This window comes from Arachis stenosperma, chromosome 10 (genome assembly GCF_014773155.1).
Source record: "Arachis stenosperma cultivar V10309 chromosome 10, arast.V10309.gnm1.PFL2, whole genome shotgun sequence".
Lineage (NCBI taxonomy): Eukaryota > Viridiplantae > Streptophyta > Magnoliopsida > Fabales > Fabaceae > Arachis > Arachis stenosperma.
The window spans coordinates 25,530,686-25,602,774 of record NC_080386.1 but is presented as its reverse complement, the minus strand read 5'-3'; the positions used below and the strand labels follow the sequence as shown (position 1 = coordinate 25,602,774).

Here is a 72,089-nt window from a genome sequence, read left to right as displayed (position 1 = left end):
AAACGCCCAGTAACAAAGGACTTCCTGGCGTTCAACGCCAGAAAGATGCATCAGCTGGGCGTTGAACGCCCAGGAGAAGCAACATTTGGGCATTAAACGCCCAAACCATGCAGCAGTTGGGCGTTTAACGCCAGGATGGTGGGGAGGAGGTAAAATTCGTTTTTCTTTACAATTTTTCTAAATCTTTTTTTGTTTCAATTCATGATTTCTTGCATAAACATGTTTCAAAATGTCATTCTTCAAAATCAAATTAGTTTTCTAAGAACCCTAATTTCTAAAATCCCTTTTTCAAAAATATCAAATGTATCTTAATTCATAAACACAAATCTTTTTCCAATCCAATTCTTTTTCAAATATTTTTAATTTCTTCTCATATCTTTTTCAACTCATCTTATCTTTTTTCGAAACTGCCTCTCCTTCTACTCCTCTCCTTTCCTTTCTTTTGCTTGAGGACAAGCAAACCTCTAAGTTTGGTGTGATTTGCCATGATCACTGAGTTAAAACTCATTAAGATCATGGCACCTAAGAGAACAGGAAGAGCAAGGATGTAAACTTAAGGGAGCTGAAGCGTCAGAAATTAATTCTTGAAGGCACCCCACAGACTAGAGGAACATCCACTTCCTAAAATACAGGTTGTTAAGTTCTAATTCTAGCTTTAACTCTGTGATAGTATTATTATAGGATTTTACCTTAGAAGTTATATAGGAGTAGTAGTAATTAGCATATCTATTTTGGCTTTATTTCCAATTAAGTTATAACTTATTTTTCTCATCATCATCAAACATGAATAAAATAGTAGATTTGTAGAATAAAGAGGCAATTTAATTTTTTTCGAGTTCTTAATAAGGAAAATTCTAATTATTTATATGTGGTGGCAATACTTTTTGTCTTCTGAATGAATGCTTGAACAGTGCATATTTTTGATATTGAATTTTATGAATGTTAAAATTGTTGGCTCCTGAAAGAATGATGAACAAGAGAAATGTTATTGATGATCTGAAAAATCATGAAATTGATTCTTGAAGCAAGAAAAAGCAGTGAAAAAAAAAATTTTGCGAAAAAAAATAATATTTGGATCAAAAGGAATAAAAGCCAAACAACCCTTAAAACCAAAAGGCAAGGGTGAAAAGGATCCAAGGCTTTGAGCATTAATGGATAGGAGGGCCCAAGGAAATAAATCCAGGCCTAAGCGGCTAAATCAAGCTGTCCCTAACCATGTGCTTGTGGCATGCAGGTCCAAGTGAAGAGCTTGAGACTGAGTGGTTAAAGTCGTGATCCAAAGCAAAAGAGTGTGCTTAAGAACTCTGGACACCTCTAATTGGGGACTCTAGCAAAGCTGAGTCACAATCTGAAAAGGTTCACCCAATTATGTGTCTGTGGCATTTATGTATCCGGTGGTAATACTGGAAAACAAAGTGCTTAGGGCCACGGCCAAGACTCATAAAGTAGCTGTGTTCAAGAATCAACATACTAAACTAGGAGAATCAATAATACTATCTGAATTCTGAGTTCCTATGGATGCCAACCATTCTGAATTTCAAAGGATAAAGTGAGATGCCAAAACTGTTCAGAAGCAAAAAGCTACTAGCCCCGCTCATCTAATTAGAATCTGAGCTTCACTTGAAACTCTGAGATATTATTGTTTCTTAATTTTTTTTCATCCTATTTTATTTATCTAGTTGCTTGAGGACAAGCAACAGTTTAAGTTTGGTGTTGTGATGAGCGGATATTTTATACGCTTTTTGGGGATAATTTCATGTAGATTTTAGTATGTTTTAATTAGTTTTTAGTTAAATTTTATTAGTTTTTAGGCAAAAATCATATTTCTGGACTTTACTATGAGTGTGTGTATTTTTCTGTGATTTCAGGTATTTTCTGGCTGAAATTGAGGAAGCTGAGCAAAAATCTGACTTAGGCTGAAAAAGGACTGCTGATGCTGTTGGATCCTGACCTCCCTGCACTCGAAATGGATTTTCTGGAGCTACAGGTGTCCAATTGGCGCGCTCTCAACGGCGTTGGAAAGTAGACATCCAGGGCTTTCCAGCAATATATAATAGTCCATACTTTGCGCAAAGATAGACGACGTAACTTGGCGTTGAACGCCAAGTACATGTTGCTGTCTGGAGTTAAACGCCAGAAAAACGTCATGATCCGGAGTTGAACGCCCAAAACACGTCATAACCTGGAGTTTAATGCCAAGAAAGGCCTCTACTCGTGGATAGCTTTAGTCTCAGCCCCAGCACACACCAAGTGGGCCCCAGAAGTGGATTTCTGCACCAATTATCTTAGCTTACTCATTTTCTGTAAACCTAGGTTACTAGTTTACTATTTAAACAACTTTTAGAGAGTTATTTTGGACCTCATGACATTTTCAGATCTGAATTACATACTTTTTGACGGCATGAGTCTCTAAACTCCATTGTTGGGGGTGAGGAGCTCTGCAGCGTCTCGATGATTTAATACAATTCCTTTGTTTTCCATTCAAACACGCTTGTTCTTATCTAAGATGTTTATTCGCGCTTAATTGTGAAGAAGGTGATGATCCGTGACACTCATCACCTTCCTCAATCCATGAACGTGTGCCTGACAACCACCTCCATTCTACATCAGATTGAATGAATATCTCTTAGATTCCTTAATCAGAATCTTCGTGGTATAAGCCGGATTGATGGCGGCATTCATGAGAATCCGGAAAGTCTAAACCTTGTCTGTGGTATTCCGAGTAGGATTCCGGGATTGAATGACTGTGACGAGCTTCAAACTCCTGAAGGCTGGGCGTTAGTGACAGACGTAAAAGAATCAATGGATTCTATTCCAACCTGATTGAGAACTGACAGATGATTAGCCGTGCTGTGACAGAGCATAGGAACGTTTTCACTGAGAGGATGAGAGGTAGCCATTGACAACGGTGACACCCTACATAGAGCTTGTCATGGAAGGAACCTTGCGTGTGGGAAGAGGATTTCAAGGAAAAGTAGAAATTCAAAGGACAAAGCATCTCCAAAACTCCAACATGTTTCTCATTACTGCACAACAAGTAACACTGTTATTCTCTTTTATTTTTATAATCAAATCTGGTAATTTCACTTTTAATCCTATTGGCCTCCTGACTAAGATTAATAAAATAAACATTGATTGCTTCAAGCCAATAATCTCCGTGGGATCGACCCTTACTCACGTAAGGTATTACTTGGACGACCCAGTGCACTTGCTGGTTAGTTGTGCGAATCATAAATTCGTGCACCACCATCCATTCAGACTTTGAGAGATCATGTTGACTTGCTGAGTCAACACTTTGTTCTGAGCCAATATGGCATTCAGAGCATCAATTTCAAGAACTCCCTTCCTCTGAGGCTCCCATTATTCACGGAATTCCTCTCAGAAGTGTACATGAATTGATTATTTGCAACCATGTCAATGAGTTCTTGAGCCTCTTCAGGCATTTTCTTTAGGTGAATGGATCCACCTGCAGAATGGTCCAATGACATTTTCAAAAATTCAGATAGACCATAATAGAATATATCTAATATGGTCCATTCTGAAAACATGTCAGATGGACACCTTTTGGTCAGCTGCTTGTATCTTTCCCAAGCTTCATAGAGGGATTCACCATCTTTTTGTTTGAAGGTCTGAACATCCACTCTAAGCTTGCTTAGCTTTTGAGGAGGAAAGAATTTATCCAAGAAGGCTGTGACCAGCTTATCCCAGGAGTCCAAGCTATCCTTAGGTTGTGAATCCAACCATATTCTAGCTCTATCTCTTACAGCAAAAGGGAAAAGCATGAGCCTGTAGACTTCAGGATATACTCCATTCGTCTTAACAGTCTCACAAATCTGTAAGAACTCAGTTAAAAACTGGTAAGGATCGTCAGATAGAAGTTCATAAAACTTGCAGTTCTGTTGCATTAAAGCAACTAGTTGAGGCTTAAGCTCAAAATTATTGGCTCCAATAGCAGGAATGGAGATGCTTCTTCCATCAAATTTGGACGTTGGCTTTGTGAAGTCACCAAGCATTCTCCTTGCATTATTGTTGTTGGGTGCGGCTGCCATCTCCTTCTCTTGTTCTAATGTTTCTGAAAGGTTACCTTTAGATTGTTGTAATCTAGCTTCTCTTAGTTTCCTTTTCAGGGTCCTTTCAGGTTCAGGATCAATTTCAACAAGAGTATCTTTTTCTTTGCTCCTGCTCATATGAAAGAAAAGAAAACAAGAAAAGAAGAGAAATCCTCTATGTCACAGTATAGAGATTCTTTTATGTTAGTAAAAAAAGAAAGGGGAGAAGAGTGAAGAAGAATGAATAGTCTGTATAAAGAGTAAGGATAGGGGAGGTGAAGAGAAGTGTTAGTAAATAAATAATTAAAGAGAATAAGAAGAGAGAGGGAAAATTCGAAAATAATTTTTAAAAAAAAAGAGTTTAATATTTTCGAAAATTAAAGATAAAATATAATTAAAATTAAAATTTAGAACAAAAAGAATTTTTGAAAAAGAGGTGAGATATTTTTGAAAATCAGAGAGGGAAAAGTAGTTAGGTGGTTTTGAAAAAGATAAGAAACAAACAAAAAGTCAAATAGTTAGTTGAAAAAGATATTAAAATCAAATTTTAAAAAGATAGGAAGATAAAAAGTTAGATAAGATATTTTAAAATCAAATTTTTGAAAAAGATAAAATTTTGAAAAAGATAAGATATAAAAGATATGATAAGATATGTTTGAAAAAGATTTAATTTTTAAATTAAAATTAATTACTAACAAGAAACTAAAAGATATGATTCTAGAACTTAAAGATTGAACCTTTCTTAACAAGAAAGTAACAAACTTCAAATTTTTGAATCAATCACATTAATTGTTAGTATAATTTCGAAAATATGATATAAAGATAAGAAAAAGATTTTGAAAATATTTTGAAAAAGATTTTTGAAATTTTCGAAAATAATAAAAAATGAAAAAGATATGATTTTTGAAAAAGATTTTGAAAAGATAAGATTTTTAAAATTGAAAATTTGACTTGACTTGTAAGAAACAACTAATTTTAAACATTTTTTTGACCAAGTCAACCCAAAATTTTGAAAATTTGGAGAGAAAAAAGGAAAAGATATATTTTTTATTTTTGAATTTTTAACTATGAGAGAGAAAAATTAAAAACGTCATTGTTGTGTTTTTCTCTTTTCTTTATGGATCAAAACAAAGAATGCATGCAAGAACACTATGAATGTCAAGATGAACACCAAGAACACTTTGAAGATCATGATGAACATCAAGAACATATTTTTGAAAAAATTTTGATGCAAAGAAAACATGCAAGACACCAAACTTAGAAATCTTTAATGCATGGACTCTAACAAACGAAAAATGCATATGAAAAACAACAAACAACACAAAACAAGAAATCATCAAGATCAAACAAGAAGACTTGTCAAGAACAACTTGAAGATCATGAAGAACAATATGAATGCATGGAATTTTCGAAAAATACAAGAAAAATTTTTTAAAGCATGCAATTGACACCAAACTTAAAATTAACTCAAGACTCAAACAAGAAACACAATATTTTTTGTTTTTATAATTTTATGAATTTTTTTGGATTTTTATTAATTTTTTTCGAAAATAAAGTTTGGAAAAATGAAAAAGAAAAGAAAAATTTTTGAAAAATTTTGAAAAGAAAATTACCTAATCTGAGCAACAAGATGAACCGTCAGTTGTCCATACTCGAACAATCCCCGGCAACGGCGCCAAAAACTTGGTGGACGAAATTGTGATCCTCAAAGTTGGTCTCTTTGTATTTGTATAAAATCAAAAATATCCCAAAGAGATCATGGTGTGTTGAATTGGGATCTTAATAATCCCTGGTGTGATCATAACTCCGTTCAACTTAACCAGCAAGTGTACTGGGTCATCCAAGTAATACCTTACGCGAGTAATGGTCGATCCCACAGAGATTGTTGGTATGAAGCAAGCTATGGTCACCTTGTAAATCTCAGTTAGGCAGATTAAATGGTTTATGATGAGTTCGAAAATTAATAATAAACAGAAAATAAAAAGGGATAGAAATACTTATGTAAATCAATAGTAGGAATTTCAGATAGGCGTATGGAGATGCTGTGTTCCTCTTGTATTTCTACTTTCTTATTACATTCATCCAATTCTTCTTACTCTTTTCCATGGCAAGCTGTATGTAGGGCATCACCGTCTTCAATGGCTACTTTTCATCCTCTCGGGAAAATGGTCCTATGCGCTGTCACTGCATGGCTAATCGTCTGGAGGCATCACCCTTGTTGATGGCTACATCCCATCCTCTCAGTGAAAATGGTCCAAATGCTCTGTCACAGCACGGCTAATCATCTGTCGGTTCTCAATCAGGTTGGAATAGAATCCCTTGATTCTTTTGCGTCTGTCACTAATGCCCAGCCTTCAGGAGTTTGAACCTCGTCACAGTCATTCAATACCGGAATCCTACTCGGAATACCACGGACAAGGTTAGACTTTCCGGATCCCCATGAATGCCGCCATCTATCTAGCTTATACCACGAAGATTCTGTTGGGAAATCTAAGAGATATGCGCCCGGCCTAGAGTAGAACGGAAGTGGTTGTCAGTCATGCGCGTTCATAGGTGAGAATGATGATGAATGTCACGGATCATCACATTCATCAAGTTGAAGTGCAACGTATATCTTGGAATAAGAATAAAAGAGAATTGAATAGAAAGTAATGGTAATTGTATTGAAACTTGAGGTACAGCAGAGCTCCACACCCTTAATCTATGGTGTGCAGAAACTCCACCGTTGAAAATACATAATTGAAAGGTTCAGGCATGGCCGAATGGCCAGCCCCCTCAAACGTGATCAATAGCCTCTTAAGATGAATAATAAAACAAAACTGAGACCATAGATGAAACATGGTCAAAAGAGACGTCTAATACAATAGTTAAATGTCCTATATATACTAGACTAGCTACTAGGGTTTACATGAGTAAGTAATTTATGCATAAATCCACTTTCGAGGCCCACTTGGTGTATGTTTGGGCTGAGCTTGATCTATCCACGAGCTGATGCATTTATTGGAGTTGAACGCCGAGTTATAACGTGTTTCTGGCGTTCAACTCCGGGTTATGACGTGTTTCTGGCATTTAACTCCAGACAGCAGCATGTACTTGGCGTTGAGCGCCACTTTACGTCGTCAATTCCCAAATAAAGTATGAACTATTATATATTTCTGGAAAGCTCTGGATGTCTACTTTCCAACGCCGTTGAGAGCGCGCCATTTGAAGTTCTGTAGCTCCAAAAAATCTATTTCGAGTACAGGGAGGTCAGATTCCAACAGCATCAGCAGTCCTTTTGTCAGCCTTTTTCAGAGTTTTGCTCAAGTCCCTCAATTTCAGCCAGAAATTACTTGAAATCACAGAAAAACACACAAACTCATAGTAAAGTCTAGAAATGTGAATTTAACATAAAAACTAATGAAAATATCCGTAAAAGTAGCTTAAACTTACTAAAAACTACCTAAAAACAATGCCAAAAAGCGTATAAATTATCCGCTCATCAGGTAGCAAGTTGTTTTTGAATTTGAGCCAATTCTGCTTCGAGTCTTACTTCTTCTTGATCATGGAAAGCTTGTACAGAGATAGCATGAGAGATTTTCAGATCAAATTCTTCACGAGAAGCTTGAATGGGTTGAGCAGTTGCAAGAATATTGTCTATTTTTGATTTGGCTACGACTTCTTTATTTTCAGTTTCTTGAAGTTGAAACTGAGACGCAACACTCTCATTGAGAAGTGGTTTGAATTCTTGAATCGAAGCAGAATATGGTGTGTTAGTTGGGAATTTAAAAGAGAATTTCAAAACATCAGCCAAGATTTGATTGAGAATTGGATCATTAACCTAGGCGGTAGGAGGATGATCCAAGAGCTTGATGAGTGATCGAAGTTGTCCCCGAGTGGTAGAATCTAATTCGATCAAAGGCCTTGATGTGGTAGGTCTTGAAATTGTTGGTGCAGGTACTAGTACCTTATTTTCTTGGATGATTTTATTTAAAACAGAAGTCAGATCTTCCAAAGTAGCACTGGTTGGAGTGGTAGGAACATTTGATGTTTCTGGTCTTGGTCTTGGAGAAGTTTGGAGTGAAGGATCATGTTGCAACTCTGGAGGGGTTTCTACAACCTTAGATCGAGAAGAATCTGAATTAGTGGTATCAGCAGCCTTAAAAGCAGAATTGAGTCTGGAACCGTTTGGTTCTCTTCAGTTGGGGCAGCTTGATTATTGAGTGAGGGTGATTCAAGTGGATGGGTTCCTTTTGGAGATTGTTGCAGAGGATTTTCTGTCAGGTCGATCACTTGTGTTGTGTGGAGAAGAGGTGGATGAGGAGCAGGAATTGATTGTAGAGATCCTGTGAATTGAATTGAATCATGTGATGTGAAATGCTCTGGGTCATTTTGTTGTTGAGGGATTAACTGATTGAGAACTCCAGTGAAAGAAGCAGCATGGGCAACATTAATGGGCTAATATAAAAGGTACACAATTATGAGTTTAAGATCTATTTTAAACTAAGTAAGAAGTGTATAGTAATACGTGTGTTACCTGAGGAATTCTGGATCTTAGTATTAGTTGAGTGCCAGGATCAGAATTGGCTGCCTCTTCCGATTGAGAGGAAACAACAAGAAAATCTTTATTGGTTGGTTCACTCTCATCCGCGCTCTCGCTTGACGATTGCAAAATTAGCTGTTAAGAATCCAAGATCAATTATGTTTTGAAAAAGTACATAAGAGTAATATTCAGAAGATGTTTCGAATTTGAAAGTAGAGTCATGAATAGAAGGATTACTCTGCGAGAAGTCCTAGTAGGAGTTCTTTTGATCTTATGTAGTGGTGGCCGAGCAGCTTTAGCTTTCCTTTTGTGTGATCTTTTTGGAGAATTTTTAGTAACAGTTGTTCGAATAGCAGTTTGCTGAATGTTTTCTAAGGTATGGGTATATCTTGAGTAATAAACAGTCCACCATTCGAGACAGGATTTAGTGATAAATGAACTGTGTTCATAAACCAAGAAGTTGAAGCCGTCTCTTCGTTTTTTATTTTTTGAGAGACAAGTATTGAAATCTTCCTGTGAAGTCAGAGTGATTTGGCAGAATGGTTCACTGTGTCGAGGCTGAGGAGTTGGGATAGCATGAGAGAAGCCCAATTGTCTTGCGATTAAATGGGGAGCATACAAGGTTATTTTGAACCTTTCTTTCTTGTACTGTGGCAGCCCTATTGGTATCACTTGAACTGCCAAAAGATGTGTCCAAGTTCGATTTTCAAGATCGCTTTCCTCATTAGTGTTTGGAAAGAGTAAATGATCGAGCCAGGCAGGACCGCAGTTGCAGCGTAAAAAAAGAGTGAAGTTGAGTTAATCATTATCAACATTTTTGCAAGAATGAAAAAGATGAAAACAAACCAAAATTTGTCTTCATCCGATTGGGTGTCTGGGAAATTGGGTTTGTATTCGGATAAACGAAAATCCTCGATGTGTTGTTTGTCAGTGCTACCCCCTACATGTTTTATCATGTAATTTTAGAAAATAGCAGTCAGCCATAATTGAAGAAGCGAAAGTGGACCTCCTGTGTTGTTTATTTTGTTGTCTCGGAGGTCATAGACAAGTAAGCCAAGTTCTTCGAAAATGTGTCCGAGAAGAAGTTTGGCCAAGTTGAAAACTTTTCTCTCATGTAAAAGATTAGCTAAGGGAAGGAAGAGTTTTGACATCTGAACACTTCGAGAGCAGAACAAAACTGCATTTAGCCAGTAGAATAAAAAGGCTACATATTCATCATTAGTGATTTCTGTACCATCTTTGCCCATGTTATGAGCGATGAAGTCACTATAATGGGCGCTGAAAGTGACATTGTATTGATGCTGAGGTTGCATGTCAGGAGTGCAGTCCGGAAAAGCCCTATAATAGCGGCTACATCAAGGAGAGACATTCCAATTATTCCACAAGGAAAGTGGAAATTGTTGGTAGTTCTGTTCCAGAAACATGTCACTGCTCCAATCATCCAAGGATGTGTAGTGAGTGAAAAGTGAGAAAGCCTTAACAGTTCTTGTATTCCTAAGATTCCCCAGGAAGCACCCTTTGTGGGTTCGAGGCGTTGATACCAAGTTGTAAAATTAAACCCTCGAGGCTTAATTTTTGGGTTGTTTCGAAAAGGTTTCTGGTTGATAAAGTTAGAAATGTTGAAAGCTTGGTTTATCAATAAATCTTCTCCTTCAGCATTTAAGAAAAACGAAAGCTTTTTGTTTGCCCTTTCAAGAGTTTCAATCGGCCCGAGAAAATAATGTGTATCTGCACCAATTGTAAAAGGGATAAGAATCCTGTTATCGTTGGTTTGAAGATGGGGGTCATCAATAATTTCATCATTGATTTGATTAAGGATGCGAAAAACTGGCAGAGATGGTGGTGCGATGGCATGGCCTTTATCTTGAGTAGTGGTACGGGAGGAGGAACCAGCCATTGTCGAGGAGAATTGAAGGTTGGAGGTTTTTGTGAGAAAGTTTTGATGCGAAGGAAGTTCAAAAAATAATGAATTCAGGAGACTCGAATGAAGTAAGAATGGTGAAATTTAAAAGTATCGCTGTAGCTGTTATTGTGGAAGAGATACAGATAGAGGTAACTTCGTGAAGAAGATGAAGTGGTGGAAAGAGAAAACGTAAGTCTTGAAAGACGTGTCAAGTGGATCAGTAATAATGGAAAGTTTAAATGTCAATTATTATTGGTTTGAAAACTGACGTCTTTTGGATTAAGTGTTTTATTGATTCGATAGTAATATCGAAGCCAACCACATTAATCCAAGGGGCAATTTGTTGATCAAAAAATATTTTTGATACAAGTAAGATGAATCGAAACAAGGTATATGGCCTTTTCGAAGAAGATACAGGGTTGGGATGAAGTTGAAAGTAATAAGCTCTAACTTAGGATTCGATTATGTTGTCGATCGAAAAAGTCAAATCGAGTAAGAGTCTCGATTTGAAGAATTAGGAAGAGCTTTCGAAGAGCTGTTCGGGAATTGATGGAAGCGGAAAAGTTTGTGGCTTTTATCACACGAGGAAAATATTGAAAATATCCACAATTACACAATGGGAATGGTTACAAAGAGTGATTGCATTTCAATTTGTGATTTTTCATTTAATTGTAATTAATTATCATCAAATTAACCGTTATGTAAGATAGTATATAAATACTGTGAAGTGTTAAGGAATAGGGGTTGGAACTTTCACTAAAAAAAAAATACTCTAAGCATTCTCACATCTCAGCGATTCCCTGAGTTTGCAATCGAGTTACACTTTATGTAAGGTTCCTTCCACTTTCTTCTTCAATTCATTTTCTTTTCTGTAAAATTTAACATTTCAATTAAGTTTATTCTTCCAGTGTTCTTTATTTCCTTTGTCTATTTAATCTTTTCGCACTTCATTCTGTTTAATTAGTCTTTTAATTTAATTTAAATCATCGTTATTGCCTTTCTTTTAATTTTCAAGCAAATCTTCCTTTTCATAATTTATTTAGTTTTTATTTAAGAATTTTAATTTCCGACCTGCATTTATTAATTTTACAAATTTATTCTATTTTTTATTGTCAAAACTTGTCTAATCGAAGACGCTTTGATGCACTTCTAGAAAACTGGTACTCGCACAGAGGAGTTGGTTTCGCTCCCAAACCATTAGAATCGAGCCACCATCGATTTGATAAAAATTGACAAAACAGTTACACATCTAAATTTTTTTATAAATTAACTCTAATTAAATCAAATAATAAAATTTGAAATAATGTTAGATATAACTAATTTTTAGGGCAATTTACCTATATAAAATAAATCCTGAAAACTATTACTTGATTACAACAATCAGAAACTTGCTTCGTGAATGTCTTGTTTCACTTTCTGTTTACCTTCGGTGAATGCAACACATAAACCATGGGAGGCAGCTACGGTTTATGAGGAAAATTTTGTGTGCAAAAAATCTTGGAGGCAGCCACGGTTTATGCATGAGTGGCTATGTGAAGTTGGGTGGCTGAGAGAGAATCCGAGGAGCTTTGTGGTTTATGGACTCAGCAAACTTGTTTACGTTTTAATACGATTTGAATTGTATTGGTATATTTTTATTTTTTAATCAATTTAATTTTATATAAATAATTAGAATTTTAAATTATAAAATTTGTATTAGTTTGTAATTTAAAATTTAAATAGACATAATTTAAATTAATAATTTATAAAATTGTATGTATTCGTATTATTGTATTCATATGAATATTTGTAACAAACTATAACTAACTATAAGTTTACAAATATGATACTATATAAATCAATGATATGTGTAAACTTATAGTTAGTTATTGTAATTGTGTAAAATAAAGTACTTTACAAGGATATTTATTGAAACTAATATGTTAATTATTTATATACTTAATCTGGACACTATAATTTTGCATTAAGATAAAAAAAAACTATTAAAATTATCTTGGCTTATTATAATCAACCACTATTAATATTATTGCACATCATTCGGCCACTATATTTATAATTCAATGATTATAATGTAATTTGAAGTAGTCCAAAGTCAAAATACATGATATAAGACATCCAAAATAATTACATTTTGAACTTTACACATATATATACTAATATCTCAAAAACTCAGTCAAAAATAAATAGGCATATTAATTCAAAAATTAAATTATACCACTCAATGGTATTATCAGATGATAATTTAAAATGTCGAGGATAAATAGAAATAAAAGATGAAATTAGATGATAATTAAATACATTCATATTATTTTCAAATTAAAAGAATATATTTATTTAAAATAATATGATTACGTTTATTTAAATTTAAATTTTTTTAATAAGAATATATTTATTTAAAATATTAAAATTTTAAATTTTAAATAAACCTACTTATATTAATTTTAAATTTTATTTAAAATAATACGAATATGTTTATTTAAATTAAAAAATTAAAATAATAAGAATACATTTATTTAAAAAAAATTAATTTAAAAATAATATAAATGTATTTATTTGTTAGTTAAAAATTAACAACCGTTATTTTTTTTAAATCGAATAAATATAATTAATCATATGAGTACAATAGTAAAAAAAATCATATGAGTACAATAATACGAATACATACAATTTTATAAATTATTAATTTAAGGATAAAGTATATTTCTTGTCCCTAAAGTTTGGTAAAAGTTTTAAAAATAACCCTAAGTTTTATTTTGTTTCAACTTTGTTCTAAAAGTTTTCAATTTGCATCAAATATACTCCCGACAGCTAAATTTTTAAAAATTTTAAGACAAATATAACAACAATGCATGACAATTATGTTCGATTTGCTTGTGTTGAAGGTCGTTCTTATGAAATTATTGTTGAATTGGTCCTAAATTTTTTGAAAAATTAGCCGCCAGGGGTATATTTGATGCAAATCGAAAACTTGTGGGACAAAATTGAAACAAAATAAAACTTAGGGGTATTTTTGAAATTCTTGTCAAACTTCAGGAACAAAAAGTATACTTTACCCTTAATTTAAATTATGTCTATTTAAATTTTAAATTACAAACTAATACAAATTTTATAATTTAAAATTTTAATTATTTATATAAAATTAAATTGATTAAAAAATAAAAATATGCTAATACAATTCAAATCATGTTAAAATATAAATAAGTTTGCTGAGTTCATAAATCACAAAGCTCCTCGAATTCTCTCTCAGCCATCCAATTTCACATAGTCGCTCATGTATAAACCGTGGCTGGTTCCAAGATTTTATGCACACATCATCTTCTTCATAAATTGTGATTGCCACCTACGATTTTCATGTTCCATTCTCCAAAAGTGAACCGTGGCTGCCTCCCACAGTTTACGTTCAGCTTTCTTTGCACGTAAACCTTTGCTGCCAGGCACCGTTTATATGTATTTGAAAAACCGTGGTTAGTTCCTATGGATTATATAGAAATTGAAACAAGACATGCACGTAACTAATTTCCAATTGTTGTAATCAGGTAAATATTTTTCATATTTATTTTATATAGGTAAATTGTCCTAATTTTTATTATGTTAAATCAATTTAGCTAGATTTGATTAATAAAAAAATTGTACGTATAACATTATTCTAGTTATAATAGAAAAGTTAAATGCTAGGCATTTATTTTTTATTTAGGAGTTTACTTTAGCAAACATGAAAAGCAATTACATAGTTTCAAGTGGAAAGAAAATAGTAGTAATAGAAACGGCGTGTGATGCCGGCCACCATAGTTCAATGAAATGAAAAGAGCCGTTATTATTATAGTCAATGCAATAATCAAGCATGCCAAGGAACTATAGGCATTAACATGTGGAATATACAAAGATTTTTTTTACTTAATTATGCATATGAATAGTGAGTGATGAGTGTAGCCAAACATTCAACATCTTTGACCCTTTTTTCCATCACATGCATATATATGGAGTACCTATCACAGGATCCGTACCCAAACGGCACTAAGAAAAAGAAAGAGAAAGACGAAGTATTTACAGTACTTGTCTTGGGGAAACGTTTTGGAAAAAAAATGAAAATTGTCACGTGCTGCAACTTTTGCGGTACCGTCCTCGTGAATTGACACGAGTGGCCGCCCCCTTTTCATAATGGCACGTGTTCCACATTTTTTTAGTTAAGCATTCCATCTTATTACTAACTAGTATTTATTAGTTTAATCCACACCTGCTAATGCTAATTTATTGAAATTCAATTAAGCTTTTACTACCATTTTAATTATAGAGTACCCAAAACTCAATTAAACTTCAGGTATTCTATAATAGTATTAGCACCTACCCTTCATCCTCTGCTTCCTTTGATTCTCTCTCTCTCTCTCTCTCTCTCTCTCTCTCTCATTCACTAACTCAGACCCACTTCAATAAGATCAAAGTTGAAGATGATGATGGGTTTGGTCAAATGGGTCAACTTGTTCATCATATTTCATTTGTTTGGTGCTGCAACAACAACAAAACCCATCATGGCAGCCTCAGATTCTTCCAAGTTTCTGAATTTGGCGAAGGAACCTTGGGTATTTGATTGGATGGTTGAGATCAGGAGGAAGATTCATGAGAATCCAGAACTGGGGTATGAGGAATTTAAGACAAGTGAGCTTGTAAGGACCGAATTGGACGAGCTTGGGATCCCATACAAATACCCAGTTGCGGTAACAGGTGTTATTGCTTTCATAGGAACAAAAAAGCCTCCTTTTGTTGCAATTAGAGCTGACATGGATGCTCTCCCTATGCAGGTTCTCAACTAGATTAGTAGATTTCATCTCTTAGTCTCTCTCTCATATCTATGCTCACCATGTGTTTGTTGAATGATTTTGACTTTTTCATTTTTTTTTCTTTTTTGCCAAAAAAAAGAGGATTATGAATTTTATCCTGGTTTTCCTTCCTTTTTTGGGCCAAGAAGGTCTTCAAGTTTTAGTCAAAATAAAGTCTTCTTTTCCAATTTGTGGGTCTATGTTTAAATGTTCTGTACTAAGCGGCAACTGTTTCATCTATATTTCCATTTATATTTATTGTTTTTTGATGTTTGGGATATGTGTACCTTAGGAACTGGTGGAATGGGAGCACAAGAGTAAAGTGCAAGGCAAGATGCATGCATGCGGTCATGATGCTCATGTTGCTATGCTTCTTGGTGCTGCAAAGATCCTCAAAGAGCATGAAAAAGATATCCAAGTGTGTGTTTTGATCCCCCCTCCCCCTTTTTTTGTGCTCCCTAAATAATTATATGTTTTGTTGATAAACTGATTTTTCAAATCATTTACAATGTGTGTGTGTGGTCATTACTCTCCAGTTTGCCATCTTCTAAATCTCAAGAATGTTTGTGGCTCTGCTGTTAAAGTTACTGTCTTTTTTATAATGCATATGTAAATGTCAAACATGGTTATGTGTTTGATACATGCCAAGATTGCTGCGACCATTCTATTAATACATCCATGATTGTTGTTATTGTAACAAACGCATCATCTAGGAGCATTATGGCTAACCATTCTTTTTTCTAAATTGGCATGTTTTTTGGTTTTATGTATGTATCCGTGATATCATTCCATATATTTTTCTGTAGGGAACTGTAGTTCTTGTTTTTCAACCTGCAGAGGAAGGAGGTGGAGGGGCTAAGGAAATTTTAGATGCTGGAGCCTTAGAAAATGTTTCTGCCATATTTGGATTGCATGTCGCACCGAAGTTACCTATAGGCGTAGTGGCATCTAGATCTGGTTCTTTCTTTGCCGGAAGTGGCTTCTTTGAAGCAATAATAAGTGGCAAGGGAGGTCATGCAGCCATTCCTCAGCATTCTATAGACCCCATATTGGCAGCTTCTAATGTGATTGTTAGCTTACAACATATAATTTCTCGCGAGGCTGATCCTCTGGATTCGCAGGTAAACTTATTTTCTTCCTTTCTGGTCATGCTATTTGTTCATATTTGATCTTATTTTATCCTTAATTACTGCCTTAAAACAATCAATTTTTACCACATCAAGTATTTTGCAGAGACAAAGATAAGGTTGCAAATCAATTTCTTCATCTATGATTTGCTTCCTTTGCTTTCACATTCTTATTTAAGTTTAATTTCGAAGTATCAGTTCCACCCTTTTGTTACTTTGCTTAATTTGAGACATTGTGTTTGTTTAGCATTCTACAAAGGCATTATGAACCTCTATTATGAGTTATTTAAGAGTAGAGATTGTTGGAGTCACACTGTCATGTCCACTGTTTTGGTTTTTTGAAGGGGAAAATGTTGGGAAACATACCATAACTTCATCTTTTCACAAAGACTATTGAATATAAAAACTAAAAAATAAAATAAAACAAAAATATTTTTCCAGATGTAATTCCTTGTCTAGAAAAGCATTCTCCTTTGTCTTCCTGACATAAAACACATAAAACATATCCCCACAGGTTGTGACGGTAGCGAAATTCCAAGGAGGTGGTGCATTCAACGTTATTCCAGATTCTGTCACAATCGGTGGGACTTTCCGAGCTTTCTCAACAGGGAGTTTTATGCAACTGAGACAGCGGATTGAGCAGGTATGTCACAGAGAAATGTGATCTGATTTTCTGGTCATCAACTCACCATCTTCTGTATGTTTCTCATAGCAGTGTATTAGGGACCAGGAAGGGATTTGAGTTCCCTAATAAGTTTCACATGTTAGGGGCATGGTGGAAAGAGACTTAGATCTACTCACATTAGAAACTCTGTTGAGCTTTTGCAAAGTCTTTTTGTTTGTCTTTTTGTTTCAGGTTGTTTTCACTGGTTTTTAGAAAACACTGAAAATGGAAACAGAAGATAAAATGCAAAACAAACATATCGTTATCTTCCTATACTATTCTCTTCTGATTTTTTCCAACATTTGTGCAGGTTATTACTAAGCAAGCTTCCGTGCAAAGGTGCAATGCAACGGTCAGCTTTCTGGACGACAAGCCTTTCTTCCCTCCAACTGTAAACCATGCAGAATTGCATGACTATTTCCAAAGTGTAGCCGGAAGCGTGCTCGGCGGCGATAAAGTGATTGACATACAACCATTGATGGGATCGGAGGACTTTTCGTTCTACCAACAGGTCATTCCCGGTTACTTCTTCCTCCTTGGAATGGAGAACACGGCGGTTGAACACCTCGAATCGCCGCACTCTCCCCATTTCAAAGTAAACGAAGATGCACTCCCTTATGGAGCTGCACTTCATGCTTCATTAGCTGCTAACTATCTTCTCAAAATTCATCAAGACTTGCCAGTGGTAAAGGAGAAACACCATGATGAATTATAACACACATCATATCATCATGCTTTCCGCTTCACACATACCTTATTTGTAAATCTATTACATTCACAGTGAAGTCATTTGAGATCATTGGCAATGACCATATATATTGGAACAAATATTAGAAAATAATCCACAATTTTTCAGATAATTAATTATTCATTCTTATTATGAGCTTCATCAAATAGATTCCACCGTGAAATATTTCAATTGTAAAAAGAATTTGCAAAATTGAAAGCAACAGTACTATACAAATTTAAGCCCAAGTGTCCAAAAATAAATAAATCAAAACCGCCACAAACCGAACACTAGGCAGTTTCATTTCTCTGCGTAGTGCAGAGCAAGTTCAGCTGCCGAAACGCGAAAAAATGGCGACCATTTCAAGCCACTGCTTCAGGCATCTGCCACCGCGTATCCCAAAGTTTCGAGCTTCATCTTCTCTTTCTCTCTCCACTCTCTCTTGTTCTCTCGCCCAAGAAGAAGACTTGGAACGCAACGGCAACGCAAGCTCCATAACCACCACCAATGGCAACAGTTCCTCGTATTTCCCGAAGCGAGGGCAGACCCTGGAGTTGGTGTGCGAGTCCCTCGCTTTCAAAGGGAAGGGTCTCTGCAAGGTCACTGACACCGGCTTCGTCGTCATGTGCGACCGTGCTCTACCCGGTGAGCGTTTCATTGGCCGTGTCACCCGCAAGAAGGGAAATTACGCTGAGGTGCCCCGTTTTCTTCTAGAAAAATCTCAACTTAAGTTGTGTTGAAATTTTGATTTTGATGAATTAGGGTTCTTTTCTATTTGGTTAAGAAGAGCAGGTAACTAAGGTGAAGACTATTAGTCCTCCACGTGATATTGTTGATGCCCCTTGTGAGTATGCTTCCCATTGTGGAGGATGCAAGACACAGAACTTGTCTTATGAGGCTCAACTGAGAGCTAAGGAGGACCAGGTTCGTGAGTTGGTGGTGCATGTTGGAAGGTTTTCGCATAAAGAGCTCGAATTGGAAGGTGTTATGAAGCCAATTGTTCCATGTCATATTCAGTTTCATTATAGAAATAAGGTTCAGATTCTAGTGTTTCATTTCTTGTTTAAAGCAATGGTGTTATACGTAGATGCAATTTGGTGATAATCATTATGTTCCGATTATGCAGATGGAATTCTCATTTGGTCCTTACAAATGGTTACCTAAAGAATCATTGCATGAAAGGCAGGCTGGTAGTGATAATTATGCACTAGGGTTGCATGTGCCTGGTTTTTTCGATAAAGTTTTGAATGTTGACAAGTGCTTGTTGCAAAGTGATCCTGCTAATAAGGTATTAGCAATTCGGAAGTTCATTCAATTCGGATCTCGATTACTTCCGTTTTTGACTTGAAAATACGAATAGGTTCTTGCAGCTGTCCAGGATTGCTGGAGAGATCCTCAACTCGATTTTTCTCCCTATGATGTTCATTCACACAAAGGGTTTCTTAAGCATTTGATGCTGAGAACTGGAAGGTATATGAATTTATGTCTTGTGATCTAAACTTGACTTGTTTTAACTTTTAAGTGCATATACATATGATACTCTAGTTCTTGTATCTATGAACACAGCACATCCTTTATATTTGTAAGGTTTGTCTTTTATCAATATAACATACAATTTTTGTTTCAGGGATGTTGTGACTGGTCATCCTGAAGTTATGGTTAATTTTGTGACCTCTTCCAACAAACCAGAGCTCTTGAAGTTCCTAGTTGATAAACTTTCTGCATTTCCTGAAGTGGTTAGCATTAAGTTTTCTAATTACTTCTGTCAAACTACTTTGCCTTATCCACATTTTGCTGCTTTCTTACCATCCAAGTTGTTCTACCTAACAAACAAAGCTTTTCCGTTGGTGAACTTCAGGATTTCTACAACAGCCTTATCATTTAAACTTCCATAAAATATAGTGAGAGTATGAATTGTTGTTTTTTGTTCTACGTGGTTCCTCAACCTGTTTCCAGTGCAAAGTTTACTCCATATTTAAAAGCTAACAGTCACAGAGTTTTCGGAGAAATTATCCCATGGTTTACTTGTTAACTTGTTTCCAAACTGTATGTATACATTTTTTTTAATGCTTTAGTCATTTTTTGTTTTGGGCATGAATGACAGGTGAGCATCATAAACAATGTTAATACTTCTGTTGGTAATACATCTGTCGGCGAGGAAGAATACACTTTGTACGGGAAATCATGCATAACAGAGACCTTAAGAGGGCTTACATTCCAGATATCGGCAAACTCATTCTTCCAAACAAATACTCATCAGGTTTGCAATATGCCAACAAAAACTTTTTATTATATATTTAGATACTGGATCTACCGCAGAGCAATTTTTTCCCTTCCCTTTTTAATTTTTAAATTTAACCATGAGACTAAATAAATAAAAAATAAGCAATTTTTATCCTAGTAGGCAGAGGTTCTATATGAGCTTATTGAAGAGTATGCTGGGATAACGGGAGATGGTTCAGAAGTTGTCCTTGACCTGTTTTGCGGAACAGGTACCATAGGTCTCACACTTGCCAAGAGGTAACTTTTTTATAATTAAATGGTTTTACAATTTTAGGTCAAATTGTCAAACACTAAGATTAGTGTAGTATCTCATATAGTTAAGATAAATTCACAACTTACTTTTACTTCTCTTAACAGTGTAAAACATGTCTATGGCTATGAAGTAGTTCCTCAAGCCATCGCAGATGCCCGTCTTAATGCCGAGATAAATGGAATACACAATGCAACATTTGTCCAGGGGGATCTCAACAAAATTGATGAGAATTTCGGGAAGAATTTTCCTAAACCTGACATTGTCATTTCTGGTATTTCGGCCTCTAAAATCCTACTTATTTATTCATTATATATACTTTGGTTGTGCTTTAAGTATTTATTTGATTGTAGTCTTGATGGGGATTATTATCCTTGGCAAGTGTTGTTCATTTTGATCATTTTCTTAATTCCTTTCAAACAAGCAGAGAATGAGAGAAGTGTTCTGTAAATGAAAAATTATCAATTGTGTTTTACTAATTTGTATGCTACTGCGAGGAACTAGCATATTTTGTTGTTTCTGCTTCAAGAGTCTGACAAACAATTTCCATTTCCATTGAAAGCATTTTTTGAACTGAAGATCATCCGTTTCCAGTATTTGATGTAATTATGCTCGATCCCAATGCATTGTACCTCTCATCATTATGAATTTATTGCAGATCCGAATCGCCCAGGAATGCACATGAAGTTGATCAAATTCCTGCTAAAACTTAAGGCACCTCGCATAGTATACGTGTCATGTAATCCTGCAACATGTGCACGTGACCTTGATTATCTCTGTCATGGTGTGGTATGTCATTTTTCTTATATGCTAGCTCTGGTTCTTTGAGATTCAACCATTTGAGTTGAAGATTTTGTGCAGGCAGAACAGAATATAGAAGGATGTTACAAGCTAGTAGGGCTACAACCAGTTGACATGTTCCCACACACACCTCATATTGAGTGTGTATGCCTTCTAGAGCTTTGTTAATTTGCGATTGCCTTTCCATGCGAAGGTTCGACATTGTCTCATTTTCTCTGCTATGTTTGTGGTTTCTTTGAACTTTTTGGATATCTGACAAATTGAGTGAGAATTTTGTGCGAAATATCCCACGTATCCCTTCATTTGGATTGTTTACGCATGTTCTTGATAAATATGAGGGCAGTCCATCTCTAAATACAATCATGTCTCTCTAGAGGGTACTTCATTTGTTTTCCTCTTTACTCCTTGCTTTGTTTCTTGTATTCTAATTGTGTGACATGACTTTCAGGGCATAACAAGCTTGGTACAGGATATAAGTTAAGGTTGGGTGTTCAAGGTAGAGATAGCTGCGGAAACTCATGCTTCTTTGCTGCATGATCTGACTAATGTGTGCCTCCCAAAACCATTCTAAGAGTCTCATAAAATTGAGTTCATGGTGGACACCCTCAAAGGCTGGTTTCATGCTTAGCATAGCAGCCTTCGAATGTGGATTACTGTTGGTTGTTGATTCCAATTCATATGACAAGTCGATCATAAAATGGATCATATTCTTCACTTGTCAGAGCACACTTAAAAGAAAGGTTAAGCAGCAAGTCCATCATGAAATATTGAATGTTTACCCTGACAAGTTAATAGTATTTAGTGTATACTAAAAACAAGGACTATATTGGAAAATTTTGCTGTAGTAAACTGCTAAATTTGAGTTTATATCCTTTCTTTTTCTGGGGATCCAGAATTTGTTCCCTAAAGAAGTGTCCTAGTAGTTAGTACAGAGCACAAATGGCCCATATATGTTTTAGGGGCCATTATTCTTTATTCCCAAAGTACCTTCGTACAAGTGATCTTATTCGTATTTTAATTCTATTATTATTATTATTATTATTATTATTATTGTTTCCCATTCCACCGATATAATTGTAATAGAAAGTTTTCAAGTATACTGGTATACTAGTGTTTCAATGATTTTTAACCGTTGATCTTAATTATATATATTGTATATATTTTTTATAATTAAGATCAACGATTAAAAATTATTGAAATATCGATGTATTGATACACTTGAAAATTTTTCAATAGTAATAATAACTATAACAAAGCCCTATTTCAGTGAAACAACAACGATAATAATTGAGAAAACTCCAGTGTCATAATTTTTTGGTGTTTTTTTGTCTAAAATAAAAGCTAATATAGGCGGTGTTTATATGTCAATGAGTTTTAGTTCATGTGGTATATGTTTTTCTTTCTTATTAAAAGGTTTCGGTTTAAGTCTCATCTAAGTCAAACTTGAGAAAAAAAAATCTTGTATATGTAGATGTGATGTGTGTAAGTGTGTATATTATTTAGGATTGGAAATTGTTCAACCCATAAACAAACAAAAAAGACATCGTTTAAACTAACTTGGGTTGGTTGAGTGGTCAACTCACTAGTCTGTTTAAGCAAGTGTCGGGAGTTTGAATTTCGCCTTGTGTATATAGCAATTCATCGGCCAGTGACAGACCCTTAAATGGAGCTCAGATCTGCTACAGATTAGTTCAGATTGAGGGATACCATTTGAGTAAACTAAAAAAAAAAAGACACCGTTTATATAATACACCGACATGGTAAGAAATGAGATTGTTGGATCATGGCTTATCATGGTGCCTCGAGATCAGCGAGGAATGTGTCAACTTTATCATAATTAAGGAATCCATCTGGTTTTGTACATGCATGTCTCTGTGTAGAGAGTGTAGTAAGTATTATTTGGTAAGAGCGTGAAATACTGTATGTAATTCACAATGATAATGTATGAATGAAGTTGTGGTAGCTAGCTAGGAAGTAGGAACAAAAGAAAAAGACATAGATGATTGTGTGGGGCACGTGGGCGTGTGCACGTACGTGGTGGTCAACATCAACCTCCATTGTAGGGTACTCTATAATGTATCATCGATTGTGACAAGCCTAAAGGTACATGCATGCATAGGATCGGAGAAGTAAAACACTCACTACTGCTTTAATTGCTATATAGGTGAATTCAACAAGCTTGCTTTTTTTCTCTGCGACCACTGATGATGTTGATATATATGTGTTGGCCGACATACATGGTCATTTCAATTCTATAACAACACCTACCTATATATCATTCATGCAGAGAACCAAGACATGCATACATACAATAGTTGGCAATGCCCCACTCTTCAGTTTCCGTATTATTACAGAAATTAATTAAAACTTGGTCTTGTGGATAAGGGTGGCAATGGGGTGGGTAGGGGCGGGTTTTTGCTCTATCCGATCCCGCTTCGCCGTACAATAATCTGCATAAAACTCGCTCTACTTCTACCCGCGAGTAGTAAAATGTTGAATCCTAACTTGTTCCGGCAGGTACCCGCTCCGCCCTTACCCGTCCCTATAATTATTAAAATCCAATAAATAAAATTAAATTTCAAAATTTATATAACTATCATCACATATATAACATAAATTAAAATAAAAATTTAAATATGATACAATATTATTAATCATTTATTAATTATTTTACATATATTATACATATTATATATTAAAATTATATATATTATATATATAGCGGGGCGAATAGGGACGTGTATTACTTAAACCCGATCCCGTCCTTTCCAAGAATCCGCCCCGGTGCGGAGCAGGTAATGACTCGCCCCGAACAGATAGAGACGAAATGAATACCCGTGAATTTGAATAGTATTGTCATCCCTACTTGTGAATAATAATAATAATAAGACCCTAGTGTATTTTTTTAAGTATTTTAATAAATACGTTACGGTTTTTTAATGAACATGTTACAAAAAAAAATGTTTATTAGTTACTGAGTTATAACATTATTTTCAGAGATACTTTGTCGGTTATGATTGAATTATAACGATTAGATAAAAAATTATTCAAGGATTACAACCAGAGAGATGGATCATAATTGGTAAGACGTCATGGACTCATGGTCCATATAGCCTACCTACCTAGCTATATATTAGGTGCTATTACATCTTTTCTTTCAATCCTTAGCTTGTCTCAATCTATAATATCAACGTGATTTAATATTATTTTGTAGTTGTCCTCATCTAAATCAATACACATTACGCATCTTTTTACTATTGGCCAAAATATAAGACTAGTAGATCATTTTCATGTTAATCTCACAATAAATTCAATAATTAAAGAGTGCGTATCAAATTTCAATGCAATAGCTCAAGTACTTTGATCACCGCCCCTTTTGCTATCTTCTGACATGGTTTAGAAAACTAAATTGAATAATTAATACCGTACCGCGTAGGTGCGCAGTCCATAATGTGGTACTTGACTTGAGCCAAGTCAACACATACAAATGTTAAGTCAAGTGCTTCACACAGGTATTGTTATTATTAGTTCATGATTCTAACATAGATTACTACCAGAACTCTCCTTCAAAAACTTGAAATATGTGGATAAAAACAATTTAGGACGAAGAGAAAAAATGTTCAAAAACATTAAACATCACATCATGTAATTTGAATAATATAATAATAAAGGGATAATGTTAAGGATATGTAGATGGATGGTGGTTGGATTGGATGGGAGGGTTGGTCCCCATCGCGGTTGAAATTGAAATATTTTCCAACTATGCGGGTGAAGCCTATCTATCTCATTGGAATTTCAACCAATGAGATATTGCCACGTGTAAACATTGGTGCTGAGTTCACGTGTGAGTCGTGTAGCGGGGACCATAAGCAGCTGGCTATATGGAGCCGAGCCGATAAGCCAACCCCATTTGGGCATCCATAAAGCCCGACATAACGAGGCGAATGGTATCCGCACACTGTAGGCCCAAATCTGGGCCCACCAATTTGACAATCTCTTTTGGTCCTATCTCTATATATCTCTCTTCCATTTAAATTTCAACCTCCATCTTCGTCAACAAAAATTTAACTATAGCATTTGAAAATATCAAAATAAGTATGATTAATTGTAATAGGACCACAATTTGATATTATTGTTTATAAAGAAGCAAATGTATAGAAGGCATTTAGATATAATTCTATCATTAGTGACTATTTACGTAAAGATGTCTCCTTATAAAAATAGTCAAATAAGTTAAATTATTTAATAATTTTTACCTATTGTCTTTATATAAAAAAATAACTTCATCTGAATAACTACCTTTTATCGTTAACTATATAGTATATAATAGGCAGAAAATTAATGTGGTGTAGTTCGTTCCAATTGGAAGATAAAGCCAAATTATTTGACTGAAGCTTCAGGAACATAATTGTGGGGCTAGAGAACATGACAACCTGAGACAGTTAAGAAGCTGACCACGACATTTGAGTTCAGGAATTTCGGTTAAAGATAGAACGTTAAAAGATGCATGGTGAATTAATTTTAGATACCAAGTCATTTACATGAGTTATTATTGCTACCTATGTACCTATATTATACATTGTAGCTTACCCTTTTAATTTATGTATTCTTCTATAGTGGATATTATATTTATCTAGGCAAAAACTTTCTTCAACCACTATACCTGCTTTAAATGATTTCTATGAAGAAAGTTGAAGCTCTAACATTTATATATGTCTTGACCTGAATAAAAGGATATGGTAAAAGAAGAACATGAGTTGACAACCTAAGAGGATTTGAGGAAATACATATATGCTATGGGAACCCATTATTCACTGAGCTGTGTAATGATGGGGCGCATGTGACCGATGAAATTAGCTACCTATATGCACTGATCAGAACTCAGAACCATTTCTGTGTCCCCGTGGGAGCAATATAATGCAACAGCAACAACAGCTCCTAATAACGTTAAACTAAATTTGTGATGAGACAAATTTGTAGAAGCAACTTGCTTTGTTTATTTCTCTATCTACTAATCTGGATCCCTTAATTTGCTAGCCTGCCAACACGTTTCAATGTTCCACTACTATATATTTCTTAATAGAAATTATTATTATCCTATGATAACATATTTTTTAGTAACATCCTTTTTATCAAGTTTTCATGTCCTGCAAGTAGTGTACACTTTGCTTCTTATATATATTATTTAATATATACACTAAGTTTTAGGAGTTTCATATATATAGATATGTATTTTGGTAAAGAGAATAGAGATATGTACATACACCAGAGAAGACGAAATTGGGGTCCTTATCCCTTAATATATACAACTCATAAAGCATTTATATGAAAAGCAGAGCTTAGATGCTTAGGAGTCATATATACTAAGTAAAAATCAGAGACTTGAGTCATCAACTCCATTAGTTTATTTTTTTCAACTTTGAAGTGAAAAGTTGAATCTAACTTCAGCAGTATAGTGTGCTTTCTGATTTTAATCAGTAGATTCCTCTAAGAGTTTTACCACCCTAACTTAAACAAATACTGTGGTATAAAGTGAAAGCATCAAAAGTGCTATGATTAAATCTATGATTAACAAAAAAGTGGGTGATATTGTTTAAAGATGCTTCCACTTCCACTGCAGTTTTCACTGCAACTGTACAATGCGCATGGAATATATATAATCAACTCAAAACTGGTCAGAGCTTTCCCACTTAAAAAGTATAATATTTTGTATAAGAAGAATAGATATTTAAGGTGCAGCTGTTTACATTATGGTAAAAACCTCACACATACATACAATATTTTATAAAACAGTAAAATTTTATAACAAATAACATTATTTTCATAAAAATAAATACTGAATAACACATTCAATCAGTTTTAGCTTTAGATTCAAAATTCTTTTCTGAAATCTCATGCTCCTTTCTTTTCAAAAATACAAAGTCCTTATCTTTTTCAAAACCATTAAACTGTTCTAAAACTGTTAAAAGCATACTAGTTTATACTAGCTAGCCTCTTCTTTCTTTCTTTATTTTATTTATATTTCCCCTGGTATAATACATTCCCAAATGCCTATTATTTAATATGCAATTCCTGACATACTTTGTTCAAGTACCAATAACTTGTTTTTATTGTAAAAGCATGTACCTTTTCATTGTTCCTATCTAATCTAATATCTATATATATAAGCTTCTCTTCAACAAACACAAAGCACTACTACATGGTATCTGGAGGTACAGTAATCTTTATTCTCTCATCACATCACATCATTTCCTTAAATATATCTGTTCTCTGCTCTAAGTACTGAAAAATTTAGAGTAGTCCTTAGTTTTACCATTCACAGTATTTAAATTAGTTGTTACATAATTTGTATCCTAATGAATTTTAACAAGGCAGAGTTAATAATACTATCACATAAGCTGACATTTAATCTTCTTACATGTCTTATCTCTTCAGTTGTTGGAAGGATTCTCACCCTGTTGGATCCAGCTTGAGTTAATATTCTGTGTTCTGGAAGCATCTAGATAGATCTACATTTGGTAAGCTCTTCAACACTGCATTTATTTTTTGTACCAAACCACAGTTATATCTTTTTCTGTGCATTTCAATTCTCTTATATATGTAAACATGATATATAGGTAATAACAGTAGCATCACAAGAAGTACCACTTTGCCATTCAAGTTCAAACTACCTAGATCTTCATCCATGGATGGTCTGAGTTGGGATCCTTCTTCACAACTTGCTGTTAATAACATACCAATGTTGGAAGGAGAAGAAGACTACTCCATCTTTGTTAATAATCACATGCAAGAGATGCACAAGTCTCATCATCGTCATGGATATCCAAATTCTGAAAAAGTGATGATGATGATGAGCAACATGGTTCAGTACCCATCATCAGCAACACCAGAAGCTGAGATTGTGAGTTTTCCACAGAGAACAAGAAACAACAACAATTTTAGTATGGCGGTGAAATCATCATCATCATCATCAACCGGCTGGGATGTAAAAGAAGCCTTAACATCTAATCACCAATCATGGCCATCACTTTCAGTAGTCAATTATGTGCCAGATTTCAACATGGCCCACCACCACCACCACCAACAACAACAACAACTCATCAACAGCACAACACAATCATCATCATCCCTTGAATCACTCGATTGCCTGCTTTCAGCTACCAACAGCAACACAGACACTACTACTGCTACTACTTCTCTTGAAGAAGATGATAGCATCTCCATCATTCTATCTGACTGCAGAAACTTCTGGAACTTCACTACTAATTATGGAGCCATCACTGCTGCTGCTGCTGCTTCCTCTGCTGAATCTGAAACCAATAATGTTTCCAACAAACAGAACAACATGCAATATCATCATCACCATCATCAGATCAATAATAAGGAGCTCGATGAAACAGTATCTCAAGCTTCAAAGAGGACAATCAATGACCAATATGACCTTATCAAAACTTCTTCTTCTGCTGCTGCAACCACCACCACTGGTCCCTACTTCAGTATCTTCCACAATTCTTCTTCTTCCGCCACTGAAAGCGGCGCCTTCAAGCTTATCAAAGAAAATCCTCTACCAAGATCTAAGAAACCAAGATGGGAGAATAACAACAACAACAACAACAATAAGCGTGGTGGTTCATCATCCAACATCAACTTCCAGCAGCCGAATTCATCGCATTCCACCATTGACGAACCAGATCCAGAGGCCATTGCACAGATGAAGGAGATGATATATAGAGCTGCGGCATTTCGGCCTGTGAACTTGGGATTGGAGGTTGCGGAGAAGCCGAAGAGGAAGAACGTGAAGATATCAAGCGATCCTCAAACGGTAGCTGCAAGGCAAAGAAGGGAGAAAATAAGTGAAAGAATTAGGGTTTTGCAGAAGATTGTTCCTGGTGGAAGCAAGATGGATACAGCTTCAATGCTTGATGAAGCTGCTAACTACCTCAAGTTTCTTAGGTCACAGGTCAAAGCTCTTGAAAGCTTAGGGAACAAGCTTGACACCATGAATAATCATAATGTTCCTCCTACCACCACCATTGCTTTCTCTTTCAACCCTTCTTTTCCCATCATGCCATCTTATTTTCCCAACCCTAAACCCTAGCAATCTCATCTTCCACATTTAACGTGTAATTTAGGAATATTTACTTCTTCTTCTCAATTATAACATGTCATATTTATAACTTATTTCTGCATTAAATGTGCTTTAAAAACATCTCCATCTATTTAACAAGACGCTTAAAAAATATATAACATCTAAATAAGTATAGAAAGACTATGCTATTTGAGTTATAACTCGTTGGTGCGATTTGATTTTCATGTTCTTTGTATGTTTAATTGTTAATTATTAATTATATGCACACTAAATGTGTTTTAAAAATATTCTGATATATGTAAGAAGAGGTTCAAACAAGGAACCTATAACCTCTAACTTTAATTTTCATCTCATCATGAAAATATGTGTATTATTTTATGCATTAATAATTTAGTTACTGATTTTTAATATACATAGTTAAAATGACTAACTATCACTTAATTTTCATGTTATTTGTATGTTTAATTGTTAATTATTAATTATACAGCATAGTAGTCAATGCGTACCATGCATGCATGAGAATATATAGAGTGCTTTTGGTTAATACTACTAAACTATTATTACTAATGCATGCCTTTGATGATCATACTTTTTGAGTTTTTTTTTTCCCACTGCAGTTAAATTTTCTTTTAGTAGGAACCAAGATGGTTTAATTTACAATGAAAGCAGTGAAAGTAATAATAATGAAAGGTGAATTCATTTACATAACCTTTTAGCTTGCAGAAAGGTGTAGCAATTATAACACCTATGATTAAGATGAAGGGTTAGAAAGTGGTAGTCACTTTATTATTAGGTTTTGAATAAATGCAATAATAATGGGTGAAAAGTTGAAAAGTCTTTGCATTATTTTCGTACGAAGTTATTGATTCACGTCAGATAATAACTTAGTTAAACATGTCAAAATATTTAATAATTTTTAATTAACTTTACATAAAGACATTTGGATATGAATTTTTGCCATAACAATATAATGTATGTAGTTAAATAAAGTGCATTTTTCTTGGAGATATTGAAGAGGTATTATTCTATGGAAGATAACCAAAGCAAGAGACATTCTCTTAAGAGTAGTGAAGCTGAGTCAGTGGTCCTGTCTCCTTGATTCAACCCAAAGCGTGCTCTTGAAAATCACTCTTTAAGACTCATTGCTCAGCACGTGTATGTATATGTGTGTGTGTATATTCTTCTTTTTTGGCACCACTGCTTTGTACTATAACCTTGATCTATGTCTTATTTAAAAACATTCCAACATTCTCAAACTCTTAATGAAACTAATGATATTGTTAATGATGATGACTATGATAACGACGGCTACAATAACAAAAAATATATAAATATATTATTGGCTCGAATATCTTGACTAAGCACATGCCTATGTGCTATACTGTTGTTGTGTATCACTGCATGTGACATTTCCCAGTACAAAATTGAAACCTTTCCGCTTTTACTCTGTCATGCTTTAGAACTATTCGCCCTTTTTGCTCAACTTTAATTTCATCATCAAAATATACAAAAGTCTATCCTAATCTCCCACTACTTACCCCTTCTTTCGGTTTCAAGCAGTCTAACAAGTTAATAATAAAAGTCTTAGTTTATTCTATTTATGACAATTGTCTTTTCAGAGAATATAAATGTTGTTTAGTTAAGATCTCTAATAGCAAAAATTTTTTAAAGTTTTGTATGTATGTATTATATATGTTCAATTTTATTTTATATCTTGATGAATGAAAAGTTTTTCATTTTAAATCTTTTAATATGAGCACTCTTAGACACTCTTAGCAAAAAGTTTAATATAGTATAGATAATTTTGAATATTAGTATGTAGTACTAAATAATATGTTATTATTCATTATTCTGTCTTTTGAAATAGAAAAAAAATAATTGTATGCTGTTTAAGAAGTTAATATATTAAGATAGAAGATATTATATACAATTATAGTATGTACTTAGCGTTAAAATTAATATTATTGATTCAATATAGAAATTTGTATTTTTTGAACTCTAATAAGAATAGAAGAATATTGGTTGACCTGTCTAATGTTTTAGATTCACAACATAACTCTTCCTCACAATTTTTTTCTTTTTTTTTTCCAATTTGATTAAATTGTTTATATTCAAATTTTATAGTAATAGAAAGAATATGTAAGTGTGGGTCATGCATGCTCTTGAAATTGCTGCCAGAAAATAAAGGTTGAGGATAGGAATAGAAAGAGATAAAGAGTGTTAATGAGAGAAAATGAAAGAGATTATGGTTGTTATTGGTTTCCTTGCAAAATATATAGAATTTGTGGTGTGAAAGGGACAAGATATTTGGCTTGTTTTGGATATTTTAAATTTGAATTTGATTTCTCAATCAAGAAATCAAATTACCGTTAATTCATTGTCTTCTTGCCTTTCATAATAAATGGGAGGAAGCTAAGAGAAGAGAATAAAGACATTTGGACTTTGTTTTCATACATTTTGTTGTATTGTGCTTTAGGCTTCTAGCTAATGATTTCACATGATCAAAATAACATGCTATAGTTTACTTATCAAGTTAGCATATAAAATTATAGTTTAATTTTGATATCCTTAATATAAGTATTTTAACTAATGGATTATACGCACATCTAGTGAGACATGTGTATGTTTAAATGATTTTTAAAAAAAGTAAGTTTGAAATTTTTTTTTTTTGCCTTTCTGACATTGCATATTCTATAAAATTAACATGCATGCTTTCTTATATGTTATATGTCCACGAAAACTTTTCAATTGGATGAATGGGAGATCAAATAAATAAATAAATAATCTAATTCATCTTTAAAAAAGATCACTTGTTATTTAAATTAATTTTTTAAAAAAATTTTAATTAAATTTGTTCTTTAAGATTTTATATTAATGGCATTAGTCTTTCAATTATTTTTTTTGTTGACGATGATAAAATTTGTTAACGTGGCATATTAAGTGATATTACAACACACATAGGAGTCTTAATTGACTATTAGTATGATAAGTTAATGAAATTAGATCAAATCAGAACCTAATTGAGGGGAGAACTTGAGGCATTAAAATCCTTCGATTTAGAATTAAGTTGATCTAATCTCATAAACTTATCATGTTAATCGCCAATTAGGATTACTAGGTCATGTCACATCAACAAAATTTGACGGAAGTACTAAAATGACTAATTTAAAATCTTTGAAAGATGATAGATTATTTTTCGGAGACTAATTTGATGATTTACTTAAATAAAAATAAAAAAATAGAATAAATAATTAGATTTATACATTTTAAAAATTTCAAATAATCTCTACCTTTCTAGAGAGCTCTGTCCACTAATTATATCAATAATGCTGCCCGGTAAACTTTGATGAATGTCAGAATCATGCAACAGATGATTAACTACAGTAATCCTATTTTGAACATCATCATCATCAGCTGGCAAACATTTTTTGAGTTGAGCAACAACATAACTCATTGCTGGCCTTTTAATGGAAGCAGCTGCTACACAAGCCATTGCAATATCCAAGACTTTCTTTGCAGAGTCAACATCAAAGTTTCCTTCTAATCTTGGATCCACAATATCATTCACCTCCCTTTCACTAAGCATTGATCCAACCAATCTAATTATGTGAACTTTCTCTTCTGTTTTGGTTATGGCTGGATGCCCTGTAATTATCTCAAGCAAAACCACTCCAAAACTATAAACATCACTTTTTTCACTCAACTTGCTTGATCTGTGGTACCTACACATTTTAACAAGTAATAATATATTTATTAATACACACCAATCTAAATTAAATTAAAAGGGAGTAACAAAATCAAAATGGTAATTACAATATATTAAGATATAACCTTTATTTTTTGTGCTATTGTTATATGAGTTTAATTTTGATGCACCAACAGTGTAAAGTTTACATAGTCGTGCAATCACACAAGTTCTTTTGGATTACTATTCACATGGTCAATATAAAATGTAGTTATTTTTACTTATGTGACGTTATGTAATTGAATACACCTGTAAAATTACTTACAGCGGATCAAGGTATCCGGGGGTGCCAGCAACCACAGTGCACATGTGTGTATCATTTTCATTAGGGTAGATCTTGGCCAAACCAAAATCAGCCAATTTACCTCTAAATTTTTCAGTTAGTAATATGTTCTTTGACTTTATATCTCTGTGAACAACTCTTGGACAACAACCTTCATGTAGATACTCCAATCCTACATGCATACACTCCAAATATAATTTATGTAAAAACATTGTTATTTTTTTTCAATTCAATATGTATCTAATGAAATTACTTCTCCCAAAAGTTTAAACTAAGAGGAGACAAGGATCGAATTCTAGACATTTTAATCATAAAAACTCTGATACTATGTCACGAAACTACTTATCTTAACAAGTTTAAACTAATGAGATAATTATATCTCTAACAATATATACTAACCTTCTGCAGTATCCACTGCAATTTGAATTCTTTGTTGCCAACTCAATATAGTTTCACTTTTATCTGCATTATTTATGAAGTTAATTAATTAATTAACACCTTGGTGATGAAAAAATGGTGATTAGTGAATATAGTATTATATAGTAATTTACCAGATAAGTGGTAGGCTAAGTCTCCATTAGGCATGTATTCATAGATGAGAGCCATGTTTGTGCCATCATCACAATATCCTATAAGAGGTGTCAAGCATTTATGATGAGCTACAGCCAGAAGTTTTGCCTGTCAATCACACTCAAAAATGCAACTCCTTCTGTTAATTAACTAACATATAATAGACTATTGATGTTTATTTTTATGTTAACTAGTTAAATTATATAGTTAATTCTTAATTAAGATCACCTCTGCCTGAAATTGTAGATATGCTTGGGCTGAGTTTGAGTCTGAAGGAGACAGCATTTTGACAGCAACTTCAGTATCACCTACATAGCCATGATACACGATTCCAGATGCTCCTTTTCCCACAACCCTTTTAAAATTTTTGGTAATTTTTTGGACTTCAGCATAGCTAAATTGCTGTTTATTTGACTCTAACTCCATCTTTATTCTTGAATATGCTCTCAGATTCCCCATTTCAGAGGCTACTGTATGTGGAAACAATGCATTGAGTAAAATATAAAGCTAACTGTCTTAGAAATTAAACCAAACATAGATGATTATCATGTACCTCTATGTCTTTTGAATATGAAGAAAGAAGTGATTGCTGTTGCTAGAATCACAAAAGCTCCACCTAGTGATGCCACCAATGGAACCACAACTTTATTACTATTGCTGCATGAACCTGAATAGCAAAGACCTTGATTTCCTCCAAAACTTGCATTTACAATAATAATAAAAATAAATAAACATGTTAGTAACATAAAATATTACTATTTGGAACTGAAATTTGAGGTATAAACTATAAAACATACCTGGTTTTGAGCATGCCATTATTTGAATTCTCTCTGAGTTGCATTGGAACTGCTCCTGTTAGCTGATTCCCTTCCATGTTCCTTCATTGGAGAAAAAATGTTGAGTTCTGTCACTTATTTTTTATTTTATAAATTCATTCAAAAATAAGTTTTCAATATGAAAATATCTAACTTACAGAACTCTCAAGGAGTGAAGTTGAGATAAGAAATAAGGCACTGATCCTGTCAAACTGTTGTTTGATAAATCCCTGAAATTGGAACAAATTATTTTTACTCAAGTCTTGAAATTTATACCTCAGCATTTATAATTGTACATCTGATGGATTCAGTGACTTACAAATATTCTATTGACTTCAAATTGGATATGGCTGATGTTATATTTCCAGTTAAACCACTGGAAGATAAGTTCCTACAACCATCATGATTATAAATAAGTTTCATTAATTTCATCCAAAAGAAAACTATGTAGTTTCATCTACTATAAAATTAACCAAAACTTACAAGTATATGATCCTTGGAGAAGAACCAGCATAGCTGCAATTAACACCATCCCACATGTAACTTAGTGGAATGCATGGATCTCCTTGCCAATTTCTTTTTATCCCATAATTTGACTTCACATTCATGATAGCAGAAGCTGTTCCCATAAATATGAGAACTAATAAGTCAATAAGAAATGAGGAAATTCTTCAAGAGCAAGAAAATTTGTAAGTTAATCTATATATATAGTTACCATCAGTTTGGTCTGTTTGTGATTGTGAGAAATTCTTAGTCATATATATCTCAATGGCACTGAAAAGAGGGGGAAGTGTTGATCTGGTTGTTTTGTTAATCCAAACTTCCAACCGTGGTTTCTCCAAAATTGATATGTAATACACGCTCTGCAGGTACTTAAGATTCACTGGAGAACCATTAAGAAGATCCCCATTCACAAAAAAGTTGAAGTCTCTAAATTGATTTGCTTCAAGTTTCTGGATTTCGGCAACGAAGAAGTACACATAGTATGCAGAGGCATTATGCTTGGGATAGAAGTTAAATTCTATATTATCATTGTTATTTGTTGGAATTGCTGCTGTTTCCATCACTGTAGAGGCTGGTAATGGTAAAAAGTTGTATGAAGGTGAATCTTTGTCTATAGCAAGAGAAGTGTTTATCTGTTTCCAATCTTTTGAATTGTAAGGTGTCCATATTCTATCATGGACATCATCTGGGTATCTTTGATCAGAAAAAATAACATAAAAAATAGCAAATCAGAGAGCCTTATTATATTGTTGTGACACTATATGTTTATATAAGTCTTAATTAAGATACATAACTTGGCAATGAGATTAAATCAATAATCACCTGACTGTTTTATCTTCCTGTAATCCTATGTCATACCGGGCGAGAAGCTCGATGGAGTTAATAAGATAGGCATCACTGTCAAGAACTCTAATCTCCAAAGCTGATATGAAAGGTGTACCCTTGTTGGTGTTAACTAGGCAAACATGAACATAATCCGAGGCAGCAACAAAGATGATTTCCTTGGTTATTACACTGGTTGGATCCTTCAACACTACAGATTGCCACCATTTGGTTCCAAGATAGATATCAAACTGAGGAAGTGAATCTTTACCATCATAGTTTCCATACATGAACCTTGCCCTTAGTAGATACTTGCTGCTTCTTCCTTGAGGGACCTTAAGGGTGTAGCAGTTTCTGATTCTTTCTGGGAAACTTCTAACATTCCAGAACTGTTTGGCAAGTGAAGAGGCCTTATATTTGGGTGATATGTTGTGGCATTCACCAGTGTCTATGATGCTGGCATCTGAAGTGTAATATATGGAAGTTGTTTCATCTTTGTAACTTGCTTCATCCACAAGTCCACAATCAATGCTAACAAAGCCTGAAAAGGGGGAAGTGATAAGAACAAGAAGCAATAGTTGTGATTCTGATAAAAAAAAAAATTCTTATGAGAGATTACCAAACCTGATTGATTCTGGGCATGAACAATGATAGGAAGATTCCACAGAAGTTGAAATACTAAAAGCAGGAAAATTCTTATCATTTTTCCCCCCTGACCTTTATGTGTAGAATTAAGATCTTGTCACAACTTAAAACTCATTTGATATTTGATGTTGGATTATGTTATGGGACTTGTAATCATGACTTCTATAACATATGATTAAGCTTAAGCTTTTCATTTAATGAAGTCAAAAACAGCATTATTTTTATGTAAGTGTTGGACTTTAGAAACTTCCCCTTTGAATTGTCAGAATTGTAGACTGTAGACTATATTAATATTTATCAATAGAATCATATAGTTGTTTTCTCTCTTTTTTAATTTTTTTTTTCAAGGTTTTGCTAAAATATATATACTCTAGCATATGATGCAGTTGACCAGTGTGAATCAATAAACAAAGTACCATACGTCTCCCAAATTTTCAAACGTGTGCCAATTGCCACAATATATAAGACTTCTAGGTATCTTATCAAAATAAATAACCATATTCAATAAAGTTAAGGTTGCCCATGAAGAAGCACAAGTGATTAGGATGCTAAATAATAATATTCATTTCAGTTTCATAATAGTTGGTCCTTGTAACTCTTCTTTCCATGTAAAAGTTGTGTTTCCCTTCCAGAAAGTTTCAACTTTACAAACAGATAACATTTCTACCTGGCTAAAGAACTCTCTCCAATTATTATTTCAATGGAAGCATCAGTTGTATAATTACATAGATCATGAAGTACATTGCTAAACAATCTTTCAATTCAGTCACCACTTGAGTCATGGTTGGCCTATTAATGGAACAGGATTTAACACACGCCATTGCAGTCTCTAAGGCCTTCCTGACTGAAGCAGGGCAGAATTATCCATTTGATTATGTGAGTTCTTTCCTCAGTTTTGGATATGGCAGGTTCGCCAGTGATGATCTCATGAAGAACAACACCAAAGCTAAAAGCAAAACAAGAGTTATTTCAATCCAACTGGTTGGTCTCTGATGAAAAATAGGAGACAAAGTGACAAATCAAGTTGAAATGGATAAAAAATGATAATTATAATCACTGTGGATACATGTGTGTCTTCTTCACCAGAAAAGATCTTTGACAATTCAAAATCACCCAACTTAGAGTGCATGTTTGAGGTTTGATATCTCTGTGCACAATTGGCAACCCTACAGTTTAAAAAGCCCAGACTAAGAGGATCGCCAAGTATGTAGAGATTCAACAAGTTCACAAGGCAAAAGTTTTTTTCTAACCTTCAGCATCCCAAGACTTTTCCACTTTCAGCTACACCTAAAAGAGAGTGGTTTTTGTAAGCAGTTCCTATTTCTAACACCTATAATATATAGGGAAGCCATCATTAGAAGAACAACTAGTTTATAAAGTGTAGTAAACCAAAATAACTACATAATTGGTCAATAAAGATTCAACAAAAATGTTTTAAGTTTGAATGTTCATTGTATGGAATTAGTTAAGATAAGTCTCCATTTGACATAAACTCATGGACGAGGGCCGCATTGTTCCCTTCACGGTATCCAATTAGAGCAGTCAAGCACTTGTGGTGAACTTTAACAAGGAGTTCCGCCTATAAATAGTAAAGCATGAAGAATTTCTTTAGCTTAAGTTAACAAGTAAGTGCCTATTTTCAATGGATTGTTTGTAGTTGTATGTTCCTCTGCCTGAAATTGCTGGTTCCCTTGAGCTGAAGCCTGAAGAGGAGAGCATCTTAACAGCTACTTGAGTGTTACCTAAGCAGCCATGAAATACAGTTCCAAATCCTCCTTTCCCAAGAACCTGTCCAAAGTTGTTGGTAATTCTCAGAACTTCCTCGTATGTAACACCTTGCTCGGTTTGGAATGGAAGCACCTTTTCTAGTTCAAGGTAGAGGTTGCTATACAGTTTGTGCCCAATTAAAGTTACAACAACAATAATATAACAACTGTTTTTTCTATCTATCTAGATTTGTTATTTTGATGATGCATGCTTCTCTGTAGTACCTACCTGAGTGTTTTGTTTTGTATATCAGTGTGGCTATCAATGTTACATTCACCATTCTTGAATTAGTGAATGAGTTCTAATGGGATTGTTCCTGAAAATTAGTGATCCGTTCTTGAATTTGTGAATGAGTTCTAATGGGATTGTTCCTGAAAGTTGATTTCCTTCTAGCTTCCTGCCATGCAAAAAGTATCCATTACCTTTAACAATTGGTTAATACCTATACTTCGAAGAAATCTTAATTAAATTACTAGGCTTGACTTACAGAACTGTCAAAGAATGAAGTTGAGATAGGAAACCAGGCTGATATGAGATGACACATAAAATTACATTGAAATTTTTTTTTTCTTTTGAGGTCAACAAAGATCAAACTCTAGACTTTTAAGTGTGTGTTTGGATTGTAGTTGGTCAAACTGGAGTTTGAATAAAAGTGATTTTATAGAATTAATTTTGAGTAGATCTAAGTTTATATCAACATGATTTATGTTTGACAACCCTATACCAAAATTGATTTTGATAAAATAAATATTATTTGGATAATATTAGTTAAAATTACTTTTAGATAGATAATTACTTAAAAGAACATAATATTAAATTATAATGTTATTTTTTTATGCATGTTTAATTTTTTTATATTTTTTCTTATATATTTTTTATATAGTATATTTTTAATACTCTTAGTACTCTTTTTTAGTACTTTATAATTTTAACTATTATTATTGTTTATGGTTAATTTTTTTGTTTAATTTATTTTACTTAATGAAATCAATAAATTCTATTATAAAAAGATAATAATAAATATAATACACAAAAATTATAACTATAAAAATATATAATGTCAAATAAAAAAATTAATAAAAAATATAAAATAATAAATAATAAAAAAAAGTTTATATAGAGAGAAATAATAAGAATGCTATAAATAATACAATAACATGTACAAAAGATAAAAGTAAAAAAAAAAAATGTTGAATGTAGTGACTAAAAACATGTACAAGTCATAAGAACTCGAATACTATGTCATAAAATCACTTCTTCTAAAAGTTTAAGAGAAACATGAATAATTATATGTCTAACACAAACATGCAGATGCAACCACTAATTTTAATGGTTTCAATGACAACTTAACCAGGTGAAGCTATCATGAAAATCAAGAAATCTTATGGGATCAAGAAGCACTGGCAAGGAGATCCTTGTTATCCGCAGCGTTACACATGGCAGGGTATTAACTGCAGTCTTGGAGGTTCTGGTCAATTCAAAATCACATCCTTGTAAGCTCTCAAAGCTTTACACTTGTTTGTAAATTTTGTTTTCTTTCTTCTCTCTTCACCGGATCCTTTTATTTAGGAACTTATCCTCCACTGGATTAACTGGCAAAATAGTGATCGACTTGAAATCACTGGAATATTTGTAAGTATCTGATCTTAGAGTCTAAAGTCTCATATCAAGATACTATTAATTTATTATTCTATGCTAATCATTTCTGCAGGGATTTGTCAAATAACAGATTAAATGGGGAAGTACCTGATTTCTTACCTAACATGCTGTCATTATAAATCATTCAGAGGTTTCATGTGAAATCCTACAAGTTTAACACTTGCTATGAAGACATAGCAGGAAATGAACTTTCTGGAAAAATTCCAGCAAAACTAATGGAGTATTTGGAACCGTCTACCATGGCTATGTAAGTAATACTCAAGTTGCTGTTAAAATGTTATCTCCTTCAACTCAGGGATATAAGCAATTTGAGGCATAGGTAGGTATAGCAGTTAATATTCATGTTCATGTATATATTCATTCAAACATTAATATCATCAAGTTTTTCGAAAAGTGAGTATATCACCAGAGTTCACCACAAACATTTAACTGCTCTCCTTGGTTATTGCTATGAAGACACCAACGTAGACCTCATCTATGAGTATATGGAAAATGGAGACTTAGCTGAATATTTATCAGTTAAATCTATGTGAGGTGCACGAGCATCTTAAACACTTTTCATTGGCATTTATTATAGAAAAGTAATAACTTTTGTTTGATAATTATATGATTTTTAAAGTTATTCTATTAGTATTTTGATTTTTTTGGTTTCATGACTTTTGTAGGAAAATGTTAGGAAAAGAAAAGAAAAAGCACAAGGAGGAACCAATAATTGAAAACAAATGAAAAAAAAAAATTTGTGGATGCTGTCACCCTAATCTCTTCACACTCTAACAAGCATAACTTGAGTTACAGATGTCCAAATGACACGGTTCTAACCATATATAATAGATTACTCTCTGAACTCATGGCCCTAAACATCGTGAAAGTGGCGCTAAACATCAAATCGCATCCCACTCACCATTCCATGCGGGAGTCCCAGTGCTAAATGTCAGACAAACAGCAAAGAGTCACGAATATCATCAAAACTGGCGTCAAACGCTACCCAAGTGGCACTAAACACCAGCAATACGGCCCAAAGCCCAATTTCATGCTAATATAAAAGAAATAGTGGGACACTCTCTCTCTTCCATCTTTCATTTTTTTAGTTTTAGGTTTTACATATTAGATTATGATTTCAATTTTTTTGCATTATGGACAACTAAACTTCTATTGTTAATGTTAGGAGCTCTATTTATTTTGATGGATTAATATTATTGTTCTTCTATTTTGATTAATACATTAATTTTTATTTAAGAATTGAGTTTCATTTTTCATTTTAAGAATTATAGTTTATTGGAAAATAACTCTTTTTTGAATTGAATTTCTTTGAATCTGAAAAAAGTTAAATCATGGAAATTAAAGTTTGAAACCCTTTTCTCATAATTCTTCGATTACGTGGATTTAATGTGATATGTGACATATAATCAAATTATTTTTGGGTTCTTAAGAATTGTGTGATCTTTAAACCAAAGTTTGAACTTAATCTTTTAACACAATTAATTGATCAAGAAATTAACAGTTAATTAGGTTAGAAGAGATTGAATTGCCAAAGAATTGAAATTCCATTACTTAGGGTTTGCCATGAATTATATCTTTGCATGATCAAAGTAAATAGCAATAACTATTAATCCTGAAATTTAAATATTTCCACACTACCTTAACTATCTTTATCATATTATTTTTTTGAGGAAGTATAAGGAGCAAATGGAGTATCTGTACAATGTGTACAATGGGATTTAAGGATGTTCGATTTAGTAGGATATCAGATGTTTATTATCTCTGGTATCCAGATGGTTATTCTAGATCGTATAGGTGTATTGTGTTTGAGAAATTAGTAATATTTTATGCTGGATGTTCATTTTTTAACTCATATTGGGCCAAATAAATAGCCCATTGTACACCTTGTACAAATATTTAATTGGCTCCCTAGTAGGATTCTATTTTTTAAACTAAATTTAGTTCTTGTTTAATTTTCGAGCACCGCTAGGGAGACAATGAAATATGTATACAATGGGCTGTTTATTAGGCCCAATTAATATTAATAGAAAGAATTAACCCATTAATAACCATAATCCTATTATGGCTGTTTAGTTTAACATACCACCTAATTTCTCATATTTACACTTTTTCTCCAAATCACCCAACCCTTTTGTTTCGGCGTTTTTCCCACCCCCCACACCCAAACACTCCCAATCTTTGCACACACCAGTAACGGCGCAGAACCTAAACCCTCCCAATCTTTGCACACACCCAAACCCTTTTGTAACCGAGGAAGGTCACCCATCAACCCATTAATCCTCATCATTGGCATCAAGAACGGCGCGCACTTGGTCCTGAACATCCCGCCGTCTCTGCAACGGAGCCGCTGGGCGCAATGCCGCCGACCAGGAACGCAATCAAGGAGCCCTCACCCACGAACCAAGCAGCATCAGAGTTCTCCTCGCGTGGGCGCTTTTCTCTCCTATCAATGGAGCAGTCGACCTGGGAAAAAACACCCACTTGCTCGTCAACATACAGTTCACCGGAAACACAAAAAACATTATCTCTAGAAGAATCATAACCATCCAATGTAAGTGGATTTTGTCGTTCATTTTTGGATTGGTAATCGCTGTTGCATGTTTGAATGTAAATATATTTTGTTGATTAAATCCCTGATGACCCATGGTGAAAAAGCAGTGGTTGCTGTTTATTACCGCAGAGACTGTGGAGTATGTAGTTAGTTTTGGATCTTGATATCCTTGTTGATTTAATTTTGGCGCGGAAAAGGTCAAAAATGTTTGGGATCGTGTTTATATAGCAGTCAAATTTAAATCTTTTTTTTCCTTTTCCGTGTGGACCATGTGCATGCAACGTGACATATACTGGCTGACCATTGTTGAAATTTGGTTGATATTTGTTGGATGGTTACTTTAATAGTATATTGGATGGTTAATCTTCAATTTTTTTTCCTAGTGTCGTCAATTTCTAATTATTGATGTGTTCTTATTGCCACTGCAACCAAAGAATTAGCTGAAATTGTTGTTATTGGTTTGTAATAAAGTTAAAATAATTTTCATAATAGGCCTGGACCGTTAGATTTTTAAACCTAAACGACAAAATTGCATTTAGGATACTCTAACAAGGTATTATATGTTGTATGAATCTAAGGAAAGGTTTGATGCACTTGAGGTGCAACTTGTGTGGTATGCTGTTTTGTGCAAAGTAAATGTGATTATGGGTTTATTTATTGTATTTTACATCAATTTCTAATATTGCCATCGTTGTTGATAGATGATGTTAACGCTGGAAGATTGTGATAATTTGTTTTGTTAGACCGTGTATGATATGTGGTTGTTTTTGATGTGTTTGTAATTGATGGCTGTGCTCCTCCTCATGGGTTGTGAGTAACTTCTTTTGTACAATTTGGATGGTCGCCTTGATAGGGTATTAGATGGTTGGATTACATATTTGCTGCTATGTCTTCATGAGTTAGCTTTTTATCTCATTTATAGATGGTGACAAAAGGGAAATTGTGAGGTTTGATCTTTATATGAAACATGCTATAATCTTTGTGTCCAATATTTTTTATTTGTCTGAATATATAAGTATGATATTGTCGTGCCATATAGCGTCCAATGATTAAGTTTACATCAATTGCAATGTAATATAATGCTATTATTTACGTGATTTGGCTACAGTTTACCAGCTTCTTTTGTAAGACTTTACGACTCAGATTGCCGGCTGAATATTGCGTGTGTAAATGATCACGGTGCTCGACCAAACCAATCCCTAAACCGGCCGAAGACACACTCAGATGGGTAAAAAGGTATCCCATTGATTACATGAATAAATGAAATTAGTTGGTTATTTTTTATGAAAATATGCTGATCCTTTTTTGTTTTGCTCAATAGAAACTAGTTGAGACGCGATGCTCACCCTGTTACATTAACAACTTATTTACCCATTTGGAATGACATAATGAGCATGCTAAGTTAGCGAAAATTGAGGCCATTGGATTTGACTTCCTGCGCCGGGTACCACAATGGCATGTGAAGCAGAGCATCATGCTCCAACTAGCTAGGGCCTATGACGTGGAGACAAACACTCTAAGGGTCGACGCCGGGAACATTCGCATAACCGCCAAACTTATCGGCAATATATTCGGCATACCTTCTCAAGGTTAGTGTAAGTTATGTAAGATGTAAAACTCTCGGTTCGTGGTTATGCTTTTTCCCATGTTGACACGTACTGATTGTGGTAAATTGTTTCATTTCGCGCAGATGACCCAATACCGGTATTGCAGAAAAAAATGAATCAAATTTGGCAATAAAGAGAGAATTTCAGAAGAAAACTACAACCCAGTTGTGGGACTTTCTCTTTGCCTGTCCGATGGAGACCGAGCAACAGAGGATGACCTTTAGAAGATACTTTATCATAATTGTATTGAAGATGTTTCTTAACCCTACAAGCCAGCAGACTATTTCTCCATGGCACCTCCCTCCGATATTGGATGTCTCTAACCCAAGAAGATTTCATTGGCCGTATCAGATATTAAAGTGGTTGCGGGATGCGATAAGAAAATTCCAAGATGAGAACAGGAAAACATGCGGCGGGTGCATGTTTGTGTTGCTGGTATTGCAAATAAATTACGTAAATTTCAAAATGATCTATGGCTTTATGTTTAAGTCCTAATATTCAGATTACTTGTGTATAGGTTTTATACTTTCACCACCTAAAGCATGGTCCAGTGCATGCATGTCGTGTACCCGAGCCTTGGATTGTTGAATGGACCACTAATGAACTTGATAAGAAGGCCGACCATGTTATCTCACAAGTTCAATCTCTACTAGTCTCTTTTTAACAGTACAGTGGAACACAGATGCAATTGGAGGTTCACGTTGATGTTTTTCATCTATTTATTGTCCCATGTTGAACACACAGGGTTGCATAGTCAACAATGCAAGGAAACAGAAAAAAGGAGAAAACAGACTCCTAGTGAAGCAATTAACAAGAAAGGAAGGAGTAAAAGACCCCAAAAGGACGCTGACCAATCACCGTCTATCAAAGGCAGTACTACATCTCAGCCAAGCTATATGGAGTCGGATAAGGTGATCTGCTTTCTTTATGATATATTGTGCTTATTTAATTGTATCCTTACTTATCCGAGCGGATGGTTGATTCTTATCATATAATTTGCGTGTACAATTTTGGAAAGTTACTTCAGTATGTGGCTGCATGGTTGGTTTTGATGTATGGTGTTTATAAATGAAAACTTTGAAGAGCCGACTTTAGTGACCGTGAATCTATTTACATGGTTTTATTTTTAATGCTTGTTTAAATACATTTGTCGTGTCTTATTTCTGTTGAGTTCTTAGTTCGGTTGAGTTTGGTAATTAAACAGATGCAGCTAACATGCTCAACTTAGGTTCTGATCTGAACTAGATATATAACTTATGATTTATTTATTTCCATAGCTTCTTATGTTTCAAATAATTTATTTATGCGGCTACCAAGTTGATGGAGTGTGTGAAAATAGTTTGCATTGTTGATTGGTGTGGTTGTATGGTATGGTTTTATCTTGAATGCTTGTTTGAACACATTTGTTGTGTTTATATTTGTTAAGTTCTTAGTTCGGTTGAGTTTGGTAATTAAACAGAGACAGCTAACATGCTCGACTTAGGTTCTGATCTGAACTAGATATATAACTTATGAGTTATTTATTTCCATGGCTTTTCGTGTATGAAATAATTGATTTATGCGGCTGCCAAAATGATTGAATGTGTGAAAGTAGTTTGCATTGATGATTGGTGTGGTTGTATGGCATGATTTTATTTTGAATGCTTGTTTGAATACATTTGTTGTGTGTTATTTTTGTTAAGTTTTTATTTGGGTTGAGTTTGGTAATTAAATAGATGCAGCAAACATGCTCAACTTAGGTTCTGATCTGAACTAGAAATATAAATTATGATTTATTTATTTCCATGGCTTTTCGTGTATGAAATAATTGATTTATGCGGTTGCCAAGATGATGGATTGTGTGAAAATAGTTTTCATAGATGATTTGTGTGGTAGTAATTGAGAGCTTTGATGCTCCACGAAGGACGTTCATGGTTTTTGTAGCCCTTTTGAATGTTCACTTTAGTGGTGTTGTTGATGTTCGCTTTAGTAGGGTTTTGGATGTTCACTTTAGTGGTATTGTTGATGTTCGCTTATGCTCATGTTTTTCATTCAAATGACAATATCTATTATGAAGAGTTGTAGTATTCTTAGTGCAAGTGATGATATGTATGAATATACACCACAGGAATACAGGCCTGGTACGAGGAGAAAGTTGCTTATCCGCAGAAGTCGATCTAGAATCGGCACCAAAAAAGCAATTCCAAGAGAAAAAAACCTAGTAAGCAATGTTACACTATTGGTAGTCCCGGACTCTGATGAGGATGACCACATGCCGCTTGCTAGAAGGATACAATTATTCCAACAGCGGCCTCGGCCACATGATGTAGAACAAGCAGAGCCCGTGTGCAAGGGCAATCATGAAAGTCCACAAGAAGAAAACACTGAACACATGGATGCATCTCCACACACGCTACTAGCAGCACATGTCCAGCTCAGTGACTATGATTTTGACCGGTTAGTAATTTCCAGCTAACCATGCTGTATATTTCTCTTCTTTATTTGTCATACCCTGCCTTGTGATTAGCCGTCTAGCTAGTCATAAATTGTTGTTTTAGCTAACTTCATGTCGCATTCCTTTATAGTGAATTCGACATCTCGATCGTTCAGTGTCCTGAATTTGAGGAAGTTCTGAATAATGTTGAACATGGGTGCGAATCAAAGGCCATAGTTATGCAGCCCCTACAAACTGTATTACCCAACAAATCAGGCTACCATACACCGAGTCCAGAGAGACCTAGCTTTTCACTCGGTTTAACTCAGTTTGAGAAGACTCCAACCCCTTTCCCGATTCAATCAATTCATCCAAGCCTAAAAAAATAAGGTTGGGGGAGACTAAGGAGAAACAAATCAGAACATGGATAGTGGACTCGTCATTGAACAAAGATCAAGATTTAGCTAAGTATGAAGGACGGTACTACATGGTATTACAAAGGAATGACTTCTTGTCCTTGAAACCCTGCAATTGGGTCAACAGCTGTGTAAGTAGGGGTGTAATCGGTTCGGTTTAGGATCGAAAACCAACCGAACCGACCTGATCGGTCCTATAATAATACCAACTATTCGGTTGGCTGCTGGTTAATCAACCGAACCGAACCGAACCGAACCAACAGCGGTTTGGTTCGGTCGGTTTTTTCAGTTTTTTTACACCTATTGATCAGAATTAAAATTATCATAAAATAAAGTTTAAAACCTTCAATAAACTAGAATAACAAGAGTATATCACATCCAAATTCAATACAAATTCAACTTAATTAAACATAAAACAAAGACAACTAAAAATGTCTAGCAAAACAACAAAAATAAACACACTTTAAACTGAAACAATCACTTTGTAACAAATAAAAACCAAATAGCCACCATGCTTAATCTGAATCCACATCAGACTCATCATCATCTTCTCCGGTTGGTGCAATTTCTACAAAAATAAAACAAAAAAAATCAATATATATTATAAACATAATATAGATTATAAATTATAAACATAAAGCATAAAAGGAACTACAATTTTTTTTTTTTGCATACCTAATTCAAGTTTCTCAAACTCTTCAATAAGCTCCTCAAAATCAGTTGTCATTCGGCTGTTCATTGCTTGTTGGCTGCATATATATAAACATAACAATGAAAAATTAGCATTTTAACTCATCAACAGCACCAAAAATTATTAATTGTAGCATTCAAACTTGTGAAACATATTAATTATATGCAGCCATATATATGCACTTATGCAGCCATGTATATGCACTTATGCAGCATAAATTATTACATGAAGAAACAGTAAACCCATGTGCCATGTACCTATTTCTAAGCTTCATTGTGAAAGAACCATGGTTCTAAATTAAGTACTGCAGTAATCTTCATTGTGAAAGAACCATTGTGAAAGAAACAATAAACCCATGTGCCATGTACTCTTTATTTTCTAAATTAAGTAATCTTCATTGTGAAAGAACCATTGTGAAAGAAACAGTAAACACATGTGCCATGTACTCTTTATTTTCTAAATTAAGTACTCTTTATTTAATCTTTCTGTGTTAGTGTTATCAAACCTGCATCAAAGTAATTATTGGTCTTTTGGTCTAGAAAAGACTAAAGAGTACTACTATTCACGTTCATTTTTATCTCTAAACTTGATTTATTAAGTATGGGATAATGCAGATATAAGGACATGACAATGTTTAAAAATTTGTGGCTAATTACAATATCCCAAATCCATAACTTAAAGAAAAAAGAACACCAAAAATTAAATTATGAAGATACTTAAACAAAAAAAGGTATCCAAATCCCTCAGCTTCATAGACAGAAAAAGGTAAATATCTAATAACTTACAATAAATTTTGAAAAAACCAAAGATCAGGGAGACAAAACCAGTCCTAAAGATTAATCAACGAGAAAATTCAATTAGGATTCAAGTGGTCAGGCAGTGACTAAAGTAGGTCAAACATCTCTGTAAGCACCAAATTTTTTTATTTAAGTTATATGAGTTAATATTCAGAATAAATTGTGAAAAAATCAACGAACAAGAACATTGTGAACACTGAATAGCAATAGCAACAAACTTTCAATCAGCCCACCAACAAACTTTATTTAATTTTTTATTTTTTATTTTCAATTCAACGAACAGCAACAGCAACAAACTTTCAATCAACCCACCAACAAGAACATCTAATAAGTAATAACTTGCAACAAATTGTGAAAAAATCGAGTTACCAACCTCAGAAGACGACATTGTGAGTTGCAGAAGAAGGCTCGGCGACGAAGACTGCTGGACGGCAACGAGGACTGCTCACTACTGGACGGCGATGAGGACTGCTGGACGGAAGAACGGCTCAGACCAAGATCGACGACGGCGAGACGATGGCGTGAAGACAGCTCTCTGCAACGCCCGTGATGGAGATCGACGACGTCCTTCACGGCGACTCGACGACGGCGCTCTCAGCTCTCTGGCTCTCTGGCTCTCTCAAGCTCTCATTCTCTCAGCGTCTTAGGCAATCAGGCATAGAAGAGAAAGATGGAGGTTGTGACTTGTGGGGGTGTGACTTGTGTTGTGGCTGCGCTGAGTGAGTAGGGATTAGGGGTTAGAGGATTGCATATTAGGTTAAAGGGTAAATGTGTAAAAATAAGGTTTCTGAACCAATATTTTGGTTCGGTTTGGTTCGGTTCAGTTTTTACTGAGCCAACCAAAAACCGAACCAAACCGATCGGTTTAATTCGAAAAAAACAAAAAAAAAACTGATTTTTTCGGTTTTCCTTTCGGTTGTTGTAAATTTCGGTTCGGTTTTGCGATAAAATTCGGTTTGGTTCGGTAACTTACACCCCTATGTGTAAGTATATGAACTTGATCATGCGTTTTAATTTCCTGTCTTTATATCGGGATATAGTTTACAATTGCTAGATAAATTGTTTAGGTAATTTAATGGATGTGCTACTCTTTCAACGACACTGAATCATCTAGGTTCAAGCGAGATTTCTATTGCGTGTCTCCAGGCATCTTGGTAATTACATTCTTCTAATTACACAGTGGAGAAGTTTTTGTTTGGATTCTGACTATGTGTGTGGATTTGCAGGAATCAGTGACACGAAATGATAGTCTGGCTTCATTTATTGACGGTGTGAGGCCAATTTATGCTGGTCTTAGTCCAAGCTTCGGTGAGGATACAAGGTTCTTTGACAAAGTAGTAGCAGCAAAGAGAAAATGGGTAAGTTGCTTTTTCAGTTATGAAATATTTTACCATGATTTGTATATGTGGCCTCACGCGGTCTTTGGATTCAAATATTAAATACATGGTTAAAGTTGATTGAGTTTACTATAATATGCTGTTGGAAATGGGTTATCCCATTATGTGAGGATGTTGTGGTTCTTGAATGCTCGAGGTAGATCAAATATGCTTTTTTTTCTTCAATTTTTTTTCTAACGAGATAGAGCTATTCATATGCACTGTTTGTTGCAGTGGTTATTTCCTTATTGTCGGGGGTTCATTGGTGGGTATATGCATTTAAGGTGAATGCGAAGCGAATAGCTATACTCGACAGTTTGCATCCTGCACCAGTAGATGATGAACGAGATAAGCTCGATGCATATGTGGTAATATACTATACTTTTTTTATTTAGTATGCAGCTATATTATCTAATATGATAGCATGTTATAGGATATTTTTTCGTTCCATGATTTTCAGGAGAGACTGTGTGAGGATATGGCAAGCATTGCTATTCCTGCCTTCGTTCGGAGTACGTACAGCCTAGCTCATTCTTACGCCAAGGTCCCAATGCAACCGAACAAGTGAGATGAAATTATAACCCAAATTCGAGAATTTTTAAGTTTTCTTTAACTAATGTGGCATAGCACGTTACAGGTTTTTGACATTCTAATTGCAATAGTATTTTATTTTCTTGTAGCTTTGACTGTGGCATGTGCGTTATTAAACTAATGGAAAGGTGGACAGAAGATCGTGAACTCTACGAATGGGACGAGGTTTGTTAAGTAAACATTTGCCCGGATGTCATTATTCATGTTGTATGAATATCACTGTAACGGTTCTTAATACCAAATCGCCTGATAAATGTTCTCTCAGGATTCACTCAGTTCAAACAGGATGGAATTGATGCTTGACATTATTTGTGGCCAACACAATGTATTGATTCACCAGCTTATTTCATTTTTGGAGGAAACGGTTAAACCTGTTCGGCGCAATGCACCACGGAACAAGAAGAAGGATGGTAGTTCACCATACACTGCACCTAACATGAGGTCATTGATTGAACGTGCAAAAAGATTACTGAAGGGGACAATGCGCAAAGGGAGGAAGAAGTTGCTTACTTAGGTTTAGCTCCAGTGAATGAACTACATTATTGTGATTATTTTACTTGCTGACGATATGCCTACGGATTTATTTATGTCACATTAGAATTACATGATTCCAGGATGAATTTTTTTGACTCAACATTAAAATTATACGTTGGTTATGTTACCGTGTAAGGGTCTTTGTTTTTTTGTAGCTTAGATTCCCGGAGTTATCAAAGTTGTATAGTAAAGTAGTCATATTTGTTCATATTAGACTATGGGAACAATAACCATCCATAGATATAATTAAACTAAGCATCCTATAATGTACTATAATGACCAGCCAGTGTAACTTGGTCAAAATTATAACATAAAAAATCGCGACATATACAAATACCCACAAATAAACATCCATGCGAAGAGTGAAATTGAACATCCGCTCAAGAATAAGAAATTGTTATTTTTAAATTTGATTCGAAGTCTTGATAAAAATAAAAAAATTTATAGTCACCTCGAGTGTAAAAATAAATAGTAAATAATTTTTTATATAATGTTTTACATTTTAATAATGTTTATAAAATAATATAATCATCATAATTGATAATAAATATAATATATTTTCCTTTTCGTGTTAATTTATAATGAGTTAAATTATTTAAATTAATAATAGAATATTAGTTAAAAATACATTTGAAGTTAATACCATAGATATAAGTTTTTATTAAACTAAGATAATTATGTTTCGTGTAACTATTAAAAATGAAAGAATATTGTATATTAAACAAGCAAATATTGTATTTACTTCTTACAGGCATATTAGGCAAATCATTAAAAAATTAGGAATATATATGTTAATGCACTTTTAGAACATAATAAAAATGCATTAAAAAAAATAATGACCTTTTATTAATTGAATAATGACCTTTCACGTACAGCTACCATACTATAGTTATGAAAGTTGCTGCTGATATGCTTAGCGATTTAGTTATGCCACATTAGAATGACATGCTGATATGTTTAGGGATTTATTTATGTCACCTTAAAATGACATTAGGATGAATTTTGTTGTTGCACAGGACAAGAATTTATTGGTTATATTACCGTAAAAGACTCTATGGTTTTATTTCTCTTGCAACTTAGATTCTTATGGTTATCAAAGTTGTTTAGTAAAATAGGCATGTGTGCGCATATTGGAGTAGGCGATCAATGACCATCCTCAAATACAGTTAAACTAAACATCCTATACTTTACTGTAATGAACATCCAGTGTAACTTGGTCAAATTAATCAAAACAACCAATTGCTGCACATAGAAATTCCCACGAATACCCATCCATGCTTAGGGTGAATACCGATACTCCGAAGTAAAAGAAACACCATGGTGTATACTCATTATGCATTCAATTCATTGGAACAAAATAACACAAAAGGGTTCACTCGTGACATTAACATGCTTCATGTAATCAATCCAATCTTATTCTCTGATCAACTACATAGAAACTTAAACACTATATGTTTATCTCATGAAACCAGCCTCTTTCACTAATCTTGAAAAAAATGAATGCATTGTATAACAAATCTTAACTTTTGCTAAAGGAGCTTAACAAAGACATGAAGCCACCAACTTGTTCGGGATCAGCCCAGCCTACAACACCACCAAATTTTACATCTTGAGTTGACTCTGAACAAACCACCTGGTTAACAAAACAAAAGGTCAACAGTTAACTTCTTCCATAGTACTATACCAAATAAAGATGTTGGGTCGAGGTTGATACACACATTTACCGGGGGGTCATGCTTATTTTTTCTCCGAGCAGATTTTTTAAATGACTTCTCCAGGGCAACGCCGAGCCTCTTACTCTTTGGCCGGCCCTTTGTGTTGACCTTCGATGAGGCTTGGATGTCCATCACAGCGGCAACGTTCGAACTTGTTGAGCCAATATTGTTGTGGGAGTCCGCCACACTCTCAGACCTCTTCTTGACACGGTGAGCAGTCCGCTTAGCTCTTGTTTCTTCCAGAACAGCATGAAGCAAGGCTGTTTCTTCATCGTCGTTTACAAAATTCTGAGCAATGTTGTAGAAGTGTGCACATAATCTCTTGAATGCAACATGACTTTCATCCGACCGACTGACATCGTGACTACTCTTGACATAAGTATGCTAGCGCTTTATGTTCTTGCTCCAACGAAGGAGAACATATCGATTAGGTACTTTATACACCTTGTAAGAATGGAAGACTTCAAGACAATGACATCATAACACTCTTGAACTCTCAAATAGATTACACTCACAACGAACCTCCTGTGTGGATCGATCGAAGTGGACATCGTACAAAACACAAAGAATATTATCATTCACTAGTTTTTCCTCTTCAACCTTCATGCATACCACTGGCCCCTCTTCAGCAACAACAGAGACCCTACAATTAGCCTTCTTGACAAACTCAATTTGAACATCCTTAAACATGCAGGTAGTGTACTCCTGCTGAAATTGTCTCTCCATAGGTGAGGTCATTGCACAAGGGATAACCCTCCTCGAGTCTGCTGCATCATCCTCCAGTTTTCTTTGCTCCTTAATTCCAAGCACATTGTCATATTCGTGAACAAATTGGATCAAGCTAGTCCGACTGTGTAAGAAATTTTCGTAGAATGAGTGCATGCTTTCACTCCTTTGCGTGCTCCTCAATGCAGCCCAAAATTCACCCTTGAAGTATATTGGGACCCACATGCATCGATCATCAAAGAGGTCTACATAAAGAAAAAGAAACTTCTTATTAAATTATATAAAGCCACCTACCAAAAAGATTTCAATTAATGAGCAAAAAATAATTGTACACTAACAGACCTGACAGCCATGTGTTGTTATGTAAGTTGTGCTCATCTATGAATTCATACCAGTTATCCTCAAATGACTTCTCGGTCCGAGAGTTCCACACAATATCATTGAACTCATCATACAACTCTCTGTACCGGCGATAACCTCCAAGCTTGTACGGTAACTTCTTCATAATGTGCCGATGCACCACCGGTGGCGTGTATCGAGTAACACATTTTTTATTGCACAAAAAATGGATTTGCATTGATCGATAATGATTCGTTGTGGAGCAGCTCCCATGCACTTGACCCATTGACGGAAAACCCACTCATAACTTGGGATTTCCTCATTTCCAAGAAGAGCACAACCAAGAATGGTTGACTTACCATGGTGGTTGACACCGACGAACGACTCAAATGATAATCCATGCCTACATGCAAAAACAGCGACAAAAAACAAATATCAGTCACGACCAAACTAGGGAAAAAAAGAAGAAAACAAACCCCATAGTAACTACTCCATACTTGTTTGTGTTGTATGTGCTATCAAGTGACACAACATCTCCATAATATTCGTACGACGCCCTACACCTTGCATCCACCCATATTGCACTCCGAAATTTATACTCATCGTCCAAATTCACTGCATAGAAGAAGTTTGGATTGATGTCCTTCATTCTCATGAAATAGTTCATCATCTCTCTGACATCCATGTTGACGTTGCTGGTTCGGAGCCTAACTGTAATATAGTTTCGTAAATCCTTTTCTGAGTATCTCAGGCTAGATGGCCCCCAGACTCATTTGCCAAAGCTAGGAAAGTCTTGTTTGGTCGAATTCTAGCCTCATCATTATCCTCGATCACGCACTTCGCATGCATGATCAGCTTCATATACTCATGGTAATGCACCGCCTTTCTCGCTGAACATAGGTGCAAGTGACTCAACTCCACCTTGAAGAAAAACCAGTCTTGCGTCTCCTTGTCAAACTTCACGTATATCCTTGCCTTGCACCCGGCGGCTGAGATCCTGTTCTTCCGTGTTGACGCTTTGACATGAGACACACAAAACCCATCCCTATTACAGTGAATAGCTTGGTTGATGGGTTGATTTGTGATCTTATCACAGGTTGTTGTCCGTATCTTAGTTGCAAACCCGACTTTCTTTGCGTATGTCATATAGAATTTATGAGCCATTTGCAATTGCTCAAACCACATTCCAACACATGGTATTTCATCTTTTTGAAGGCCATCGTGATTTGGTACCTAAGCATCAAATTTATTAAAAACATAAAAAAAATAAAACCGTTAATGTTCAAATCAACCATGCGGTTCAGGACTACCAAAAATTAAACTTGAGTCCAAATCTGGTGACCAGGATCCATCTCTTCACTTCCAACCTGCGAAAGATCCAAAAGTGGTATGTCCTGTAATCGCAAAATAAACGAACAAATGTAAAATCAGGATGGTTACTGTCCCAAGCATTATAATACAGGATGAAACTAGAATCCAAACCTCGTAACAAATATCCATCTCTTCACTTCTAACCGCAGTAACATCTAATCTTGGCATGGCCTATAATCATGAAAACAAACACCAAAAATCAGATTCATGAAAACTATTTAGATAATCCACTAGTAAATGAGATGCACAAAAATCCTTTCCAAACTCCATAGATAAGGATACAAAAATATAATTGGACCGCATCATCCTACCCATATTAATTTGGAAAAAACATGCATCGGTATCACCTATTGATAGAAACTAAATTTCTTATTTTATTTAACCTATTATATAAGCATTTTAACTACTACTATTCTCTGTGCTACATTACACTTTGTACCATTGATATCAAAAAGCAGAACATACAACCAACATGCACTTATTTCATTACTGAGTTTATGAATCCAATGTAACTAAAGTGGCATTTTAAATGCATATGCCATCTATCATGTATACTCATACATATATTCCGAATATAAACATGCATGACTCTTATTATTCTATTTAGCTTACATTTTCAGGAAAAGTCTTAACAATAACAATGCAGTTAGTTTTATTTTATTATATTTAACAATATCATACACTAATAATATTATTCTCTAGGCATCAAGTACATCATGGGTGATTACTTCTAAACTAGCCACTTGTCCATTGTACCAATTAAATTGCTTATACATGCTGGTTTAAATTTGCATCTTAATATTCCATGACTAATTAACGCACTCATATCTTCCGTACAAAGATGAACATCTAAATCTTGTATAAATAAGCATCCATGGTGAATAATTCAACGAACCATTCTCACCTTATTAGACTGCTGACTATCGGCGACAAAATGATCTGGAGCTTCTTCCAGTGGTTTCGATGGATTGTGGTCAGGAATGGATGATGGAACATGACACAGAGACTGCACGACCTTACACGCCATTTACGAACTACCACGCGGTGATGGACGTATCAAAAGAGAGACACTATTAACTCCTTTATCTTGTATGGTGAATAAACCGAATAGACCACAGGCCGGCTGGGCAGGTGGACTTGATGCGGTGCCGCCAGAAGGATCCACACGTTGGGAATACGCTTCTAGGCGTTCACCGGTGCGGACCTCAACGTCTCCGGGAGCGACTTCCAGTGATAACACACGAGCCAGTGAGAAGATGAGATAGTAATGTCGGCGAGAGGGGTTGCATTCTTGGTTCTGTCGGCGCCATTCATAGAGAAATGATCATGGTTTATGTTTTCGTTCAACTGAATCCTAATTTTTTTAACCATTCAAATTAGCAAATCTTCATAATTAATTATTGTAACCATAATTCAATTTTAATTTCAATTAAACCCACATTACCCATAATTTAATTTTAATTTCAATTAAACCCCCATTGTATGCATTGTATAATAAGAGCATTGGTTTCTCATACTTTTCCTTAATTTTCTGCTTTCATGTTATTTATTATTGAAATCCTTATTTTTTATTGTTTGACTAAAATAATCAATTGATTATTATTCATAGAGACATTAAATCGAGAAACATGTTGCTCAATGGAAAACTTGGTGGTGAAATTGTTGATTTTGGATTATCAAAGATCTTCCCTGATGAAGGTGACACCCATGTGTTCACAATTATTGCCAGCACACATCTGTATGTTGATGATCAAGTCTTGTATACAAGATAGTATCATGTTTTGGGTTGTTTATAAATTGATTTGGAGCTTCAATTCTGTTATATTGATGCAGGTATTGTGTGCCAAATAGGTTGAATGAAAAAAGTGATGTTTCTACTTGAGCTGATTATTGGCCAGCCTGCAATAACTAAAAATGAAGAGAAATCTCACATCACACAATGGGTTTGTTCTATGCTGATCGAGAAGAAGACTAGTGATCATGGATCCAAGGTTACAAGGACTATTTGAGGTTAATTCTCTGCAATGGCTTGTGTTACCCCCACTAGCACAAATCAGCCAACTATGAGTGAAGTGGTGATGGAATTGAAACAATGTAGTTCATTGAAAATGGAACATAGCATAAATGATTGATCATTAATAACCATAACGCGCCTACAAAAATTCTTAGTACAGTGTCGTATAGAACCATAATCTGAAAAAGGATCATTTAGATTCTCTCTCGGTATATGTACTAGAATTTAGAAGCCAAATCTTACAGCATTCAGCATATATAGCTAGTTAGCTACATACTACTACGAGCCTCAATATTTAGCCTTTTGTAGCAAAGAAATATTACTCTCCAATTAATTAACATATTATTGTAATACATCACTTTCCACTTGCAATTGTGTCTTAATCTTATTTAATATTACCCTATTAACAAGCTTTATCCTAGACAATCAAGCTCTTCATTTTGTACATTCACAAAGACTAGTTCAACCGATGAATCTCCATTACTTTTGTTGCCACCACCACCATATTTTATTCGACTTAATTTCATTGCCAAAGCGTTCTTGAGTTCAATCAATATCTCACTCATGATTGGTCTTTCATTAGAGCTTTGTGACACACAAGCCATTGCACTTTATACAATAGTCCAATTAATAGTTCTTTTTTCTAATATAATATTACATAATTGGATCCACATGTAAAACTATTTGATAGTATATTACCTCTGCTTAAAATTGCTGATAACCTTGAACTGAAGATTGAAAAAGCATCTTCACTGCAATTGGAGCATCATCAACATATCCCATATAAACTGTTCCAAATCCACCTTTACCAAGGATTTGATAGAAGTTGTTGGTGATTTTAAGGATATCAGAGTATGAATAGATTTTATTCTTGAACTTGAGTGATACATCATGGTCTTGCTTGATCTCCTTTGGAGTCTTTTCTACTGCCACCAATGTCAATTAATAAATTATCATGCAAGTATATGGATTTTGCAATTAATGTAGTGAGATTCATATCTATTACCTTTGGTTTTTCTCCTTTTAAAACTCCAGCCTACAGCTGTGGCATACTAAGAATGGCTTTGTCTTCTTTTTCTTCTTTTTTACTTTGCATTCTCCATATTCACATATTAGATATGGATTTTGATCAACACTATCATAGAAGCATGCATTATGTTTAATTCTTAAGAGTTCCAGAGTTAAGTTTACGTGTGATTAATCTTAGTCTACTTTAAAAATTAATATGATGTTAATAATAATTTGTTGAGTTAAGAAATTAACAATATTAATTAATGATGACAAACATTATTTTTGGGTAAAATAAATAATTAATGTTGAGTATTAGTAATTGTATGTTGCTAATTATTTATTAAATATTGCAGGCCAAAATTTAGTTTAGCAGCCCAAAAGGTAGAGGTCTAATCACCCACATCAATCTATGTTAAGAAGAAGTCAGAAGTCAAAGGTAATTTTCATTTCCTTCTACATGCATCTCATTTTCTTTTCTTCATCTTCAACTCTCTGCCAACTCCATATTGGGATACATGGAGAGATGAAGTCTGTTTCCTCACTGCTGTGAATCGGTGGTCACAAGTGTGTCTTGGGGACCAAGTTATTTTTTAATGGTCAAGATCTGGGTTTACCATTGAGGATGTCTGTTTCTGTTGATTTGTGGCTTTCGGTCAACAAGAGAAGGTCAGAAGCAAAGTTCCTATTTTAAGGATAAATGGGAAAAAGTGAATGGCTGAGTTGGTGAATCACAGAGCTCAAGAAGTTGACCTAGGAAGAAGAACCCAGCAACATGCAAGGAGATAAAAGAAGACTTTCTGTTCATTCAAAAGCAAGGAGAGAAAACTAGTGTTATTAAGGTTTTGTTCTGTGAAGAGTTCCCTGAAGAAGTTTCTCTACTTGGATAATGCTTTCTTTCAAAGAAGCATTCGGCCAATACTGAAGAACTAAATCAGAGGCTTGCAAATCTGGTTTATCACATAGCAAAGAGGCTGTTGATGAAGTCAATTTCCTTCATGTTTTTACAGATTGTATTTTACTTTTTAATGTTTATCTTTCTGTAATTTCTTGAGTGAAAAGGCATATTGAGAGAGCTCAAGTAAAAGCCATGAGTGAAAAACAAAACTGAGTGACACACTTGAGAGAAAAGCCTAGAGTTATTTCAGATTTCTTTAAGTTGATTAAGTGTCTTATATCTTGTACTTGTTAGGTATCCCTTTCTTAGTTGGGTTAGCACTAAGAGTGAAGAGTTAGGCATTAGTATAGCCAATGTCAAGTTAGGTTAGAACTTGAGTGTGAAAGGATTGGGTCAATCCTGTGAAATTGGTGTATGTAATACTTTTAACTATAGTGGAAATTCCTCCATTGTTATGGAGGAGATTGGACGTAAGTTGCATAGCACAAGGCAACCGAACCAGGATACATGCTGGTGTTAGCTTTTCTCTTCTCTGCTATGTTATGTTTTCTGATATTCATGAGACAAAAATAAATTGTCTCATAAATTTCTGCTGCTGAGTACAAAAAGAATCAAAATTGAAAGTTTGTATTAAAGAGTCTTTTCAGTAACTTAAAAGGAAGGCATAGATTCAACCCCCTTCTCTAAGCCTACCACAACCTTCATAATTACATAAAAAAAATTATGACTATTTTCAACATGAAAATATTTATTTGTGTGATTTGAAATAAAATAAATTTAATTTGATATTAAACATTTTTTAAGTATTTTTTACGGAAAGCTATATTATTTACACAAATTTAGTATACATATATTTTATCAGCATTAAAAACAAATTATCAATTTGTTTTTTCAATATTTATTATCCGATAATTGCTACTGTTTTTAAAAGGTGATGCTCTATCAACTGAGATCTTTTGATTCAAGCGGCATTTAGCTTCTTCTAAGAGATTTAACAAGGCGTAGAAAACTATGGAGTAATTGCCTTAGAGACTATAAACAATCAAAGGCAATTTGGTATATGTTGGATTCTAGTATCCTGGACTCGACGGCTGGTACTGTTCCTGACGAGTGGTTTTGGAAGGCCTAGCTAACAATAAGGCGTCTTTCAGTGCAGGGCTTTGGTGGGTATGGAGACATAGGTGCAATGACATATTCAATACTGACAATCCTTAGGCAGACCACAAGGTTATGGCCTTGCCAGAATTATCGCCAAGGACTTACAGGTTTACAAGAATCGAAACAATGTCTTTAGGTCTCTCCGAAATTTCCTGTGTTGGGAACCACCGGCAAGCAACCGTTTTAAAGTTAATTGTGATGCAAGCTTGTATCTGGATTCAAATTTAGCGGGATTTGGGTGTATTATTAGAGATTCTAAAGGAGATTGGATCTCGGGCTGCTCCGAAAGTATATTCCCCCTAATCTATCATCAAATGTGAATTATTTGCTGCTTTGAGGGACCGGTTTTAGCTTGGGATTGCGGTTTGAGGGATATTATATGTGAAACAGATTGCCTTGACATTCTGCCCATCATGCATGATCTTACAAGTGGATATTCATCTGAAGTAACAGATTTGGTTCACAAGATTCAGGAACTCTTATCTTATCCTTGGCTTGTTCACGTTGAGTGGGTGTTTCGGGAAGCAAATAGAGCTGCGGATTTGATGGTTAAATATAGTGCTAAGAGTAACTCTAATCATGTTATTGGTCTGAGCCTTATGTTAATCTCCAGCAAATTATTCGTTCGGATATAGAATAGAGTTTGCTTTGTTTTTTTTCATGTTTAGATAAAAAAGGTGATGTTTAACTTTCAAAAACATTAAAAATTAATATCTAATTTAAAAAATATAAAAACAAATAATTTTTAAATAATTAAAATTTACTACAAAAATAAGTTAAACAAAAATTAAACACCAATTTATAGGTACTATAAAATTGATCTTATTTTTAATATAAAAAACGTATAAAATGTACATTAAAAAATATGTATATAACATTCTTTAAATAAAGTTAAAAGATGAAGAGTATAGAAGGAAGATTTCATGAATAAAATTCATACTTGAGTGATAAGAAACCTTCGTTAGATTTCTCAAGTAATGTTAATGGTAATGAACCACTGAGGTTATTGTCAGCCAAGTTCCTGCCAGAATAGTAAAACTGCTATAACATTCTTTTCTTTTTTTGTTGGGTCATTTATTAGATGAGCTGGAGTAATAAAACAACAAAAATATTTAATAAAAAAATACAATTATAATTTAGTATTTATAATTTAATATTTATTAATTATTATAATAATTAATAAATATTAAATAAAATAAATGTTGACTTTTTTTTTCTTTCTTTCTAGCATGATTGTAAAACAATTTACAAGATCTTTAAGTTTTGTAACTGAGAGAGAAATTTTGAAACTTGGCCATTCAAGTCGTTGTTTGATAAATCCCTAGAAAAACAACAAATTTAAATGGAAGCAAATTTTGTATTTAGATTATGGGATGAACTCACAACTTTTCTAGCACAGTGAGGTGTGAAAAAAAAGGATCTATAGCTCCCGTGAATCCACTAGAAGATAAATTCCTGCATGAATAGAAAACAAAGATTTAAATAAAGACATTTAAAATGTGAAATGAACTAATAGTTGTTAATTATCTATAGGAAGTGACTTCCAAGGCAGTAATCCTAGAGGATTCATTTAGATGAGGAGTACAATTGAGACCGTCCCACTCCCACATGTAGCCTGCCGGCCCGCATGCCACTCTTCTCTTATGGCCAAACCATAGACGGACTGGATCCTTGTGATGGCATCCACTAATAGTAGTAGTATTTATTATTTTTAATTTCAAATAATATTGGGTTGAAGAAACTATTAAACAAACTAGGATATATATAGATTTAACAAATACATCTGCTTGGAATATATCTGATTGGTAGAATTGAATTAATCCATAAATTTTGATGGCGTATATTTATGTATTCCTGTGAAGTTATATGTATAATCTCTTCGGCCTTGTATCTGCCGGAGTTATGGTCGATTGCTCCAAAGCTCACTGTATCCCACTTGTTAATTCCGAGATACACATCAAACTCTAGAAAACTGTTAAGCCCGTCGTAGCAAAGGTGGATTAGATATTTGGAGCCCATTGTGATGTTGTTTATCTTGTACCAATTTCTTTATTCTTTCGGAAAGTTTCTCAAAGTCCACAGACAGTTGCTGTGGTTTGAAGATGTTTGTGAAGTTAGATTTCACTGATTTAGGTATAAAACCAGCATCTGAAATATATTGTTAAGGTATATCAATAACCAAAAGGTAAAATAACAAATCAATTTTATTTACTTTAAAGTTGACTTGGACTGACATTTATAACAAGTCGTCAAAATAATAGCAATAATTATCAACTCCTCCCAAACAGTGACGGACCCAAAAAATTTATATTAGGGGGGCAAAAATAATATATATTACTATCAAAAAATATATTAATCTAAATTTAAAAAAATAAAAATACACATTAATTATTCGAATACAAAAAAAATAAAAAATTACATATAATAAAATAAAACGAAAAATATTTTTTAAAATATTTTTTTATTACTATTTTTAAAAATAAAAATATATATATTCTAAATTAATAAATTGATCAATTGATTTTAGAAATTTATATGTAACATAATTACATATAATAAAATAGAACGAAAGATAAACAAATAAATAATAAGGATCACTAAATTGAGAATAAAATAAAATATATAAATTTATGAAGAAAATAAAAATTAGATTAATACCTAAATTATAATTATTTGAATTAAAATTTATAATTGAAAATATCAAAAAGAGAAACAATAAAATTGCAAGATATATATAATCATAGAGAGTTATATAAAAAAAATATTTAAAATTTACCTTTTGATAAAGAGAAGATGACCACTAAAAAAGGAATAGAAAAAGAAGATTGAAAATATGAAATTAAGAAGACAGTTTAAGAGAATAAAAAAGTGGTAATAAATAAAATTTAAAAATGAAAAAATACTAAATTTGATTAAGTTAACTAATAATCAAAATGATAGAAAGATAAAATAGATTTGAGGCTTTAAATAATTAGGCTTAATTTATTTATAGTAGGGTCATATAAAATTTAATATATATATATATATTAAAACAAATTGAAATGGTTGTGGGGACAAGTGCTCCCCTAATCTAACACGTAGGTTCGTGACTGCTCCCAAAGAGTGAGAGGTGATATTTAAAAAACCCGAAGAACTTTAATCTAAAGTCTTAATACAATTTCGTATTCAGCAACTAAGTCCACTAGAATAACAAAAAGATTCTGCTAATTCTGGCCATGTGAACTTATCATGCTAACTGAAATTCAAGCCAATAATACCAAATAATATTATTCAAAAATAAATCTCAATTAATGGAAGTTCCTCATCAAATAAGAGAAATTTAACCCACATTTCCAATGGTCTATGACTCAACCTACACTACAAGTTTTGGAATCATCCTATATAGGTTAAAACCTGATGTATTATTCACTTCCATTTGCTTGTATACCCTAAGGATCAGATGGTCAATTTGAATTATTAAATAGTATTAGTAATAAACATATTTTTTAATTTTTTAATAATTATTAAATAATATTTTTATTAGTTAGTCTTTTATATATTATTTTACTCTAAAATCAACTTTTTCTTTTATAAATTATTATTTTATTATTTATCATTTATATTTTCATAATTGTATTATTAATAATTAAGAAAAAAATAAATCATTTATTAATGATAATCTTAATTATGATATATGAATATGATATGAGATATTTTAACTAATTGGATTTCTAAAACTTAAATTTTTTTTGTAAAACTAAGATTTAATGTTAAACATTCTTTTAAAGTAGAGAAAAAGAAAAAACAATGTGAAATGTTTGCGATTAATCCAATCCATTTAATTTGACACCAATTGAATTAATAAGTAATAATTAGTGTCAAATAACTCGATCATGTTAATCAATTTAATAGATAAAATAATCCATTGTTTTTAACCAAATTGATTGAAATAGTGAAAGCAATGCGTATATTTTCTCTATTCCAATTATTACTTGGTCAATGATTGTTAAGTAAAATAATTGATGGTCATGTTTTACAATCTATAAAATCATACACTATTTCAAACTTTCATCTTTTTTTTTTCTTTTGAATTATGTGCATAAATAATTAGATATGAAGATACATCAGTCTAGGTCATTAAGAAACTTTAGTTATTGAATATTTATATGTTGAGATCATATTTATCGATTTATTATTTGAACAATTACTTCATACAATTAGTATGTCTTAATTAATTATATTTTCATTATTTTGTATAGCATCTTTAAAGTATGAACGGTCTTATTTGTCCATTAATAATTGTTAAATACAAAAGTCATGTACAAAATTCCAATCGAACAAATGCATGAACATGCCTATATTTTTTGAGATGATCATACATTTATGTTATATAACTCAATCGGTAAAAAATCTATGTTTTTAATTATAGATAAATAAATTTAAAAAAATATTTTGCAAAGTAGTATAATTAATTTATAAATCTGCACATGACACTGATCTCGCTCTAATTAAATCTTAAATTTTGATGCGAATGATGAAACAAAAAGATTGTTAGATCAGAAAATTGATTTTTTGACAAATATCATTTGAAAAATTATTTGATAGACCGATATATGATTGGATATTCTTTAAAGCATATTTCTACTGCATATGCATAGCTTCTGAAGTTTATCTTAAACTTGCATGTTTAATTCGGTCTGGGGCGTTTCTTTTTTTCATAAAAATAATTTAATATAATATTTTGTTCAGAATAATTATGTCATATATTAATATGTGTATAAGTAATTTATACATTAATACCAAAAAAATAATATTATTATTCTCTTCAAATTACTCATTCATATAATTTTTTGGTATTGTTCATCCTTATGAACAAAATATATCTGACAAAAGTAATATGTGTCCTTCTTAAATATATCTGACATCTTAAAATTGACTATTAAAAAAATTAATTGAGTAAACTAAGTTATATAATACTATAACAAAATAAAACCTATATAATAATAAAACCTATATGATGAATAAAGTCTTAGATAAATCTTTCAAACAATCAGTTGTTTGTACAAAAAAAAAAAGATTCCGAGTATATATAATCTATTTTTTAATTAATCAATTGGATAATTCAACCAATAAATTAGATCCTTCTCAAACAATCAATTGGATAAATAATAAAATCGATTCACTTACAAAATAAAACAATTAGATTACTATAAAAAAATATTTTTTCACTAATTAATCGATTTTTTAAATAAAATAAAATCTATTGTTTTACGAGCAATTGCAAAAAAAAAATCTTCACTAACCAATTGATTAACTAAATGTAAAAATCGATTAGTTTTCTGAACGTTGTAAATGGTAAAAGACTTCTGTTTACTAACCAATCAATTACTTTAATAAAAAAATTGATTAAATTTCTGCAGATTGTAATTTATGCAACTGTGATGATTACATACATGCCTATTCATAAATGCCTGTTGGCCAACTCAACCTGCGCGGTCGGATTGGCGGGCATAACCCGTCCGGTTTACAACCCGGACACAAGCACCCCTGCTGCCAGCTACATGACATACAGCTGTGGGAGAGAAAGTTTTCTGGAAGGAGACCTTTTCTGTAGGGCCCGTCTTACTGACAGGGTATATATGGGGAGGGTCCTATCCCTCTCCCAAGGTACGTTATCATCACCTTACTCTAAAATCACCTGGATACCTTCTGACTTAGGCGTCGGAGAGTCATTGCAGGTAGCACCCCCCTCACCTCACGAAGAGCTCGAGAGATCACCAACTTCCACGTCTTGCACACAGATTCAGAGTCGGCCTGATCCCTATCTCCTCACCCGGGACACTTCACCAACCCATCCGGAATCCCGAGATACCGAACAAAATTGAAGATAAATATTTATAGAATTTAAAAATAAAATTTTAAAAATGAAATATTAATTTATAAAATATAGAATAAATTTTAGAATTAAATAATATATGAAAAATTAATTAATAAATAAAATTAAATAAAAACTTTAATAATTATTAAAAAATTTAAAAAATATATTCTAATATTAAGATTATTTAATAGTCTAAATATTTTGAGTCCATCCAAATCAGATCGATGAAATTATATATATCTACTTTGGTCCTAAGTTACATTTGTAGATGATGGTTTATCAGTGGCTAAGAGAATGGGGTTGAATCTTAGTCCCTTTTTCTCTTAATAACATTTGCTGTCCTTTTAGAAAATTTGAGGAGATATTTCTTGCTTTTGTCTCGTGCCTAGTCAAGAGACTTTTTTTGTCTCGTAACCAGCCAAGAGATATTTTTCAGTTTTGTCTCCTATGCAGCAGAAACAGAAATGAGTAGAAGAGAGAGAAAATCACACCAAGATGTATCCTGATTCAGCGGCTAAGTGCAATGCAGCTTACATCTAGTCTCCATCACAACAATAATGGGATTTCACTATAATCATGATTACATACACCAATTCTCCCTAGGAACTACCCTTCCTATCCGGGACAAATCTAGAATCTAGCCCCAACCCTGAACTTGACTTGGTAACCCACCAAACTTTCAACCGCTAAGTGCTAACCCAACTTGTAAGGAAATTTTCACAGAATCTTGAAACACAACACAGATGTACAAAGGACCTCTAAGGACATCTATGGATTTTTCTTTTAATTTTGTGCACTCTGCCTTTTTTCACTCTATGGCTTTTTCTTACAAACCTCACTATTTGCCTTTTTTCATGAGACTCAAGACAGATAAAATTAAACAGAAAAATACAAAATGAAGAACATTGAATGAGAAGAACTTCTGTTAGCTGGGGTAGCTATAGGAACACTGTGCTTTCACTACTTTCCTTTTCTCAAGCCGTGGCTGTTCTCCCTTATTTATAAAAGGAGAAGCCTCCAAGGTTGAAACTCTTGAATCGAGCTAAACTTCTTTTTCTTCATGAAAAAAACGGTTCGGCCAGAGAGAGAGGAGAGGAAACTGAATGTAAAACCCAACATGCAATTACCTCTATGTCTTCCCTTGTCACCAATCTTCATCAATCCGGGCATTTCATCTTGACTTGCACTCCAAGAAGGATTCCTAGCCCTTGATGAGTTCTTGATGATGACAGCTCCATCTACTCTAACTTCTGCCTCTTCCTCCACGTAGCTACAGTAGCTATCTCCTGTGGTGGTTGATCAAAAGTTGAGATGAGCCATCCCTCCAAAGATCTTCTTTCTCTGACCGAATGAATCTTCTTCCATTTTTAGTTATAGAAGGCTTGAGATTACTTTACCACATCTTACCTTTTGTGGTAAAGATCTCAGTCACTCTATACTTCAGATCTTCTTACATTTAACATTTTTGATAACCAAGGCTGATCTTCTTAAATCATCTTGGGCATGTTATTTTTTGGCCCAGTAACAAAATCTGCACAACAAAATTATTAATTAACACATATGAATTAAAATTAAATTAATTATTTTACAATTTGTTATATTAATAATATTTGATCATCATTTTTTTCTTTAAAATTTGACAAAAATTTAGGATTTTCATAGCCAACGTCTCTTTCCGTACAAATTTTTTTTCTCTCCGTACACAAGACCTTCACTTGCAGGGAATCCATGGAAGCTCCTAGCGAGCAAACTGAAAGAAGGGCGTCTGAACAAGAGCTAGACCTCCTTCATCGGAGTAAAAAGAAAGTTAGAAAGGAGGGAGAAGGTTTCTCAGAGATGGTGACTAGGGTACCGAGAGAGGAGCCATGGATGGTTGATAAAGAACCAAGAGGAGAAACAAGAACATGGAAGGGAGTTAGATCCTTTGCTGAAACAGTTAAAAGGGAACCACAATCTGATCAGATGGAAGAGGAGGAAGAGAACCCAATGCTGGAAGAAACAGAAATGGAGGATAGCTCAGAGGAGGAGGTGGATTTCGAAGTAGATTTGGAGCAAAAAGATGCACTTGAAGGCGAGTTTTCTCCATTCGACGATGCCACTATTACCAAGGTAGAGGAGGGGTTGTATAACCTGCGTATAAATGAGACAACCATCAGAAAATTATGAAAACCGTGGTGGAATTCATTAATAGTAAAACTGGTGGGAAGGAAAATAGGATATTCTGTGATGAAAAGAAGATTAGAAAACATGTGGACTGATAAAGGTAGCATAGATGTAATAGACTTGGGACATGATTTTTATTTGGTCAAGTTTTACTCACAGGAAGATCTAGACTACACTCTGTTGGAGGGACCATGGAAAATATATGACCATTATCTTGCTGTCTGATGCTGGGAACCAAATTTCAACCCTCTCTTAGCTACGATAGACAAGATTACAGCTTGGGTAAGACTCCCAGGCCTCTCGATAGAACTATACGATAGAAGCATACTTAGGAAAATTGGAGAACTCATAGGAAGGATAGTCAAAGTAGACACATACACTGAAAAGATGTATAGAGGTAATTTTGCTAGACTCTGCGTGGAGGTTGATTTAACAAAATCCCTTATAGAAAAATATATGATCAATGGAGTGTGCTTCAAAGTGGAATATGAGGGAGTTCATCAAATATGTTTTATTTATGGAAGAGCTGACCATGACCAAAAAAATTGTATAGTGAAAAGGAAACAAATGGGAGGGGATTGGGAGAAAATTCAAGGAAAGAATGTGAGAAAAAAATAGACCAAGATCTGCTGCATGAAGAAAATAAGGAAGGGGATATTAACAGAGCTAAAGAAAAAGGTAAACAAATTTTTCAACAATCGAGCGATAATTTTGGGCCATGGATGATTGTCCAAAGACCAAAGAGAGGGAGGAAAAGTGAGGGAGAAACAAAAAATGAAGCAAGAACTAGCAAAATGGAGGGAGGAAATACAGGCAATTCCAGATTTCAAGTGCTGGAGATAGAAGAAGCTGAAAATGGGAACGAAGGGAATGTAAATATGGAACCAAATGAGAACACAATAGCAGATGCACAAAAAAATTTAGCAGATCAATCAGTCAAGACCAAAGCAAGAAATAACAGGAACAATAAACAGAAACAGCAGATGGAAAATAACCAAAACACCTCAGATATGCACATACAAGACCAAGAAATAGATAATGCAGAGAAAAAACAGCTTGAACCAAAAGGAAGTAAAGAAAAGGAAGCAAACCAGAAGATTACAATACAAGAAAATTCCATTATTCACCATCAATATAATTGGCAGGAAAACAACTATGAGAGCCCAAACATATATCACATAGAGGAAGAAGTGGATATATCTCAACAAGCAAACCCCCTAATGGAAAGCCCCCTGACCCAACAATAGAGGTTATAAAGAGAGATGCAAAGAGAGACATAGAGATGGAAAAAGCTCTTGTGAACAACATAGACTTCACCACCCCTACCATTAAGGGGGTAGGAGAGGAGAAAATGTAGATTAACTAAGTGTCCAGCCATGTCTTTAGTGATGGTGTTTCGTCAATTCATTGGTCTATACAATTCTTGTTATTTATTTTTCTTAATGATTATCTTAAATTGGAATGTAAGAGGTGTGGCTAGCAATTCCTTTAGTCGCATATTCAAAGAGGTAGCAAACCAATATAAGCCTGATTTAACTATCATTGTGGAACCAAGGTGCAGTGAAAACCAAGCTAGTAAGGTCATCAAAAGTATGGGGTTCAATAACTACATTATTGAGGAAGCTCAAGGCTTTTCTGGTGGTATTTGGATTTGCTGGAATAGACAAGACATAAAGATTTTGGTGGAAAAAACTCATCCCCAATTCATTCATGCCAAGAGCAATTTCGGCGAAGGAGATGAGTGGTACCTAACAGCTATTTATGTAAGTCCACAGCCCCAAATGAGAAAACAACTTTGGTCTAAAATCTCATCCATGACCCCTAATATAAATAAAGCCTGGCTCCTCTCTAGTGATTTTAATGAGATAAAAGATGTTTTGGAGAAGAAAGAGGGTGCAAACATTGACAAAAAAGCTTGTACTTCTTTTGCTAATTGAATTAACGACTGCGGTCTGATTGATCTGGGATTTATTGGTTCTCAATTTACCTGGAGAGGTCCCCAATGGGAGGGGCAAGAGAGAGTCTTTAAAAGACTTGATCGAGCCCTAGCTAATGCAGAGTGGAGGATAAAATTTCAAGAAGCAAAGATGGAAGTGCTCCCAAAGATTGGATCTGACCACCACCTTCTTATTATAACTCTTTAAAGTAGAGATGTCATGCAAAGAAGGGATAGACCGTTCCGCTATGAAGCTATGTGGGAGCAGCACCCAAATTTTAAAGAATTTATTAAGCAGGAATGGAACATTAATCAGAACTTGAACCCCACCCTTTACCACTTAAAAGGGAAGCTTCAAGATTGGAATAAAGATGCTTTTGGAAACATCTTCAAGCAAAAAAGAAAGATCATGAATAGACTGAAGGGCATACAACACCACACCACCTATGGAAAAAATAAATTTTTGGACAGATTGAAAGCAAACCTACACAAAGAAATGGAAGAAATTCTCAAAAAGGAATAGATCTTTTGGTTCCAAAAAATCCAGAGTTCAATGGATAGTTGAAGAAGATCGCAATACAAAATTTTATCACACCAAAACTATCATTAGAAGGGCCAAAAATAAAATCAACAAGCTTAGAAACAAGCATGGAGAATGGATAGAAAATGGGACCGAAACCAAGGATCATGCTGTTCAGTTTTTCGAAGACCTATACCAGGATGAGGTAAACATCATTCCTTTAAATTTTACTGCTCAAACAAGTCCTAAAATAGATTCAATTTTTTGTAGGGATATGATAAAGATACCGACTCTAGAAGAGACAAAAAAGGCAGTCTTTAGCATTGGTTCCTTGAAGGCTCCATGAAGAGATGGTTTTCCGGCCCTTTTCTTTAAGAGGAATTGGGAGATAGTGAAAAACAAGACGATCGAGCATGTGACAAGGTTCTGGAACAACTCAGAAGAAATAGAAGAAGCCAACACAACTCTCATAACCCTCATCCCAAAAATTTAAACTCCAGAATTTATCACTCAGTTCAGACCGATAGCTCTATGTAATGTCAACTATAAAGTGATTACCAAGATTCTTGTCAACAGAATTAAGCCAACCTTAAACGACATCATAGCTCCCTACCAATCTAGTTTTGTGCCGGGAAGGAACATCCAGGACAACATTATTATAGCAAAGGAAGTGATGCACTCTATGAAACGAATGAGAGGGAAAGCCAAATTCATAGCGATCAAGATTGATTTTGAAAAGGCGTATGATAGAATCAACTGGGATTTCTTAGAGAAAAGACTGTTGGAGATTAATATGCCTAAGAAATGTGTTAGCATTATCATGAAGTGTGTGAGAATAGTTAAATACAATCTGTTGTGGAATGGGAGCATGACAGAGGATTTCTCACCTAAGAGAGAAATCGGACAAGGAGATCCCATCTCTCCTTATCTTTTTGTGATATGTATGGATGCCCTATCCCAGCTTATAGAAAAAACCGTTCAACTGAATAATTGGAAGCCGTTCACTATTGGAATAAGAGGGCCTGAGATTTCCCACCTTCTCTTCGCAGATGACCTTTTAATTTTTGCAGAAGCTACCCCTACCCAACTTCAAAATGTGATTGACACTATGAACACCTTTTGTAATGCCTCGGGTCTTAAGATAAACCAAGCAAAGACTTTTATAGTTTTTACTAAAAATGTGCCTAATCAAATCAAGCAGGAGATGTATAGTATGTCTGGGTTTAAAGAAAGTAAGGAGCTTGGAAGATACCTTGAAGCCATGATCAACAACAACAGAAAAGGAAAAGACAACTACAAGGATGTCATGGATAGAGTCCAAAATAAGCTCAAGGGGTGGAAGAGCGAATGTCTCTCTCTTGCAGGAAGA

The 72,089-nt window shown here is 34.0% G+C and overlaps 4 protein-coding genes, 1 long non-coding RNA gene and 1 pseudogene across 7 annotated transcripts; 4 read left to right on the top strand and 2 right to left on the bottom strand.

Annotated features, from left to right (window-relative positions):
- The first annotated feature begins 14,735 nt into the window (after nucleotides 1-14,735).
- Nucleotides 14,736-17,950, top strand: LOC130954451 (IAA-amino acid hydrolase ILR1-like 4). 2 transcript variants are annotated; one of them, XM_057881189.1, is made up of 5 exons: nucleotides 14,736-15,270; nucleotides 15,581-15,706; nucleotides 16,095-16,409; nucleotides 16,930-17,058; nucleotides 17,390-17,950. In XM_057881189.1, the coding sequence occupies exons 1-5, from the start codon at nucleotides 14,920-14,922 to the stop codon at nucleotides 17,792-17,794; spliced, it is 1,326 nt and encodes a 441-aa protein (XP_057737172.1). In that variant the 5' UTR covers nucleotides 14,736-14,919; the 3' UTR covers nucleotides 17,795-17,950. The 2 variants fall into 2 exon arrangements, with proteins under 2 accessions (XP_057737172.1, XP_057737173.1); XM_057881190.1 differs by lacking the exon at nucleotides 15,581-15,706.
- Nucleotides 17,951-18,156: 206 nt separating this feature from the next.
- Nucleotides 18,157-22,184, top strand: LOC130954449 (uncharacterized). The gene is made up of 11 exons (XM_057881188.1): nucleotides 18,157-18,501; nucleotides 18,599-18,841; nucleotides 18,933-19,094; nucleotides 19,167-19,276; nucleotides 19,434-19,542; nucleotides 19,911-20,066; nucleotides 20,211-20,326; nucleotides 20,447-20,613; nucleotides 20,998-21,128; nucleotides 21,201-21,333; nucleotides 21,589-22,184. Exons 1-10 carry the CDS (start codon nucleotides 18,157-18,159, stop codon nucleotides 21,306-21,308), a joined length of 1,647 nt encoding a protein of 548 aa, XP_057737171.1. The 3' UTR covers nucleotides 21,309-21,333; nucleotides 21,589-22,184.
- A 5,100-nt stretch (nucleotides 22,185-27,284) lies between these two features.
- On the top strand, nucleotides 27,285-29,301 carry LOC130956467 (transcription factor bHLH87-like). Its single transcript, XM_057883513.1, has 3 exons — nucleotides 27,285-27,352; nucleotides 27,576-27,658; nucleotides 27,758-29,301. The coding sequence occupies exon 3, from the start codon at nucleotides 27,826-27,828 to the stop codon at nucleotides 29,236-29,238; it is 1,413 nt and encodes a 470-aa protein (XP_057739496.1). The 5' UTR covers nucleotides 27,285-27,352; nucleotides 27,576-27,658; nucleotides 27,758-27,825; the 3' UTR covers nucleotides 29,239-29,301.
- Nucleotides 29,302-32,403: 3,102 nt separating this feature from the next.
- On the bottom strand, nucleotides 32,404-36,769 carry LOC130954730 (putative leucine-rich repeat receptor-like protein kinase At2g19210). Of its 2 annotated transcripts, none has more exons than XM_057881493.1 (13): nucleotides 36,593-36,769; nucleotides 35,969-36,509; nucleotides 35,358-35,839; nucleotides 35,126-35,261; nucleotides 34,962-35,033; nucleotides 34,801-34,872; nucleotides 34,625-34,705; nucleotides 34,381-34,526; nucleotides 34,056-34,294; nucleotides 33,809-33,935; nucleotides 33,657-33,719; nucleotides 33,240-33,429; nucleotides 32,404-32,951 (listed from the first exon to the last, which is right to left on the bottom strand). In XM_057881493.1, exons 1-13 carry the CDS (start codon nucleotides 36,669-36,671, stop codon nucleotides 32,516-32,518), a joined length of 2,664 nt encoding a protein of 887 aa, XP_057737476.1. In that variant the 5' UTR covers nucleotides 36,672-36,769; the 3' UTR covers nucleotides 32,404-32,515. The 2 variants fall into 2 exon arrangements, with proteins under 2 accessions (XP_057737476.1, XP_057737475.1); XM_057881492.1 differs by having other exon boundaries at nucleotides 32,408-32,951; nucleotides 34,056-34,297.
- A 434-nt stretch (nucleotides 36,770-37,203) lies between these two features.
- Nucleotides 37,204-61,854, bottom strand: LOC130956904 (probable LRR receptor-like serine/threonine-protein kinase At1g05700; annotated as a pseudogene).
- Nucleotides 39,733-40,143, top strand: LOC130954196 (uncharacterized). Its single transcript, XR_009076218.1, has 3 exons — nucleotides 39,733-39,873; nucleotides 39,950-40,012; nucleotides 40,092-40,143. It is a non-coding gene; the product is annotated as an uncharacterized LOC130954196 (long non-coding RNA).
- Nucleotides 61,855-72,089: the final 10,235 nt, after the last annotated feature.

Bases quoted from the DNA above. Each gene is read 5' to 3' on its own strand.
- LOC130954451 (XM_057881189.1), top strand. From the start codon at position 14,920: ATGATGATGGGTTTGGTCAAATGGGTCAACTTGTTCATCATATTTCAT. The intron at 15,271-15,580 runs GTTCTCAACTAG...TGTGTACCTTAG, and splicing joins TGGATGCTCTCCCTATGCAG to GAACTGGTGGAATGGGAGCA. The intron at 15,707-16,094 runs GTGTGTGTTTTG...ATTTTTCTGTAG, and splicing joins AGCATGAAAAAGATATCCAA to GGAACTGTAGTTCTTGTTTT.
- LOC130954449 (XM_057881188.1), top strand. From the start codon at position 18,157: ATGGCGACCATTTCAAGCCACTGCTTCAGGCATCTGCCACCGCGTATC. The intron at 19,095-19,166 runs GTATTAGCAATT...AAATACGAATAG, and splicing joins AAAGTGATCCTGCTAATAAG to GTTCTTGCAGCTGTCCAGGA. The intron at 20,614-20,997 runs GTATTTCGGCCT...AATTTATTGCAG, and splicing joins ACCTGACATTGTCATTTCTG to ATCCGAATCGCCCAGGAATG.
- LOC130956467 (XM_057883513.1), top strand. From the start codon at position 27,826: ATGGATGGTCTGAGTTGGGATCCTTCTTCACAACTTGCTGTTAATAAC.
- LOC130954730 (XM_057881492.1), bottom strand. From the start codon at position 36,671: ATGATAAGAATTTTCCTGCTTTTAGTATTTCAACTTCTGTGGAATCTT. The intron at 36,510-36,592 runs GTTTGGTAATCT...CCCCCTTTTCAG, and splicing joins TCATGCCCAGAATCAATCAG to GCTTTGTTAGCATTGATTGT. The intron at 33,430-33,656 runs GTTAGTATATAT...GTATGCATGTAG, and splicing joins TGCAGTGGATACTGCAGAAG to GATTGGAGTATCTACATGAA.